This window comes from Acanthaster planci, linkage group LG10, assembly GCF_054643075.1.
Source record: "Acanthaster planci isolate LZ-2023a linkage group LG10, COTS_SCS, whole genome shotgun sequence".
NCBI lineage: Eukaryota > Metazoa > Echinodermata > Asteroidea > Valvatida > Acanthasteridae > Acanthaster > Acanthaster planci.
In genome coordinates, this window is record NC_141786.1 from 12919172 (window position 1) to 12980119 (window position 60948).

At 43.1% G+C, this 60948-nt stretch overlaps 4 protein-coding genes across 4 annotated transcripts; 2 read left to right on the top strand and 2 right to left on the bottom strand.

The window, feature by feature from the left end:
• The first annotated feature begins 7394 nt into the window (after nucleotides 1-7394).
• On the top strand, nucleotides 7395-11079 carry LOC147797824 (uncharacterized). The gene is made up of 2 exons (XM_087142501.1): nucleotides 7395-9225; nucleotides 9443-11079. Exons 1-2 carry the CDS (start codon nucleotides 7395-7397, stop codon nucleotides 11077-11079), a joined length of 3468 nt encoding a protein of 1155 aa, XP_086998627.1.
• Nucleotides 11080-35338: 24259 nt separating this feature from the next.
• LOC147797825 (uncharacterized) lies at nucleotides 35339-37779 on the top strand. Its single transcript, XM_087142915.1, has 2 exons — nucleotides 35339-36541; nucleotides 36777-37779. Exons 1-2 carry the CDS (start codon nucleotides 36088-36090, stop codon nucleotides 37247-37249), a joined length of 927 nt encoding a protein of 308 aa, XP_086999041.1. The 5' UTR covers nucleotides 35339-36087; the 3' UTR covers nucleotides 37250-37779.
• Nucleotides 37780-38479: 700 nt separating this feature from the next.
• Nucleotides 38480-39811, bottom strand: LOC147797826 (uncharacterized protein F54H12.2-like). Its single transcript, XM_087142502.1, has one exon. The coding sequence runs from the start codon at nucleotides 39809-39811 to the stop codon at nucleotides 38480-38482; it is 1332 nt and encodes a 443-aa protein (XP_086998628.1).
• Nucleotides 39812-43959: 4148 nt separating this feature from the next.
• Nucleotides 43960-50279, bottom strand: LOC147797827 (uncharacterized). Its single transcript, XM_087142826.1, has 3 exons — nucleotides 50044-50279; nucleotides 49796-49882; nucleotides 43960-49460 (listed from the first exon to the last, which is right to left on the bottom strand). The coding sequence occupies exons 1-3, from the start codon at nucleotides 50125-50127 to the stop codon at nucleotides 44526-44528; spliced, it is 5106 nt and encodes a 1701-aa protein (XP_086998952.1). The 5' UTR covers nucleotides 50128-50279; the 3' UTR covers nucleotides 43960-44525.
• Between the last annotated feature and the right edge of the window lie 10669 nt (nucleotides 50280-60948).

Sequence of the window (60948 nt, forward strand, 5' to 3'; positions counted from 1 at the left end):
GCCGCCGAGAGCCTTTCGTCAGCTTCCCAAGAGGACGAACAAGAGGCCGCCTCGCTACCATTTGTACCGCCTCCAGCGAAGAAGACACGCACCGCCACCGTCCGGGAGTACACTTGCACGCAGGTGTATCTAGACGGCAAGCTCATCAAGACAAATGAACACAACTCGGTCTACCAGAAGCAAATAGAAGTAGACGCGGAGGGAAAGCCGACCAGGAAGTAAAAAACTAGAGACGAGGACCGACACTGTTATATAAAAGAGTTTTAAGCTTTGTTTAAAGATGACATAAGTTATTTTATGAGTGTTTTAATCCTTAAGTTGGTACGGACGAGTAAGTGAAATCTATACTTTAATCATGTGTAATCATGCAGTACTTGAAATTTTCTATTTTTGTATAAATTGAAACCTGTGTAAAATTAACCGTATATTGTGACCCTTGGAGAACATCTACTTATATAATTTTATCTGCCAGAAGTCTTGTCTCTTTATTTTGTATAAAATCATACCAGAAACAGTGTTCAGTTTGTATGCCATTTCCAAGTTGTGAGCAAATTTTCCTGTAAATATTAAATTAGGTGCCTTGAAATTTTGGTGAAGTCTTGTGCATATTAAATTAGGTAAATTTTGGTGTTCTTGTGCCCCTTGCATTGCATAGGAAGATTTTGCGCATATTTAATGAGGCAAAATTAGGTGTTCTTTTTCCCCTTAGAAGGTGTATAAGATATTGTAAATATGTAATGAGTTATACTTTGTATAAGACCCAGTGAATCTTCTATGAGTTTTAGAAGAGTTATAAGTTGAAGACACACTTTCCTTATTTAATTATTATGGCTTGTGGTGTATGGGGGCATACCCCGCCATGCTCGGGCCTTCGTGACGGAAAGTGTATAGGACTAGAGCTAGTCTAATTTTATTAATGAGTTGCAGTGCACGTACCTGATTGGCTAGTGACTTGGTAACGTGCGCTGGCTAGGCATAGCGTAGCGCGCTGTGTGCACATGGTCGTGCTACCGCAGCAAGCGCTGCGATCGCATTATAGGTGGTTGCGTGTTGTACTTCGCAGAGTGAAGTTGGTGAGTTGGCACGAAGCTAAGGCATTGTCAGCGCCGTGCGAAGCGTGCGTGGTGCTGATGCGTTGCAAGTACGTCATTGTTTAGACTGTACGTGGCTGACTAGTGGGTGTAGCTGACGCGTTGCAAGTACAAAGCTGTGAGAGCTGTACGTTGCTGACGCTGGCTTGCATGCACGTTAGGTGAAGCTCGTACGAAGTTGTACAAGTTGTACGTTGCTGACGCGGTGTGCATTGTTGATACAGTGCGTGTAGTAGTTTACACAGCGGTGTGCATTGTTTACACAGAGGTGCGTTGCTTGTGCAGTGGTGCATTGCTGGCGCAGTGTGACTGTTGATGCGCTGTGTGTGGTTGATGCACAGGGAATGGCTGATGCGTATGGTGCATAATTGATGCATTGGCGTATTGCTGCTGAGGCCCTACGCTAAATTAGTGCTCAATCCAATAAAGTAAATACACCTGCAACCAAACCAATCTCCCAATCACTTCACTGTACATTTCATTTGTTGATTTTTGTTGATTATTGTTGAATAAATTGAACGTCCTGTACCGACAGTTCTGTCAAGGATTACTTTCTTTACAGGTTGATTGTGTAATTTACCAGAGACTAATTAACACTCGGTCACAATCGGCGGTATATTTCCTCCAAAACGGTCCCACACCCTTTGCCTTGAGGTCGCTCTGTGTGGTCTCTCGTCTGGGGAAAGCTTTAGGTCGGGAAGATCGACTCTGCCACTAATAGTGCTTGGTTTGATCCCATCAACACAGGATAGGTCCAGGAATGCCCGCTACAATACTTTTATTTCACTGTTAGTTTTTGTTCATTTGTCACACATGCAAGTTTCAATTTTTAATTTCTGTTTAGTTTTTTTTTTAGATTTTCACTCCATGTACGCGAATTTTATTTAAATTTTATCGTTACAAAAAAGTATCACACACGGAAGAATAACAACAAATAGTTCGATTTTCATCAGAAAGTCATTGAAAAAAATCTTTCTGCCAAACTCTTGCGTACTGTGTCCACCCCTGCCCGCATGTGTCTGAAAAATCTGTTTTGTGCCCCCCTAGGTTTGTTTGTTTTTTGGGGGGGTGGAATGCAGGTTTACAGGGCATACAGGACACCCAACTATAAATTTAAATTCCTTTAGAAGGGAAATTAGGCTCAATTTGTTTTTAATGAGGATTATAATGAGGCCGTTAACGATGTACAGACTTGGAGCTTCGTGATTAAAATAGCCTGTGCATCTCACGGCCTTTTACGGATGACTGGACAGAACTACCACCTTTGGACACTCGAAACTGTACTACTGACTCGGAAGATGTGGTTACTACACTCAGCACAATTGAAGCCCTTGGAGTTTTCCAGAATAAGAAGTATGTCAAGGAGGTGATTTTGGACTGAAGCACCAGCATTCACAACCCCATCAAACAAACTGCTTTGGCAATTTGGAAACGACCCAAATCAAATGCAATCACCAGTACTAAGCATCAGCTAGCAAGTCTCAGAACTGATTGCATTTTCCTCAGTCAACTATACATTGCAAGTCAGTACCGTCAGAAAGATTTAGAAGAGTTCTTCGTCCATGAAAATCATCTATGGCCACCCTTTCTCTCGGTATTTGGGAAGTTCCGCCTGCCCACAAAGAAATCCGATCTGACAGAAATTCTGACCACGGATCAGCCAGAGCCTCCTTCACACTATGATGTCAAGGTTTTTTAAGTTGCTGGTATCGTGCACATTACCTGCTAATTAAGCCAGTACATTCAGTACGGTTGCAACGTGGAATTTGGCATGGGGAAGCATATCAAATACTTCAGCATAAGTGCAGTCTGCAACAAGCTCAAGGAACCAAGATGCAAGGCTCTACCGTCATTCCATGCATTCACTGGGTGTGATACTACTTCCCAGTTTTTCCAGAGAGGAAAGAAGTCTGCATGTGAGGCATGGAACTCGTTCCTTGCCGTCACCGAAGCCTGCAACTCAATGTCGCAACATCCGTTTGAAGTTCTGATGATTACCAGTCCTGATTTTCAGCTTCTTGAAAGGTTCACATGCGTGTTGTATGACAAAATAAGTCCGTTTCAGACAGTAAACGAACTCAGGCAGGAACTCTTCTCCAAGGCAAATCGCACCATTGAACAGATCCCTTCAACACAGGTGGATTTGCTTTTAATAGTCCAATCATTAAACATCATGTGATGATTTAATATTACCCTTCTCTTTGATAAACAATTCATTACTTCCCTCGCTCTCGTTTAAATGTAGGCAGCACTTCTGCAGCATTCCAACCAGGCTATGTATCAGACGAGCATCTGGAATCTGAACAGCTTGCCCAACCACCTGAAGGATATGGCTGGACAAAGGTTGTATCTTCATAGAAGCCGGTGTGGTCACTTCCTGAGGCAGCCAGTGTCTGCAGAGAGCTGTTCAAAAGCCAAACACAGCTGCAATGTTGAAGAAGATCATGCGATTGCCTCAAAGCTTGACTTTCTGCTAAAATCCCGATTAATCATTAGTGTAAACATTTCCATTTGGGGGCCGTCGCAGAGCCAGACACCCTTTTCAAGTTAGTTGGCCTATGTAAGAAGAGTCTTCATGCGTGCCATCTTTCAAACCAACATACATCATGTTTTAGTGGCCATTTGTGGTTTTTGACCTGTAAATAATCATCACATAATGTTTATAAGGCAAGTATATGTTATCTTAGTACCTGATGTGTAAAGACAACCCGCCAAATACAGACTTTAGACAGTGTTTTGCTTTTAAGATATAAAAATGTGCTGAAAGATATGCTCTTATATGGCGTGTGGCAGCCAAATTTTTAAATATGCAAATTGAGTTCCCTTCTTTTTTATAGGTGTCACCCCTTCCAGGATTTCTGTCTAGAGCCTAAAGAATGTACCTGCCAAATCTGGTGCTTTGGACCAGTCGGTCACGATTCCAACCATAAGTTACCTGACTATAGTATATATGCATGTATGACACTGCCAAATTTCATTGAAATACATCATCTAATGGCCGAGATCTGGGAGGGGGACCGATTCCGCTCCCCCAGCTGTGACCAGGCTAAAACAAACCCGGCTCTTTGAAGGTTAGACATGATCCTCACGACTTTCACCTCACTATCCCACGCTTAAGACACAAATGCGTCCCTGCATTTAGATGACAAAATCTGTGAACAAAACTCATTAATTTGTGCTTAGAACCTGTACTTATGAATAATGTAATATTTGGTGGCCTCAACATCAAGAAAAGGGTTTGGGTACGATACAACACAAACATGCAAGAGAATGTCCTAGATCATGTATAGTATACGTCATTACAGTTTGTCCTTAAAACAAAAAAAAGTAAACCTGATGTCTTAAACAACTTGTAACATCAGTTTTCCTAAAGAACACTTTTTCTGCAACAATATATGATTCCATACTCAACAGGTAAAACAGCTTTCGTTTGCGACAAAGCTCAAAACATTTTGCTTCAATCCTCAACAAGTAAAATTCATTGTATTTGAATTAACATTTGCCATTAACATCATACACAAAAGGGCGCAGCTAATTACAGTTCACAGGATTAGGCTATTTGAAACTTACCTTATGATCACTGCCATAATATGATTGTACACTAAGGAGGGAAAGCTGACTTTACCCAATCCACCCTATATTGAAAAAAAACAGTACTCACACGACTCAAAACTACAAAGAATGCAGAACATATTTCATTCACTTCAAACTAAATCAGCTTTACTAAATGTTTGTAATGTGCCAAGTATCGCATCATCAAAAGCACGGCTTTCTGTTTGTCAACTTAAAAAAAAATCAAGGGATTCGTGGGGAAAATAATCGGACCTCATTTCTCTCTACCGGCTGCCTAGCTGTCCTCTAAAAGTACGAATAGTCTGTGCCACTTTTATCATTACACGCGTAATGAAGATCCGTATGCAACTATCAAAATAACAAAGGATGACGACTAATTTTTTGCAAAGACTTGATTAACCACAGCTAAGAGTGCAGCTTATGACCTAGATTCGCATAAAGCTTGTCATTACAATGACGCACGCCCGGGCAATCCATAAACAAGCAGATTGTATGTTGCAATCCAAAAGGTATTTCAGTACAGTTGGCCTGGAAAAAAACAGTATTTCATACAGTACACTTCACATTACTTTACAAAAAAAGCTGCGTTCGCAGGCAGCAAGTACTCATTGTATCTAGTGCAATACACGCGACGGTCAGGGAAGTGGGCAGCCTCGACAACTTGACGGTATATAATTACGTTGCCCAGTTGGTGAAGTTGATCTTCAGTGGGTCTCATCAGCCATCGATGGTAGGCTCCTTTCTCAGGCTTGACCCTTCGGCACCAGCGGAGCTCTGCGGCGGCTCATTCCTGATGTAGCAGAATGCGGGAACTGGAGGTTTGGGACAACATTCCTCGGTCCGGTCACTGGCCGGTGTCTCGCTGGTCTCGGTGGAGCTGGTCTTGAGCTTGCAGCTCGTTTGCTTCACACTCGTCTGGAAACAGCATCTTGTCAGCCATGGATGGTGGGAAGCGATCATCCTTAAACCCAATGGTGTGGTCTCACGGGAAGGGACAGAATGTCTCACTAGTAATCGATGAAATGGGCGACAATCTAGGAAGTAAAATGGTGATCATCTCTTCTACGATGCGCCTAACGACTGACTTCTTTGCCCTCTTCTCTTGCTCTGTTTAGTAGTGTCGGACTGGTGTAGACTTAGGTGCTGTCTTGCTAACCAACTTGACATTTGACTTGGATGAGCGTTGTCAGCCTTGCATTTTTCTTACTCCCGTCGGACGATCTTCGACTTTAACTTCACTTGCCGTAACACTGGTTGAGGACTATGCCTGGTCTTCCCTCGCACATTGACCGCCTGCTGTCCCAGGGATCTAGTCGATGCTCCCTCAGCATATGCTGCTGAAAGTACGTATACTCCCTAAATTTTGAACTCGATACGTCTGTTGCTGTAGCATCAGTGCAGCAAAAACTTCGTCTAAATTTAAATTAAAATTACATTTGTGTTTCTTTTAGTTATTCCTATAATCCCGCAAGATTTGGAAATTTTCTGTATAATCTCTTTTTGGCACAATTTAATAGTTTTATTTCGCATCACATGTCGCCAAACCATTACATCATGTTTTTGTAGGCTGTGCCTAATTAACATATTATGGGAAGCTTTTTCCCAGGGCATGTGAACAGCTGTGCATTCATCACACTTTAGATACGAGGATGCATGGAAAACAACGTTTTTCTCAGACACGAGTCAGCAGTGTCTGACAATGGCATACATTTGCTAGTAAATTCCAGAGTTTGATTATTATGTGATTCCCAATTATTCCCACGATTTTTAAGATTCTTAGAGAGCCCTTTATGGTAAGCTTTGTTACATTTTTGACCATAAAAAGTACATGTCAAATTCGCAAACTTCATAAGATTGTTAGCTAAACAAAATGTGCTCAACGTTATATAGTATACACTCCCACATGCTCGTGCACATGTATTTTCCTATAATTTAAACCCCTTTTTTCATGACTATGCTAGGATTACAAAGTAATAAGTCTGTTTTATTTATTTCTTATTGCAGATTGTTATCTAACGTCTGTAGTTTTAGCTAACGCCTAACGTCTGTAGCTGTAGCTAACGTCTAGTGCCCAATTTCGCCTAGTTTTCATCTTGCACTTTTATAGTTGTGTAACACCCAGTCATGCCAGCATGGTCAGTGCACAATGAGGCCTATCATCATGGTACATGTGTAACTAGTGAAGTTGCTACTGATATGCATGTGACGGAGTCGTCAGGAAGTATATAGGCCCTCCTATTGTCAGCACGAGAGTACACTTGACAGTTTCTCCACACTCACGTTCAAGTTTGTGAACAGGCGTTTGAATAATAATCAGTGGGACTAAATGCTGAAGAGTCTGAAGCATTTACCATAATTTGTCAAGAGTAAGCCGAAACTCCTCTTGGAGTCATCACGTGGTTCCTTGAGGCAGTCACAATAACAATCATATAGTGAATAACATCAGATCGAAAGTAAGAATAATAGCAATCAAAGAGAAAAATTAACATCAGGAACAATCTGAGGCTGGAAATCATCACCATCAAAATAAGCAAAGAAATTTCCTGTATGCAGTAAATCACCTACCGAGTTGGCCAGTCAGCACGAATCTCCGTCATGTCTGAGGCAGCACATTCATCACGTGGTTCAGCACACTCCAAAGCGAAAAGTGAGAAATCAAAAGGCAGACTTTCTCACAAGTCTGCTGATTCCGGATGTGGTTCCAAATCTCTTGTGTCATCGACGTCATCCATGCAACGTCAAAGGCTGGAACTTGCTAGGATTGAAGCAGCCTTGCAAGTTCAACAACGCTTTGCGGACAAAGAAAAGGAGTTAAGATTACAGGAGCTGGAGTTGGCTAAGAGAGCTGAAGCAATGAAGATTGAACGAGACAGTAAACTACAGCAGTTAAAGGAGCTTGCTGAAGCCAGGGCTGTGATGGAGGTGTTTTCATCCGTGGATGTCGACAAGAGCTCCATGGACTTGTCTGAAATTCCTGAAGACAAGCAGGGACTCGTGGATAAATTCCTTGAGCCTCAGCAAAGCCCAACATCTGTGCAGAGTGACAACAAATCTGTGATGTCACTGAGCAACATTGAGAAAACCACAGTGATGTCATCGGAGAACGCGATGAATAAATCTTCTGATCCTAGCGTTGGGAGCCGATGTGAAAGTGACTGCTTGCAGGTATCATCCGTGCTTGAAAGATGCATGGCCCAGTTGGCGGAAACCAGTAGGCAGCAGTGTGAGGCCAACAAACGTCTTGTCGCTGCCAGTCAGCTACCTAAAGTATCAGTCCCACAATTCAGCGGTGACCCACTTTTGTATCCTCTTTGGCAGAACTCCCTCACCGCACTCGTTGACAGCCAGCCCATGAATGCAGATACGAAGCTGAACTACCTGTATCAATGCGTCATCGGAAAACCAAGGCAGTTGGTGGAACATTACCTGCTGATAGGTACGGAGGAAGCTTACACCAAAGCGAAGAGTCTGTTGTCGGGGAGGTACGGCAACACTAGTGTCGTACGTACGGCATTCACAAGAAAGCTTCAACATTGGCCAAAGTTGGCTCCCAAAGATTCCTCCGGGCTGAGAGATTTTACTGATTTCCTTGGGAAAATTGAGGCCATTCGAGCAACGGTGTCAAGTCTAGGAGTACTAGACTACCCAAGTGAAAATGTCCACCTAGTTGAGAAGCTGCCATACTTCCTCGAGAGTAAATGGAGAGACAGGATCGATTCCTGGAGAGGGAAACATGGTCATGACACCTTCCCCCCTTTCACTGAATTTGTGAAATTCATAAAGAACGCAGCAGACAAGGCCAACATTCCCGAATTACAGAGTGTTGCAAGAAGTCAAAACAAACAGCACTCAAGAACATCAGATGCTAATGTGAAGAGTGGCAGAGGGAAGAAGGCCAGTGCATTTGCAACCACAACACACCAACATGAGAAGTCAAGATCCTCAACGCAGAGTGGCGGGAGCTTTAACAGGGCTCAATCATCAAGTGATGATCGTTGCTACTACTGCAAGAAGCGTCACTCCATAGATGAGTGCAACTTGTTTGCACGCAAACCCTTCAAAGAAAGGAGAGAGTTCTTCTTTCAGAGACGACTTTGCATGGGATGTGCAAGTGCAGTTGATCACCAAGTGAAGGACTGTGCCAATAAGCAAGTTTGCCGGATTTGTGCAGGTGCACATCTCACCTGTCTTCATCGAAGTCGAGACAAAACAGGTGCTGCAAATACAGCCAGTCAACCACAGTCAAGTGTAGCCGGTCAAGTGACAAGCCAACTATCTAGTCCGGCTACCCCATTCACACCATCGACTCTTAAGCCAGACGAGGGAACATCCCGCTGTACACAAGTGTGTGCTCAGCCAGACCAGGGTGGAGACAGCGACCACTCAATGATCATTCCTGTCTTGGTGCGCTCTGAAGATGACCCTTCGGCAGAGTTTCTGGAGTACGCCATTCTTGACGAGCAGTCAAACACAAGCTTTGTGTCGAGGGATCTCTGTGAGAGAATGAATGTCAAGGGGGCCAGAGACTCAGTTGCTCTTAAGCACCATGCAGGAGCAGAATGTGTGCATTGCCAGTGAGCGCATATCCGGACTTGAAGTGCTTGACATAGACAGGGAGCACAAAGTAAAACTCCCAGTCTGTTTCACGTGTACCAGCGTACCCGCCAAGAAATCTCAGATCCCGAAGGCAGATGTCATCAGACAGTGGCCTCATCTTGCTACACTTGCAGGAAAGCTCATGCCATATGATCCCTCCCTCCACATCTCTCTTCTAATAGGGAGTAATTGCCCTAGCATAATTCGTCCAAGAGAGATCCTTGCTGGAGGAGATGATGAACCGTATGCCCAGAAATCACTCCTAGGATGGGGAGTCATCGGCAATGTTTGTAGAGACAGGAACAACAGAGGTCAAGAGCCTACCACATGCAACAAAGTAGTTGCCAGTGTGCACATTGCTCAACCTCATTTTACCTTTGGTACAAGAGTTAAAGAGGTCCTGAGCCCAGAGAAAATACTGAAAGTTCTGGAGTTGGATTTTGCCGAGACGAAAGGTGGGCAACCCTACTCAGTTGAAGATGAACGCTTCCTGAGCATCCTAGAGGAAGGAATAAAGAAAAGACCTGACGATCACTACGAGATGCCCCTTCCGCTGAAATCAGAGGCTGCAGTTTTGCCAGACAATCGTGAGCTTGCAGAGAAACGGAGCAAACAACTCTCAGCAAGGTTCAAGAAAAACCCCAAGTTCCATGAAGACTACAAAAACTTCATGAAAGAAGTCACTTCAGTCTGCGCCGAAAAAGTGCCGGCAGATCAGTTGAACAAACGGGATGGGAAACTAAATTACATCCCCCACACTGGAGTGTACCATCCGAAGAAACCGGATAAAATTCGTGTAGTATTTGACTGTTCAGCCAAGTACAGTGGGGTTTCCTTGAATGACTACCTTCTTCAGGGCCCAGATATGATGAACGGCTTGCTGGGCATTCTGTGTAGATTCAGAAAGGAAGAAGTAGCCTTCTCTCTGAATGTGAGAAGTATGTATCACCAGTTCTTCGTTGGCGAAAAGTATCGCAACCTACTAAGATTCCTCTGGTGGGAGGATGGCGATCGAAGGGGGCCGTTAGTTGACTACAGAATGAAGGTTCACCCCTTTGGTGCTGTGAGTTCGCCAGGTTGTGCGAACTTCGGCTTGAGAAGAGCTGCAGATGATGGCGAGAAAGAATTTGGTGCCGATGCTGCTGAATTCGTTAGGAACGACTTCTATGTTGATGATGGGTTACGGTCAGTACCCACAGTTGAAGAAGCATCGGATCTCATCAAAGCAAGTCAAGTGCTACGCGCCAAAGCCGGGTTGAAGCTCCATAAACTTGCTTCCAACAAGAAAGAGCTCCTGGAAGCGTTTCCGGCAGAGGAAAGAGCAGGAGGCACCCGAGCAATTGACCAAACAGTAGACAGAATGCCAATGGAACGGGCATTGGGTGTCAGTTGGTGTGTAGAAAGCGACACATTCCAATTTCGCATCGAGTTGAAAGACAGGCCTCTGACTAGACGTGGGATCTTGTCAACTGTAAGTTCCGTTTACGATCCCAATGGCTTTGCTGCCCCAGTTATCCTACACGGAAAGAAGATCTTGCAGAAAATGTGCAAAGACAAGTTGCAGTGGGATAGTCCAGTACCAGATCAGCTGCAGCCTGAATGGGAAAGATGGCGTCAAGAAATCCTGAACCTGGACAAAAAAGAAATCCCGAGGTGCTTCAAGCCGAGCAACTTCGGAGCTGTGAAGGTCACGGAGCTTCACCATTTCTCAGACGCTAGCCAGGATGGGTATGGCCAGAGCTCATATTTGCGGCTCATCAACGAGGATAACAGAGCACATATCTCCTTCGTCATAGGAAAGGCAAAAGTGTACCCCTGAAGCCTGTGACCATTCCCCGACTGGAGCTTGCTGCGGCAGCTGTGTCAGCATCAATGAGTGAATTTCTTCGCGGAGAACTGGCCTATGAAAACATCTGGGAGTTCTATTGGACTGACAGTAAAATCGTGCTGGGCTACATTCGTAATGAAGCCAGACGTTTTCACGTATATTAGAAACCTCACAGATCCAGAGAAGTGGCTGTATGTGGATACAACAGAGAACCCCGCCGACGAGGCATCACGTGGGCTGACGGTGAAGCAGCTGACAGAAAAGTCCCAGTGGCTACATGGTCCAGAGTTCCTGAAGGTGGACGGACCATTCCAGCCCTCACCAGTTGTACAAGTGGTGCTAAATGAGTCTGATCCAAATGTGAGAAAAGCTTCAGCCCTAGCAACCAACGCCGAATGTGACAAAAAAAAGCCAAAACCACTTTGAGACAAGTCGACTTGAGGGTCTCTCATCATGGAACCGAGCTCGAAGAGCAGTAGCTCTCTGCTTAAGATTTAAGCAGAGGTTGAGAAATAAAGTAATCCAGAAAGGCAGTCGGGAGGCCAATACTCAACCACCCACCCCAAAGCAGCCCATGACTGTAGCAGAAATGCATGATGCAGAGATGGAGATAATCAGAAGTGTTCAGCATGAGCATTTTGGTGCTGAGTTTCAGGCACTACAGAAACTTGAAGTTGCTGGTGAAGTAGAAGATAGACATGCTGTAAGAGTAAGAAACGTAAGTGTGAGAAACACAAGCTGTTTGTACCGGCTAGACCCGTTTCTCGACGAGCACGGTCTCATCCGTGTTGGTGGCCGAATCACCAAAGCAGATCTTTCTTCTGATGTCAGACATCCTGTCATCCTGCCACATCGAAGTCATGTTACCAGTTTGCTGATTCAACATGTGCATCAGAAATTAAACCATATGGGACGAGGTATGACTCATAATGAACTGCGTCAAAATGGATACTGGGTCATCGGCGGTTCTTCAGCAGTCTCTCAGCACATTTCCAAGTGTGTTGTGTGCAGAAGGAATAGAGGCGCCTTTCAGAAGCAGAAAATGGCAGATTTTCCTGCAGACCGAGTCGAGCCGTCCCCACCATTTACATATTCAGCAGTCGATTACTTCGGGCCATTCCTTATCAAGAAGGAGAGAAGTGAGTTGAAGAGGTACGGTGTCATTTTTACCTGTATGGCCTCAAGAAGTATCCACATCGAGACAGCAAACTCGTTGACCACCAACTCGTTCATTAATGCCCTCCGGAGATTCCTGAGTAGGCGTGGTCCAGTGAGGCAGATTCGCTCAGACCAGGGGTCAAACTTGCTGGGCGCTCGGAATGAGCTGAGGGAGGCCCTGGCTGAAATGAACCAGGATGAGGTGCAGAAATACCTTCTGTTCAATGACTGTGATTGGATCTCCTTCAAACTCAACCCTCCTCATGCCAGTCATATGGGGCGGTGCCTGGGAAAGGCAAATAAGAACCGTGCAAAGCGCACTAGTCCCGCTGCTGAAGCAAGCAGGAACCCAGCTAGATGACGAGGCATTGAGAACTTTGATGACAAAAGTGGAGTCCATCGTAAACTCAAAACCACTCACCTGCAGTAATATGTCTTCTGCTAACGCTCCAGAACCCTTAACTCCCAATCACCTGCTCACTATGAAGACGAGAGTCGTCCTTCCACCTCCTGGAAATTTTCAACGTGAAGACCTCTATTCCTGGAAATGGTGGACGAGAGTTCAGTATCTTGCGAATCAATTCTGGCAGCGGTGGAGAAAAGAAGTCCTCCTTGAGCTCCAAGGTCGTGAAAAGTGGCAAGTACCTAAGAAAAACCTCTCCGTGGGAGATGTAATACTCATCCGGGATGAGTCAAGCCCTCGTTGTCAATGGCCTCTAGCTAGAGTGAAAGAAGTCTTCCCTAGTGATGATGGAATGGTCAGGAAAGTAAAGCTCTTAATGGGAGACCGGAACCTAGACGTTAACGGGAAACGTAAACATCCCCCCTCAGTTCTCTGCAGACCAGTTCAGCAGTTGGTTCTTCTGTTCCCTACCGTGAGCACCCTGACACAGAGGGAGCGAGCCAAAAGGGAGCGAGCCATTCTCAGGAGACCTAAGGATTCCCCAACGAGAAGCCTAGTCTTAACAAGGAGACATCTGTTTGACTGTTAATCAAGCTTTATTTTTGGACACCAATGAATCAATGCAGAATCAGCCAATTTTTGAACCTTTTAACTGCATCATTCGCAGTTAGGGGAGCCATGTTGCTGTAGCATCAGTGCAGCAAAAACTTCGTCTAAATTTAAATTAAAATTACATTTGTGTTTCTTTTAGTTATTCCTATAATCCCGCAAGATTTGGAAATTTTCTGTATAATCTCTTTTTGGCACAATTTAATAGTTTTATTTCGCATCACATGTCGCCAAACCATTACATCATGTTTTTGTAGGCTGTGCCTAATTAACATATTATGGGAAGCTTCTTCCCAGGGCATGTGAACAGCTGTGCATTCATCACACTTTAGATACGAGGATGCATGGAAAACAACGCTTTTCTCAGACACGAGTCAGCAGTGTCTGACAATGGCATACATTTGCTAGTAAAAAGTTTCGTTAATCAAGTCATAATTCCAGAGTTTGATTATTATGTGATTCCCAATTATTCCCACGATTTTTAAGATTCTTAGAGAGCCCTTTATGGTAAGCTTTGTTATATTTTTGACCATAAAAAGTACATGTCAAATTTGCAAACTTCATAAGATTGTTAGCTAAACAAAATGTGCTCAACGTTATATAGTATACACTCCCACATGCTCGTGCACATGTATTTTCCTATAATTTAAACCCCTTTTTTCATGACTATGCTAGGATTACAAAGTAATAAGTCTGTTTTATTTATTTCTTATTGCAGATTGTTATCTAACGTCTGTAGTTTTAGCTAACGCCTAACGTCTGTAGCTGTAGCTAACGTCTAGTGCCCAATTTCGCTTAGTTTTCATCTTGCACTGTTATAGTTGTGTAACACCCAGTCATGCCAGCATGGTCAGTGCACAATGAGGCCTATCATCATGATACATGTGTAACTAGTGAAGTTGCTACTGATATGCATGTGACGGAGTCGTCAGGAAGTATATAGGCCCTCCTATTGTCAGTACGAGTGCACACTTGACAGTTTCTCCACATTCACATAAGTTTGTGAACAGGCGTTTGAATAATAATCAGTGGGACTAAATGCTGAAGAGTCTGAAGCATTTACTATAATTTGTCAAGAGTAAGCCGAAACTCCTCTTGGAGTCATCACGTGGTTCCTTGAGGCAGTCACAACGTCACTTTTTTTAGTCTTGCCGTCACGACGTAGGGTCTTTCCCATGGCAAGAGGAATTTTGGACAGTAACCCCCTTTTCGCTTAGGACTTTTCAACCAAATCGGATCTACCTGCTTATCTGCAATTGCATTTCGCTCTGTTTGTCACTTGCAATCTCCATATGATCACATGAGATACTGGTGAAACCGTTCCAGACCTTCTCGGAGGCGGGCCACGTACTCTGCCTGTATTTCCTGTATGCCTTGCTTTGGCCTATCGAAGAGCAAATCTGTTGGTAGAATTGCTTCCCTTCCCATCAACATCTCACTCGGCGCGTAACCAGTTTTGTCATGAATGGCAGTCCTGTAAGTTATTACAAAAGGCAAACAACAGTTGTCCCGGCCCAGCCTTTGTGGTTGTCACTAACGAAACATGGCTAGCATATTCTCATTTGTCCTATTCGCCCGTTCGATCATGTCATCTGATTGCAAATGCAGGGCTATTCTAGTCTTGTCAAAGCCGATTAGATCGCAAATTTCTCTGAACACGTTCGGTTCAAAGTTCCTCCCATGATTTATATGGAGTTTGCATTTACACTTCGTATCGACACACGAATTGTTCAACAAACACTCTTGCAACTCTGATTGGTTCTTGCTTACGCAAAACGTCACGGCCGTTCCACGCTCATTCACACTATGCAAAACATTGCGGCCCTTCCCACGAACATATCACAAAAAGCCGTAAAAAATGAGATTTTTTTCTTATTCCAGTAATTTTTGCTTCAACCTTTGATGAATTATGTGGATTTTCATAATATTTAGGGGAAATGATTCTCAAAATATTTTTTTCCTGAAAATAAAATCTTTAAAAAACGGGTTTTTAGGCCCCTGGGCGATGAACGAAAATCCCCGGCGCGTGTGGGTGAAAGGGGGTGAAAGAGGAGGTGCTCCAGAATCGGCTATTCCCTACTACTGCTTCATTTAAAGAGGCAAAATATTTGAAGAATTCGAATTTATATAAAAAGTAATGTGCATTTTTCTTTTAAAGCACGTTTTCCTAATTCCTCTTGTTACCCTTAAGAAATATTATTAAAAAATAGGTCTAAAAGTTACAGAAGTGAACACTTACAGTATAGCAATATATAGAAATTGGTCAGGTACAGTAGGCTGCACTTGTATGTGTGGGCCTTTGCTCTAAAACTTCTCTTCAAGTTAACTTTTTAAATTTATACCAGCTCAGGATTTCCATACACCAAGACAAAAGTCACATTTAGTTTGTGCACATATATTGTAAATGTTTTAAGTAATAACCTCAAGCTTGATGTGCTTCTTTTAATGCATGCATAGCTACATGTATGCATGTACTCACGATTAGCTAATTGGTTTCACCTGGATCTTGATCAGTAATCCCTTGTTGGTTCAGTGACACGTAGAGAACCTGCTAAAGGGGTGACGTGAACCAGCAACGACTCGTGTAAAAAAGACAGGTCTTAAAAATTTCACTTGTAATTTCTGGCTTCTATCATTGGCTAGTCTATTTTGTTCCATCCATATAAGTTATAAACCTCACACACGTGTAGGGACTTTCACTTGTTTGGACTTATTGTGTTGTTTTAATAAAGTAGTTTAGCAAACCGCGTAATGTCCATGACGTACATTTTTTCAATGTCCTTGACGCTCATTTGCACAACTTGATATAATTTCAATTTTATTTTATTAAAATAATTGGCCAATCCAAGCTTGAAGTAGCATGGCATATAAAGTCTCCTGAAAACATGTTTTATCATCTTAAGTTAGGAAAACTTTATGGATAAAAATGTCATGAAAAATACTACTGGCCTAGAGTAAAAACTGCACATTTAAAGTCATTGCTATGATGATGGGAAAAAACATTAAAGTAACACTTGTTTTTTTTGAGAAGCCAAACTCCATGTGAAATTGTTAAAGACTTAGAAGCGACTTGATATCTATTATACTCTCAAGGTTGGTCAATAAATTTTGTTTGAAACTGGCTTATTTTTTTTAAATCTTTGGTTTTCAGAGCATCAGCAAACAACAAAAACGAAGGAAAGCGAGTAATCTAGACAGGATTTCAATAGTTCAAACGTTATTCTTTCAACGTATATCAAAGTTATTGTCAGAGTAAGGCCACATTTTCCTTGTTTTAAGACCATTGTACTCCATAGTATAAATAAATGTATATTCTTTCCCTTTCAGGTTGTCCATCCTTTTGTTCTTATCCATGGATTTATTTACAACAGGCTAAATCTTGCAAGCCGTGGTTGACTGATCATGATAACAATGCAGTTTCCTTCCACACAATGCCTGGGAGAGCATCTTTTCCACACACCAACACAGACAAATGTGTATTTACCTGCAACAGGGGACCCCCTTTTCCTTTTGTTTGTACCTTAGAAGACCACCATATGTTTTGTACATAGTTGTCAATCGGGGACCCTCTGTCAATCGGAGAGCTTATTGTCCTCTATTGTTCAGGGTCCCCAATTGAATGTAAAAACAAAGTCACAACTTTGCTTTCTCTGCACACCTAGGATAGTCTTTTTATATTCATGAGTGTATGTTTAAATGTGAATGGAAAAGATGTCAAGTATGATTGAGGGGGTGGAAATGAGATGCGAAGAGTGTTAAAGGGAAATGGGAGAGTTTTTCCACCCGTGTAGATGTGTTCTCACTTGGCTCTGCTGCAGCGATATGATTTTTCGTCTTAGGGCAATTCAGGCTCTACGATTCTAGTAACAAGCAGTCTGGCTTGTAGTTGGCAGCAGCTTGCTAAAAAGTAGAATTTCTTAAGTGGCTACCGAGCAATTTTCTCCTTAATGTTTGTTTTCAACCTGGCTTGTGCGAGACGAGTCAACAATGTTGATCATTTTATCCAAAGAAAGTGTAACATTCAGTAACGGACCTATTGGTATATTTCCCTTTTGAGGATGGAGTTTGGACTGTGAACCGTTAGAGGTATGGTTTGTTTGCTGATTTATTGTAGTACGTGAACCATAGAACGTATAGTGACACGGAAAGACAAGTAATGTTTTATGACCTTTGGAGAATAGATTTGAAGTGTTGCATCCATCCCATTAAAGATTTTAATGTATGACTGCGGTAAAAGCAGATATTTTGACACAGAGTTATTGTAATAATGTGCTGGAAATTGCAGACGGCCTGCTCCGTTGTTGAGATGACACGAGAGTCATATGGATTGAGGGCAAAGAAAGCTGAGAGCCGTCTAGTGACCATCAGCCACATACGTACTTCCAGCTTACGAGAGCCAGCTTACTCAACCCATGGTAATTTTGGTGTCACATGACTCCATATAGAGTGGGTGCTTTCTCCATAATCTCTTTGGAATCGGCAGTGGAGTCATTTTGCTCCGTCTCAGAGTCGTTTAGGTGGGCTTGATATAGTTTCTTATCTTTCAACTTGCCCGCATTTTATTGTATGGCAACTGACTTGCCTAGCCTAGCTGCAGTGTATTAAAAAAAGTAAGATTGCCACCCGCGCGTGTCCAGGTTATATACGTCGTGTACGTAGCTATGTGTCGTTGCCACTGTCGCTACTAACTGGGCAGCCATCTTGCAGTAATAGCCGAGACGTGGTTGTGTGGTTGGGTCAGGCAGCCGAAATGTAAGTGAGAAGGAATTCAAATATCTGATTATATAGGTATTTAAGCATCATGTGTATTCAAATACACAAATGTTGCCGTGGTACATATTCCTCACGTCAATTCAAGTGCATTTTCAAGCACTATTCCCTTGTTCATGCGACAGAGAGGAACTTTCGATTTAGTTGTGGAGTGGGAAACTGCCCATATATGTACAAAATGTTCGATCTTTTCAGTGTCACCTTTGAATGAGGCACAATGATTTTTATGTGCAACACATTCTGCATGATACTAAAAACGATGCACGATTTGACCAAACAAGACCTATAATAATAACTTATTTATTTTTAAAGTTCAAATTTCATATAGGTATGTTCAAATCTGCTGCACAATAAAGGCATTAAGCGTGGGACAATAAATACATTTAAACATGGTTGAGTCGATGGCATACAAGGGCGCGTCGGGTAGCCGCCAAACGACCAACATTCACCAAATCAGTAAAGGGGAGATAGTGAGAAGCAGCAGGTTTTACAAACCCGACAGGAAGTCACTGTAAAAGTACAAATTGTCAGCGGTGTATTTCATTTTGGCTAACCTGCATCCAAAACATAGGTCTCAGTTTTACAAGATTAACTTAGTTGCACTAGCTCAGCACCAAAAACGTTGTTGCAGTGCATGGGATGAATGCATTACTTAGGCCTGTGGTTGATGACATCAAAATTCTTGAAACCAATGGCATCCTGGTTGAACACCGTGGTCAACAACACCACGTCTTCGGTACTGAATGTTTTGTAGCTGCAGATAATTTGGAGGCACATGGAATTTGGGGGTTCCTCGAAAGTTTTTCAAATGCGCACAAGATTTGTAGATTCTGTCAAACCAGACGGAAGGCATTTGAGGGTATTGATACTGATAAAAGTTTCCCGCAGCGCACAGGAAAAAATGATACCTTGGTTTCTGTGTATGGAATTAAGGGAAACACGTGTCTGAAGGAGTTGCAGTTTTACCATGTGATTGACGGGTTGCCATCAGACATGACATTTTTGAAGGTTTGGCACCAAAAAATACTAATAAGGTTCTGTCATCATTGGTTGAAAACGGTATGTTCACGTTCCAACAACTAAATGATGATATTCAAAGTTTTCTGCTGACCCGGTTGACAGAGGCAACAAGCCTTGACCTATCATCCAAACACAAGGGCAGGCCCAACCCAGGCTAAAGTGCACACAATCTCAAATGTGTTTCTACGGCTTTTGCCATTCTTAGTTGGATACAGTATTCCTGAAGGAAATTCTCACTGGGGTTTATTTCTTTCCCTTTTGGATGTGATTGAATGGGTTTGTGATCCTGCAATCACTCAGGGAGGCATAAGCTATTTTAGGGACATCGTTGAAGATTGTCCTGATTAAGGGAAAAAATTGTGTTTTCCGTTTCACGAGCGACCCTATTTTGGACGGCCCGACCCCAATTATTTGGGGGGGAAAATTCTTGGAGAGTGTGTCCTGTCATTTGAAATTTAAAAAAGGATAGCTTCTTGTGTATGTCTGTTTATAAAAGCACGAGTGTTTCACTAACAAGATTTATTTATGCACGTGGAGAACTTTAAATCCCCAAACCGTGCCAGCGTGCTTTGCCAACGCCGTGCCCGCACCCCATGTACATGTACAGTGTACATGTATAATACACTATATGTACACGTACGAACTTGCCCGAAACTCAGTCCTTTGTTGGATCGAATCATGGTCCAACACGCAGACGTTGCTCACCTTGGTCGCAGCCGATTGATCAAATACAGACTTCCATGACCATCGAACTTGAACCGGACTGTCACTTCTATTTTTCCGTTGGTGCAAAAATGTGATTTTAATGTAAAAATACTTCTTGACACACGAAGTAAAATTTTTATCGTCACTCAAACTAAATGCGAGGTACCGGTTGGCGCCAACTGCTGTGCAACGCGATGGGGCTGCTGCTGCCGTTCAGCTATAAAGCTGCGGCCTGAAATTCCACACAGAGATTCAGCGCCTACGCAATAGCTACAAAATCCTTAATCACGCAAAATAAGTTTGAGCAGAATCCGAAATTCCTCGCTAGCCCTTGCTAGCCCTTGCGGGAACCAGTCAAGGCTCTGCTTACCGTAAGCGATGCATTGGCGCAAAGGATAGAAGAAAATTATGTGATTATAGCGACGGTGTATAGCGACACCGTCGCTATAATCACAGAATTTTCTGCTATCCTTTGCGACACCGTCGCTATAATCACAGAATTTTCTGCTATCCTTTGCGCCAATACATCGCTTACGGTAAGCAGAGCCTTGACTGGTTCCCGTCCCAATAGCTGTCACAAACGGGGTCCAACGCATATAGATTGATCACTTTTGATATCCACGCACTGACAACAAAGCCACAAAAAAGAAACTTTTAGAACTACTAGTAATCTATACAACAAAAAAGTAAAAATTAATTTATTATTATTTAGAATCTTTACAAAATCCTTGACAGAGCTTGTGAGTGTGGTTGTTAAGAATTTACGCCAAGCTAAAAATATATTAATCACATCATTACGAACTCATTATATTACTATCCCTCACATGACTACTCATATATGCCCTCCAGCGTGTCGTCGTTCTACCAGCTGAACGCTCTGGGGATAAGGTACTGTGGTCGCAAGTCCCCCTTTCTAGGTCCTCCGTTCCCGCGACGCTATGGTTCTCTTTGGGGTAACGGGGCAGCCTCTCCCTCAAAGAGGAAGATTATACGACTGAAACTCTACTAATAGTCAGGTTGCTTAATGTCACATTTTGAGATACCGTTACAGGGCGGATAAAAACACCAAATTTGGAGAGATGATCCCTCAGGACCTACTCATTGATATTATGGTAGAAACCCTCCTGATTTTTTTTATTTTAATGGTATAAATGCTAAATTACATAATTTCTGATATTCATAATAAAAAACACTTTATATACATGAGGGAACATAATAGCAGAAAGAGGATCAGATCTCTTTTAGATTGATTGATTTGTGATGGAACTTAGAGCATAAACCCAATTTTGAAAACTCATGATCAAAATTAAAGCATTTGAAACATAGGGGTGGTTGAATTAATTACCAATTTTAATTAGAAAATAGTTTCTTGAAGAAACAGTTTTTCGTACATCCACATCATGCTCTGTGCATTCATTTTACATTGAAATTCCTTAGCAGTGCAGTAAGAGTGTCTTTGGAAACATTTGACTCCCATCATAAGCCCAGGATGCCCCAAATTCCATTAAAACAATGCTAATGAATAATTAATCAGTTAAACCACAAGCCACTTCCTGTGGCATGATATAGCTCATGTTGAGTTCCACATGGCTCATCCAAGGACAGGCATAAGACACATCTTAACAACCACTGGTAAAGGTGTGTGTAGATGATAGGCTATACATACATTTGCAGCTGCTGTTTTCTGCTAAGCCTTCAACATGTCTCAGCAATAGAAAATTTCCCTTTTTAGATTATCGGCAAGTTTGATAATTTAACACAAATTCTTAAGATATATTTCACCACAATTCATTTTTTACTAAACGAGGACTGAAATATAGGTTTGGTGCCTAATCACAGCTGTGCTACTTGGATATAAAACAATTTGTCCACTCAAAGCTGTTAAGCCATAATCTTTACTTGTGGCTTTTGGTAATCTAGGTTGCATGGGTTTTTTTCTTCAAACACTTGTACTTTACAAGAAACTGTATAGGCTCCCCTAATGTTTTTTCCAGAGGATTATAAGAAATGAAAAAAAATGACTCTAATCCAGCTGCAGTGAAATGATAAGATGGAATTCAAACGGTTGTAAAATTATTGGATTAAGTTCCAATACTCCAGACTATGCTTGTATCTTTTCAGAATGTTATTCATCATGATGTGTACTTGGGATCGCTGTGTAATTTGCCAACAAGACACCGCTGAACCCCTGAAGTGTCCTTTGAAGAGTTCAAGGACAAGTGGTGACAAAGCAGATGCCTACAAATCATTCCTATCCAATGTTGAACAGTTCCGAGCCATCGGTGCTGTTCCAGTTGAACTCTGTTTTGGGAATGAAGAAACTGCTGAAAGTTTTGTTACACATTCAGCTTCATGGCACAAATCTTGCCATTTGAAATTAAATATTTATAAATTGGTGAAGGCAAAGAAAAAGAGAAATCACACCCCAAATGATGAACAGAAAAGGCCTAGGAAGCGCAGAGCATTAGATGTTCAGAAATGCTTCTTCTGTGAGAAAGGTGGAGAGGAGGATGTTCTCCGTGAAGTGTCAACATTCGATGCTGATAAAAACAATATTCGGACATGATTACAGAGCTCAATGACACCTTGCTTATGGCCAGGTTAGTTGGAGGAGATCTCATTGCAATGGAAGCAAAATACCACTTGACATGCCTCGTCAAGCTCAGAAACCGCTATCGCAGTCACACTCGCGAAGCAGGTCAGACGTCAGAAAACATAGATGAGAGGATGAACAAGTCTCGTGCATTTGTTGAACCGACCACTTACATTGAAAAATCGGTGGATTCTGGGACCCTGCTTTTCAGACTGAACGGATTCACAATCTCTACATCACAATCTCTACACAAATCGTCTGAAGAAACTGGGCATACAAAAACAAGTCAATAAAACAAGACGGAAGAGTCTTTTGCTGGAACACTGTCCAGAGGCACAAGAACAGTATGATGGAAGAAATACCATCCTCGTTTTCAAAGAGGGTATGAGAAACAAGTTAAAGGAAGCATTAAAGAATCGTGATTTCTCAGAAGAGGCTATTATCCTTGCCAAGGCTGCCACTATAGTCAGGAAAGACATATTTAGCCACCAAGGCTTCAGATTCTTTGGTCACTTCCCAGAACGTTGCCAAGAAAACTCCTTGCCTTCAAGCCTCAAATCTCTTGTCTCCATGATTTTGAATGGCCCAAACCTGAAAGACCAGGACAAGCAGGACTCACAAGCTTGCCTAACCATCGGCCAGAGCATCGTTTTCAATTCCAAGAAACGGTCAACACTTCACACTGTGAGTGCCAGACATAGCATGGAGCGTGAGCCACCTCTTCCCATCCACATTGGCGTAAATGTCCATGCACTAACCAGGAGCAAGAAACTCATCTAGCAGTTATACCATATGGGTTTGAGTATTTTATATGACAGAATTATGGAGATTAAAGACTGGATTGCCACTGCTTCCTGTGAACGGTTTGGAGACGATGGAGTGGTGTCCCCAGCTAGCCTCAAGAGACGAATTTTCACAGTTGGTGCACTTGACAACATAGACCACAACCCTAGCTCAACAACTTCCCTGACCTCGTTTCATGGGACTGGAATCAGCCTTTTCCAGTTTCCAACCTCGGCCGAACCTGGGGAGAGCATACCGCCAATTATGCTACCACCTTCTGGGAATGAAAAGCACACTCTTCCTGACTGATATGCCCATGTGCCTGCTGTGGCTCTAAAAACAACTGCTGTAGAGCTGCCACAGTGTGACGTTTTCCCAGTTAGAAGTTGCATAGATAAGGCCAGAGCAGAACACAATTGGCTAGAGCATGCACTGCCACTTCTACAGACGGAACTCACAAATGGTGATGCTATTGCGTGGGCTTCATATCATGCCTCTCAACAACCTCCAGTAGAAGATCCTCCAGCAAATAGTGCACTCCTCCCTGTGTTCCTCCCTGTCGGCCACTCCTGCTATGATCAAGCACGGTATGGATGTTGTGAAACAGGCTGTTAAGTTTCTGAATCCTGGACAAATCCCAGTCACTACATTTGACCAACCTTTGTTTTCCCTAGCTAAGCTTGTACAATGGAAATGGCCAGACACTCACGATGAGAAAGTACACGTGGTTATGCTCGGCGGTCTACACACGTAAATGGCACTCTGGAATACACTTGGGGATTAAGATGGAAAGCTTGCGGTAAGCAGCCTTCAATATCTCTTTTTGAGTCTGTGTGGTTCTGATAAGAACCGGAGAGGCTCAACGTTTCGGACAGTGTGCTCTGTCCGTCGTCAGGAGACTGAAGAGATGCCGACAGGGAGTGGGGCTTATATGCTGGTTGGAGGTACTGGAGTGTGACGGATCCTGCTGTGTGGTCAGGTGGAACGGTGGATCCTCCTGGGTACTGATGCATGTCAGTTGGTCATGGGCTGTGGTGGGGGAAGTTTGCCTGGGTATAGGAGACCCTGGGCGGGGGGGAGTCTTAGGGTATAGAGGACCCATCAGACCGGGAGAGGACCGATGGGAGGTGACGAGGGGGTGCCAGATATCGCTGATGGAGAAGCCGATGTCTTGAGGTACGTCGGGGTGCTTGGAGATTTCCAAAGCTTCTCTAATGCGTCTTGGGTACCACTGTTCAATGTTGGCGATGAGGTGGGCTTCTTCCCAGTTGATGGTGTGGTCTTCAGCGTGGGAATGTTTGATGATGGCTGACTTCTCATATTCCCCCATATTCTCATAAGACCACACCATCAACTGGGCCAGAGATGGCACGGCTTCCTAAGCAGTTTGAAAGTGAATACCTTGAAAACGATGACCCTGAGATCCTGAGAAACACCAATCACCATGAACAGGGTCTCTCAGGGCAGAAAACCTTCCAGGGACAGGCTTCCAGCCTCTCCAATACTACCAGACGAATGGGTAATCCTTTTTTAGATGACTTCCCAGATCTTGTTACGCTCGACAGTCGAAACTGTGCAGATGAATCGGTGGTTACAGCTCTGTACAACCTGGAGGATACAGGCAGGAAACAGTTCAGGGATTTTGTCAAGAATGTACTTGATGCACGCAGCCACTCTATTCACGACCCAATCAAGAGGAATTCCCTAGCACTATTCAGGCAACCTAAGCGCAGGGTGACATCAAAGCAAGGGAAGAAGATCAAAGTTCTTCAGAACAATGTGGCACTTTTTGGCCAGCTGTACATATCTATGCAGAATAGAGATAGCGACTTGGATGAGTTCTTTGCACATGAAGTACAGTCCTTTCCCCCTTCGCTTTCAGACTTCTGCAAACTTTGCTTACCCAACACAAAGTCCGACCTGCTCAAATGTCTTGAGCAGCCTGGCCAATCGGAGCCACCCTCAACCTATGACTAAAATCCTTGATGGTGCCGTCATCGTACACTGCCTCCCGGTTGCCTGCGTCAGTACCTTCCACGAGTATGCAGACAGGGTTTTCACCCCTCACATAAAAAACAGCTCCAAGAGGCAAAGAGGTTGGATATTGTTTGGGACACATACATCCCAGACAGTTTGAAGGAGTCAACCAGGGGAAAGAGAGGCAAGGGTGTACGCAGAAAGGTGTCAGGTGAGACCAAGTTGCCTGGCAAGTGGATGGACTTTTTTCGTGACCCCGTTAACAAGAAGGAGCTGTTTGCCTTTTTGACTTCCAAGGCTGAAGATTTCAATTGGCCACCAACTAAGGCTATATGTATCACATCAGGGCAAGCTGTGGTGACTGTTGGTACCAGCATCTCCATGCAAAACTGCAATCATGAGGAGGCAGACATCAGAGTAGTGGTTCATGTGCTTCATGCTCTTCAACAAAGAGGAAAGACAATTCATGTGCGCACCGTTGACACATATGTCGTAATCATTCTCGTCGGCAAATTCCACAATCTGATTTCTATTCAACCTTCGGCTAACATCTGGGTTGCTTTTAGAATGGGCAAAAACTACAGGTTTTACCACATCAACACCATTTGTGCAAGCCTTGGAGACCAACAGTCACAAGCATTACCTGTTTTCCACGCATTTTCGGGTTGCAACACAACCTCTGCCTTCAGTGGGAAGGGCAAGAAGTCCGTTTGGCAAGCTTGGCAGGCTTACAAAGAAATCACAAATACATTTGTGTATCTTGCCCGTAATCCCTTTTCAAATCCTGAGTCTCAATGATTTCCATTTCTCAAAGCTGGAGAGACTGACTGTTGTCCTCTATGACAAAACTAGTCATTTGACTTAGGTTAATGAGGCAAGAAAGGAACTCTTCTGCCATAAGAACTGCACTATGGAAAAATTGCCACTGACCAAAGATGCTCTTCTGTAGCATGTCCGACGAGCAGTTTACCAAGCAGGAATCTGGACAAGCAGCACTCAAAATCAGCTATCGGTTCCTTTGCCGCAGGACTTTGCTTGGACCAAGGTATCAGGGTCATGGGTACCAGTATGGATGACAATTCCAGAGATTTCCAAGGCGTGTAGAGAGCTAATCAAATGCTCTTGCAAAGGAGACTGCTCAAAGTGCAAATGCACCAAAGCTAATCTTGTTTGCTCCCCACTCTGCAAGTGCAAATGTTCTGCATAATACAGTAGGTGCCTTTAAACTAATTTGGACCACAATATTTCTGCACTCCACACAAAAAGTCCACTGATGTTTAAGCAACCCAACCCCTTCTAACCTTTAAACAACTTTTGGCTGGAATGCTAATCTGGAGCTGAATATCATATTTCAGTTTGCAGACAGAAAAAAACTTTACTGTTTTTTACGGGGGCCCCGCCCCCCTCGCGCCCACAGGTCAGGCACTCTATATTATGCAAAAAAATATGCATTACTACTACCATAGTGTCCAAATTAAGGTTTTGGTGAGCTAAATTACAAATTTAGGAAAAACACCTGTCGTTGTATTACCCATCTTGAAATATGATCTCTTTTGTGTTTTTTTTAAAAATGCTGGAGGGCTCCTACTCTAATATTAATATATTAAATAGTCCTCAGGGAAGTCGCATGCCAAATTTGATGCTTTTATCCGCCATGTAACGGTCATTTCACTAAGCCACCTGACTATACAACATATAAAATATTGCTGGATTTACAATAAAGCTCCAAAAATATGCAGAAATACAACAAAACAATCAATGAGTTTTCTGCACAACACCGTGTCGTGTTGAATCTACAAAGGTTGGTCTATGCATGGGTACATAATAGTTACTTTGAATAATGCAAGCCGCGTTGCCGTTGTACAAACATTAATTCAGGCAGTATGCACGGGATTTCCACACGAACATGGACTGTATTTTATAAGAGATAATCTTGACATTTGACTTTATCTTTTAATACAATAATTGAAGCAAAATGACTGAAAATTATACAAAATAGCTTTCTACAACAAGATACTCAACAAACGCCACAAACTATCTGTTTCTCAAATTCTCATAAAGCTATCGCTCAATCCCCGAATTCAAAATGTGCTATCGCCTCTCCAATGCTTCACTGCTGTTTTAACCCCACAGAGATCATGCTTATTAATCTAAATGTCATGCAAATTCCACACGTTTTCAAATTTTTCCCGCGTCAACCGTATTTGGTCATATTAGTTACAAAATTTACATGCTCCCCGTGTTACTCTACGTAGGAAGGTGGGTTCTGAAATATGCTGAATATTCGTTATACACGAACCAAGGTTTTACGCACTCTTGTGACAATAACCAATACCCTCGCTCGACTGACAGGCATACACGTCACGAGACAACGGAGGGAACGGGAACCAGTTTAAGCAGAGCCGTGAGAATAAACAAAACTGAGTTCGTTGACGGCTGGAAACAAGCTTAACTGCACGATGTAAAAGTCAGGCTCGACGAACGAGGACAAGATTTTGCGTGGTGTTCTTATTCTTCCGTGATTTGACGGGGTTTGCATAAAAATCAGGTAGTCCCCGTGTTTGTTAAGAACCGCAGAACGATGATGTTGATATAAATGTTAGAGCCAACTTGGACATGGGCAAGCCCGCATTCGTGAAAAAAAGGCAGGACATGCCATGACATTGATCTTTTTCACATTGGAAAACACCTTATCATGTTAATCACGTCACACCGGGCCTTTTTAAAAGAGGTAATGTGTATGTTGCCCCCCTCCTTGGTACTTTTCATGTGATAGTAATTTTCTTTCGATGTACCTCCATGATTCAACATGGAAGATATTGTTTTTCCACATCTGGCAGGACGCTTAGCTAGGCCAAAACTTTTCTTGTTACGTCGTGATTTATTTCTAGGATGTCATGGGAAATTTACATATGTAAATGCACACGTAGTAGTAGGCCTATGTATTTTATGGTGCATACGCACGTGTCAGGCCTACTTCTGCATCCTGGGTGTTATAGTGCAGGCAGACCTTGAATGGGATGCCCACATCCAGAATATAATATTTCGTGCCAACAAAAGACTGTATATGTTAAAAACACTGAAGGGTTTTTGCCTACCTGTAAATGATTTGGTCTCCATTTATCTTGGCTATATTAGGCCATTGTTAGAATATGCCACTCCAGTATGGAATTTTAGCCTCACGTTGAAACATGTTACAGCTCTGGAAAATTTCCAGAAGAGGGTCTGCAAAATTATTCTTGGCAATGAATACAATGGTTATGATGATGCACATGTTTCTTGTGGCATGCCCACTCTCAGTCAAAGGCGAAACCAATTGTGTATTAAGTTTGGTCAGTCTCTGCTCACCTCAAAGCATTTTAGTACTTGGATTCCTCTGACTCATCATCAGTCACATGATCGTCAGTTAAGAAATTCTACAACTATAACAGTGCCTTTCTGTCGTACAAGGAGGTATCAGAACAGCCCTCTTGTAGGATTGATAAAGCTGCTTAACAGTGTCTGACTAAACCTATTAGCTCCATGTTGAGTTTATTTGCCCTGCCAATAATAGAATCAGACCTTATCGTTTACTTGCTCTGGTTCATTTTTTAATGCTTTTAATACAAATGATAATGTGGTTTCTGCGTCGTAATTGTCCTCCCTATCTAATGTTCCCCTTTGTAATATTGTGTGTTTTGATCCCCCTCCTCTTCCTTTTGATTGCTCTTCCTCCTGACCCCCTACCCCTTACCCCCTCCCCCTTTTTGACCCTCCTTAGCCCTATATGTTTTGTTTCCTCTTCCCTTTCTGTATTTTCGCCCTTTTGTCCAAGTACATTGTTAATGTTTGTAAACAAATTTTGATCTCCGTTGATTCAATTTTTGTCATTTTAATTTTAACCCTTTTAGAATGTATTATTGATCATAATGTCCCTGTTTACTTCAAGGCTTTGTAGAAATTTAAGGCTTTCAGCTTTTTAATACCCTTTTCTTTTGTAATTGTACATATTATTGTATATTTATTTGTTTTAATGTACACGTAAATTGTATTCACAATTCTGCCCCTGGTGGCGAGGAATACAGTTAAAATAAATAAACCATTCATAATAATAATAATAATAATTCATAATCAATGAACTGGTGGAGCTTGCGGTGTTGGTAACTCCCCACTTTCGATCTCTCAGGCCACTTAGCCTTGGAGAAGGTTGCAGCTCTTCTATTTGGTACCCTTTGTACCTCTAAAAAAACCTGCCTTTGATAGCTTTTAATTTGAGGAGTTTCTAACAAGCTATTTTCACTTTTGTGTTCCTCTACAGACTTGACCAATCTCCTGACCGTCCCACTGCTGTTGAATAAAAAAGATGTCGCGAGTATTGTTAAGACAGTGCAAGACTGCAGTTGTGTGTCCCCATATATCCTTACAAAAATCCACTGGGGGAGAAGCTTAAGACTTTCATTTGCGAACCCGTCAACTTGATGGAGGCAGCAAGGTTGCTTTTAGCAAGTTTTTATGTCTTTAATATTGCATTCCCGAAAGCCAGCAGGGCCACTTTAAGGCTTTACCAGAAGGTATTTACTAAACTTGCAAGATGACGCCAAACGACTTCCAAGGGTAATAAACCTCCTATCTAAACTAGTCTAAGGCATTTAAACTGCTGAATACTTTTGGTCCACTGACATGTAAGCAAGAGGGGGAGGCTTTTGTTACAGAGTATTTGACTAGCTTGTGGTTTGACGGACTGAAGGACTTGAAATGGACCTGTGTTGGAACAGTGTAAAGATATCTGCCCTGCACGAACCTCGCCAAGGAACTTGGAACACTGGTATTTGTATCAATTAAGATTCTAACTGTTGGTGGAACTTAAATTGCATAAGATTATTCTGGTAATTTTATTTTTCCTTGTTAGTGCCTTGTTTGTCCGTCTAGCTACTTTCCTACATGATTCCAGGGAATGGTGTGACCTAGGTGAAGAGGATACTGTAGACCTCTGTATACCTACCTTCTTAAAAAGAACCGGCTAAGGTGCACCACACATTTTTGCAAGTCGTTTGCATGAATACATAGTATTTATCAATCCAGAAATGATTTTGTCAGTTACCTAATTAAGTAAGCTAAGATGTGGCACTGCATTAAAACATGCAATAGACATGTTTTGGGCCAAAAAACTCTCTGGTTTCTGGTCGTCTTGCACGTAATTTTAGAAAAAGTGCCCAGAAGTGTGCCTAATTTGTTTGCTTGGATGGAATCGTGATGCTGCGTAATTTCAATGTGTTTTAGATGTGGTTATAATGATTAATACCTAGCTAAATAGTGGTTATAATGATTAATACCTCGCGAAGCCACAAACCATGGTGACATGGTTGACCAAAATAAAAAGGTGAGTAAAAAAACCGCGTCCCCGCATCACTTTTGGATCCAACTAGTGACCAGAAACGGGGACTTTATTTTCTTTCTGGCCTTATATACGTTTTCTGAAGTAAGCTTTTTAATATGGTTATTTGTGATTCTATCTTGGGCTCTCCTTAAGCATAAAATTTGGGAAGAACAAATTCATTCTTCATGTGTCAAGAACTTTGACTAAACTCATTTGCAAGAACTAAGGTGCTAATCCTTCAAGTAGTATTTTTCCGGGGAGGGGGACACTGTTAAACTGCCACGATGCAAGGTAACTAAATACAGGTGCATGCATTAATATGAAGAGAGGATTTGAATGAATGTACTTTGCTTTCTGGAAATGTTAAAAGTAAGTAAACTTGAGAAATCGATGGGCAGTTTCAGTTGAAAGGTTGCACAATGAAAAACTAGTTATCGGTGCTACATTTTACAAGAAGAGTTAAGAGGAATCTGCTGCTTTTTGTCACATAAAGACCTTATTGTTGCGGCAAGCTCCGCAACACATTGTAGTTTTACGTATCGCGGTTATCAAATTATAAGCCCACTGGGTACAAATTGGCGGGATGTGGAATCTCATTCACATTTTCTAAAAAGTGCTATGAATGAGAAATAAAAATAAATGCAACTGGAATCACCCAGACTCGCAAGGACACTAAAATTTGTCCCAAAATCTGTACACCAAATTTCATGAAGATTGGCCGACTCGTTTTATTGTTATGACATTTTGAGTAAGACATTTGTTGTTAAACGTTTTTGCAAAATGTCCTGTCCTGAATATGGTATTTTCTTCCAGAACTAAAAGAAAGGCACACCAAATTATTGCCTGTCAAAATGATGCTAAACAATCCAGCACTCAAATACAAAAAGTTTGGAATTGAAAAATCACAAGTAAATTAGATACAGCAGCAGTTGCATATACCTTGCAAATGTTTGTTAAAAATGTCCTCTCCTGAACATGACCCCCCCTTTTTAACAGGAAGTAGGAGATAAAACTTTTTGGACGTAAACATGAACCTAGCGCGGTACACTTAGTTGATTTTACAGCCTACAAAGAGATTCAGACTTCAACCTTGCTTACCGTCATGACATCGACATTAAACTCCGTCTTTTATTCCTGAACATACAGTTTAACACGGTACGTGGCAAAGCCATTATTGCTTAATTTGATGAAGTGTACACTTCTCTTGTCTGTAGAGTTTACATTTGAAAATAAAAACCAGCCAAATGGCAAAAAGTGTTAGTGTTTTGGTCTGGCAGGTCATTTACCCACTCATGTTTACACACAGTGTGAGTAAAATGTGCATATATATTTTTTGTAAAATTCACCCGTGAATCGAATATTTGTTGTAAATTGGCCAATTTACAGGTTCATACCATCCCTTCTACAAATTGATGCAGGAGTTTGATTCAATCCAATAAAAATGCTGTTTTAGTCTAGTTTCTGTTCAGGAAAGGACACTTCTTTTAACGGGTTTAACAGCTGTTATGCACAAACTAATAACAGTCCTGTATGTGTGCGCAGGCACTTTTACACTACATGTAATTAGCTTTACCTATTAAAAATATCAGAAATCAGAAAAGCTTGGGAACTTCATGAATTTTGCATAGAAACTTTAAAGGAAGTAAGTCAAAGCATCTACCCATCTGTCCGTGAAAAGTATTCAAATTCAGTTGGGGTCTTCTTCGTTGAAGAAGAAAGTGTCCCTAGAAACCGTGTCAACAGAGAAACCACAACTGTTCCAGGAACCATGCGTATTCATTGCGTAGCATCAACTGGAGTGCCCGAGCAAATCAAATTACTCCTATCCCGCCACTGTGACAACTGCTAGAAATACCAAGGAGTCTGCAAAAACACAGAATACACTGGACCTTGGAAGATCGTGAACCTGAAACCCAAAATATTAAAGAAAGCAGTCCCGGATGAATTAAATGAAGATTCATCAGATGTCAACAATGATGTCCAAGTTTCAGAAGACGATGCCAGGTTTGCAGAAGATGATGCCGAGTTTGCAAATGATGATGCCCAGTTCGCAGATGTTGATGACCTAGATGCAGAAGGTGATGCTCTAAACAATCAAGTAGAGAGTGGCGAGTACAGAAGATAAATAAAATAAAAACGAAATATTAAGAACAAAATAGGTCTTATGTAATGAGCAAATTCTAAATGTTTAAGCCGAAAAGAAATGTTATTGTGAAATCCCAAGACTTGTCCTGATCACTAAAAGTTTGTAATATTTTGCGTGTTCAAAGGTTCACCATTAGTTAACAAGACTTTGGTTTCCTAGTCATTTGACTCCCATTCCAGGTTCTTCCTGGTTTGAAACGACTCTGCTTTCCTAATCATATGACGCCCTTGTTAGATTCATTTACGTATATCTTGACTACGTTTTCCGAGTCATTTGAATCTTGCCGAGTAAATCCAAAATCAGATTGACTCCATTGACAAAGTAGCATAGACTCCTTTATGAGTGTCACAATTTTTAATTAGAGTGAATTTGTTGACTCCTACAGAGCAGATGTGACCCCGTTTGGATACGTGTCAATTAAAGTTAAGTGTCAATTCGTTATTTTCGACATGGTTGCTGGACTCCATCAGTAACTTTGTCTCGGTTTTCGATATGTTATTTAAAGCATTATTTTTAATTTAAGACAATTGATCTGAGAAGCTGAAATTGAACCTGTGAACAATATTTCTTCACAATTGTCATTGAGCACTGTTACAGAAAGACACTAGTTCTGACAGTTATTTGCATGAGGTTCATTTAAAATTTTGGGATGCAGGCTACCTTTTTCATGGAACTGCCCAGATGGGGATGCAGATGAAGAATGGAAAAGGAAAGATGAAGAGGAGAGTGGAGAGGAGGGTGAACTTGAGTTGGAGGAAGGACAAACTAAAGAAGATGCAGAAAAGGCTGACTTTTTCCATTCAATTAAGTGCAAGGCGCTTCCAAATGCAAAGTACTTCAAAAATCTGAGACCGTGTCAGTTTACTCCAGTATAAGTATACTTTGCACAGAGTATGCGGGTATATATATGTAATTGAACTGTCACGCCTAATGCAGAAAAACGGAAAGGCCTAAAGTACAAACCCTCCTCAAAGTCTGACGGATATTGGTAGAATAGGCCATTAGGTTTGGGCATCACAAACGTCTTTGGGACATCTTGAATCGTTAAATACCTTTGGTTTTGAAGATGTAGCACCGTCAATTGCAAATGACAGTAAACCAAAAGACTCTATATTTTAACAATGCAGTTGGAATCCAGTCTAAATAGGAAACCAAATATAATTATAAAAGCATTAAAGTGGGACCTTGTTTATGCCTTTTTAAACACCTGGACATGATCTCTCAGAGAGTTCAGCTTTTAAATCCTTCTGTTCAATCGAAATGCCACCCCGCCAGCATTTCTCTTTTGAAATGATTACCTTTCTGATAAAACCATCTCAGATACAAGATTGAGTGACTAAGGATTACTTACTGTTCAAATGAAAATTGAAATTTCTTGACAAGTCCACAGAGTCAACAAAAGCTGAATTTTATCCTACAAAAAATGCTTCAAAATATATCCCTATTGTTGCATTCTAATTGTAAACTGGACCTCTTTCAGGGCGGTGCTAATGTATATCTTCTACAGACACCGAGTAGCACGTAAATGTTGCTTGTGTAGCAAGGTAGTTCTTCACCTAGCTCATCATTTGCGTCAACCCTACAAAATCAGGGATGGTCACAAGAGGTTTCTCCTACTTGCGCACAGTCACAATTTGTAATTATACCTGGACGTCGGCCTAATTTTGACCCTTACAAGGCTTTAAACAGTACATTAACACCTTTACATGCACTAAACAGTGATAGAGGAAATCTTTGTGAACTCTGGTAGCAACCATATCATGTAAAAATAAATAAATGGCGCATACCTGAAGAGGCGTGGAGAGTCCCGTTTCCACACGAAGCAGGCAGGCGATGTTCTGCCCGCTGCCGCGTGGTGGCGCCGTGACTACTCCGCGGTGGGTCACGCAAGGGATGTCGCCATACCGCCCCTACATTTACATGAACATCAATCAAGCACCCAGCACGCTTGCTACAGGTGTAAAGACAAACATTCCCGGGCACCAAAAACGCCTGAATACAGGTGCCATCACTAAACAACATGGACGCCAATATTAAAACCCCCCAACAGTATTTGGAATTTAAGGCAAGTCATTGCTTCTTAGCTGTAGCTGTACAGTGCTAGTGCAAAGAGAGAAAAAACACACTAAACAAACGCTATGGTACTTGTCTGATTTTTTGCTGGCACTTCTGGGCATATTTGGATGATATATAACTCTAGGAAACAACTATTATTTTCTGTATATGGTAATTTTACCTGTTTGGATATTCTTTCCGTTAAGAATCCCCTTTTGTGGCCCCTTCGGACAAACAAACCCCTCCCCAAAAAAACAAAACATCCCCCAAATTTGAAAGGTTTTCTAGTTCTTGCATGGAGACACATGCCTATAACATTGGAAATTGGTGGTGTGAACCTCAAAGGTAATTGTTATTTGTGTGTATAGTGCACTCAAAAAGATGTTTGGACTGCAGGATGATGCAGATGTCAAGTTTGTGGATAAAACTGATTGTACTGATGTAGATGAGGACGTTAGTGAGGACGTTCTTTTGGCAGAGCCAGCTTTGCGACTAATTGTGCTGACGAGGGCGAGAAGTGGAGAAAGTACCACAAAACAATGTGATGAATCTGAGTAGTATATTGTGAGCAAAATCATACCGTGTTGAGGTGGTACCGTATTGAGGTGTGAGGTGGGATGAGGTGGTACCGTATTGAGGTGGAGGTGGTGCGAGGTGGTGTGAGGTGGAGGTGGTACCGTATTGAGGTGGAGGTGGGATGAGGTGGTACCGTATTGAGGTGGAGGTGGTGCGAGGTGGTGTGAGGTGGGAGTGAATTATCATATACCTGATGTGAAACAAAAGAATTGATAAATTATACGTATAATATACGTATAAATTATGCGAATGGCGTCAAGCCGGGACGAAGTCGCGGGTTGAGTGGAGTTCCCGGAGGGACTCCACGCCGAACCACGGACTGGTGAGGAGGGCTCACCCCACGGTAGTGTTCAACTGGCGTTAGCCAGTTGGGGAACGAGTGACGAAGTCACGAAGTGGACGCGTAAATTTTCAAATCGATAAAATAAATGAATAAAATAAAATTCAAAGCAAAATACCTGTTTCGATTTTCTGTTCAAACTTCTGTCCGAATGGCTTGACTGGACGACCGTATACGGATCCATCGCTGATGCACGATCCTGAGACATGTGCCGACAAGAGTAGTGGAGACAATGGAGTGGGATTAGTGACGTCATGACAGGCTTGAACAAGATGGATCGGGGATGAATGGCGCCGCAGACAAGTCAAAACAAGTATATTTGTCTTTCACTGATTGGTTGGCTGCTGAGTAGCAACGACTTGTTGTGGTAACAAAGAGACCGACTGTATAAAAGTCGGAGCATTTTAATTTCGCGTCACTCTCTGCTAAACCAGAATACGACACGAGCTCCGCTTTACAGCGTCATTTTATCGCCAGTCAGTCTCGCTAACGTAAACTGCAAAACGCGATGGCATCGGAATCTGGAAGTGGTTTTCCTCCACCCTCTCCAACGGTCAATTCGGATGCAGGGCCGTTCGACTCTGTGAAGAAGTTGACTCATGACCAAGTAAAAAGGGGATGGCGGGAGGCTTTCAGTACAACCGAGCAGAAGCCGTATTATTACAACATTTTCACCCGTGAAAGCGTGTGGTCCATTCCTACCGGCTACCCAAAGCAGGAAGAAGAGAGTCAAGTACACTATCGGCCGGAGCCTGACGTGCTAACGGCTGCTATGGCAGAATTGAGCGGTCATCCACCCTTGAAACTCGCCCAGCCTCCCTTCGTGAAGGGAAAGTCTGCAGCGAAGAGAAAACTGTCGCCAGATGGCAATGAAGAAGGCACCGCCAGCAAGAGGAGGTGTTTCGCCCCAGACCCTAACCAGGGGGAAAATGACAGCAACGCCGTCAGGTTCCACATTGGAGGTGAGCGTTATGCTTTTGTCAAGCGTTTCAAGGACCGTGTTTACGTTAACATCAGAGAATACTACTACAACGAAAACAAGACTAAGCTGTTGGCCGGAAAAAGGGGGTTGAATTCGTCGGCCGAAGAATGGAAGAATCTGCACGCCCAGGGCGCAGATGTCACCGAGGCTGTGGCAAAGCTCACCCAGCAACTTTAACTCAAACCTTAATGTTTTCTATTCTTCGCTGTTTGCAGATGTTTTGGTCGATGATGTCCCAACACAGAGAGCACTGGCGACAAGACTGACCAAGCGAATTCTGACCAAAGTCATCACGGACGAGATCTTCCGTCTGGTCTACCGGGCGCAAGAACAGTTAGGCTGCGAGGGATGCGAGGAGGATTGGACGAGCCAATGGGACCATGAGTGTCTATTCTTTGGCGTTAACCCCGAGTGTCGTCTGCAAGACTTTGTGCCCGACTACCTCGAGGAGGCGATGCGGTCGCTGGACACCAACCGGGTGCTTTCGATATTTCAAGCCGTCACCTCTTCACTGGGTGCTGATTCATTTATCGCTGATGGAGCGGACTTGAACAACGAACTGAACGCTATGATAGAAAACACTCTGAACGATTGGAGAGCCGTTCCAGAAGATGTTAGCATTTCATTCTACTCACCCTTTTTTGACAAAACATCTGATCTCATACAGTGCATAGTGGACAGCATTTAGATTACAACCGAGAAATGCGTGTTAGTCTTAATTTTGTAGCATAATATTTCATTTATTTTTTTATTGTTTGTATTTTAATTTGGATTTCGTTAATATATGTTTGTTTTTCTGGTTAATTGTTTTTTTTTTTAATGTAACGACTACATTAATAACTGAATAACGACTTTTTTGGGGGTTTTGTTTGTTTGTTGTTGTTGTTTTGTAACGTGATGTGAATTAAATACATGGGAGTGCATAATGTTGTCATCAATAAATTGAGTATTATACTTTGGCAGAAAAAAAAATTGACTGTTTTCTGCGTCATGACTCTGGGCAGTGGTTTTAGGGGAAGGGAAATTAGACACATTAATAAAAGACGACACGGGGTGCCTTAAACCAACCGGGACTCACCAGAACATCCCTTATGTGGTCAACGGGCGATATACATTTTTTGTTTATTTTATTTCTAACAAACCAGCGTACAAGATGATACCATAGAAAGGGCGTCTAAAATTATAAAAACAAAAAAAAACAGAGTAAATATTAATTAAGGTACAGTCAAAAATGAAATAAAACAGAAAAAAAATTGGTATACTAACTGAATTGAAATAACAAACTTAAACATTAAACGGACAACTCTAATTATTTTAACTAAATTGAAATAACACAAAGTGCATTTATCAGAAAATTGTGTTCAGAAGAGCTAAATACACTAGCCTGACAAAGCTCTGGCTATTTGGCCCGCTAAAAACTGTTTGTCAAATACCGATGTCTCTAATTGGGGAAAGTGTCTTCTGATGAAATCATTGACGAGAACATCGTTATCTCTTTTGTCTGAAGAAAACAAATTTACAATCTTGGTCATTGTTAATCCCCGGCAACGCTGCAGTAGAAAGAAAATGCAGTACTGTCCACATACGGCCGACCAGGGACCTTGCAGAGGACGACGGTTGTGGTAAGTCCGCCGGGTATTCTTCTTGAGAAACGTCTTGATCTCCGGTAACTTCACTGGCTGTCCGTAGGAGTCGAAGTACTCGCCCTCGCCATCTCGTGTGATGTAAATAGCCACCCAGTGTTCACCCGGTAGTGTGGATGGGTCCGTGTTTACAACAAAGGCACTCGGACGAGGGGCGTAACGTTTAGGAAGTTGATCGCAGGCGTAGACTCCTCGGAAGTCACGTTTGGTGAAGCGATCCTTTTTCAAAATGCTGTCGATATGATGCGTGTCCATGATCGATAGTGATAGTCGATTTAGCCGCTGTAATCGAAGATGATGTTGCGAGCCTGGTCAACTTCAATGATGTTATTGAATTCGGCATAGATGATCAGGTTGATCGTTTCCTCCAGTGGTCGGGCAAAGTGAACGTCCAGTCTCAGGTTGCCACGCTTCACCAGATTGAAGTGACCGCCAGCGGACAAGTCCGGACTCAGATCAAACGCAAACAGCGCGTACCCCGCGGCGTAGTCATCACGAGTAATGATGTTGCCGTCGTCCTGGTACATTTTATCTGTCCCAGAGAACAGGGTCTGGTAGGCTCTGATGTAGTTTTTGACCGGTCCGTCAAATTTAGGTTGGAGTGGGGAATAGGGTATTTGTTCCCCATCGACGTGCACCGTTAAAAAGTTGATATCCATGTGTTGGAAATTGAAGGGATTTTTTCCGTATCGACCATTGAACGCCTCGTTGGTCACGCATCCCACCACTATACGGTTCGGTAGTTGTCCGAGAAACACGTGATCTTGGGTGAGTGTCAAGTTGCCGCGGGGCACGGACACCATCTTGCAAATATTCCGCTTGATGGGGTATTTGGCTGTGCCTTTCTCCAGGGCTTTCATGTGACCGAGCATGACGGCGGAACTCACTTTGACTTTTCGGATAAACAGGGAGGCGTCTAGGATGACCTTTTTGTAATTAGGGTTGGGTCCAGAGGCCATGAGGCAGAACGCGTTGCTGCTGCGAATGAGCTTCAGTTTCACGTCCACGCCGTTCAGCATGTGTCTGTCCTGAAAGAAAATATCGCTGTGAATGGGGCCGATCAGGTCCACCACTTTGCTGTTTTTGGTGTACTCATGTCTCCTTTTCAGGCCCTGATTGACGGCATCATCGTCCCCTGCGGGGTCGGCATTGTCCATCTTGCCGGCGGTGTCCTTGTAAAACAATGCAGAAGTAAGTTGGGATATCATGGCATCAGTACCGTAGGTGAGGATGGTCTCCAGCAAGGCGCGGTAGGGGTAAGTAGGTGTGGAGGGTGAGATGAGGCGTTCGTTCAAACTGACGTCAATCTGGCTGAATAGGGACTGTAAGAATAAATTGACGGGGCCCACGTGATCATTCTCTGTTAAATTGGAACCGTCCGCCTTGGTTATTTTGGCTTTGACGTAAAGCTGACTTTGGTTGAGATCCATGTACTCATCTCCTGATCCCGGCACGAAAAACTCGATGGGTCCTCCATCGGAGATGGTAGAAATGGGGTGGAATTCTTCCCACTGTCCCTTGACGATACTGGTCTGAGTGGGTGGTACAGAAAACAAGTCCAGTTCGGATTTGGTGCACTCGCACGAATTATCGTGTAGGAGCGACATGATGAGAATCGGGGAAGCTAAAAGGTGTGCAGAGCTTAGTCGAAGATGTCGTGAGATCTTCTCGCTCTCTTGCGGGACGAGGTACTGGCGTGTCTGCCGATTGCTTTCCTTTTTATACCGCGCCGCGGGGCTCCCGTAATTCTAGTCTCCACACTGCGAAGGGCCGTGTTTGCCAGGTTGCGCCCGGCGTGGCGGAGTCGGTTTTTAGCTGACGTCTTAATATTTTTGCCTTCTAGCGCATCTTGCGCGATGCCTACACCCGTACGGATCGCTTCCCGACCCAGTGTTTTAGCTCCCTGTTTGAGCAGGGGCATGGCAGAGCGGAACAGTCCACCCAGAATTCCTCCAAGTCCATAGCCTCTCTGATTTCTCGGTCCAGTGAACACAGGGTGACCGCGCCCCACTTGGCTGATGTAATAATCTTCGTAATGCTTGCTACTGCTGGGTAGATAACTGCTCCTCATGGTGTTCAGTTGAAGTAAGACGAGCACTTCCTTCTAAAGTGAAGTTTCACGATGACTCTCCCGCTCACAAATGGAATGGGCTGTCCTGTACTATCCCTTATATCTATTTCAATCATGTGAACCAACTTGTGTTTCAGGGGCATGTAGTGGGGACTGTCGTAGATTTTGGTCACAGTTTCACCGTACTGACCGTCCACATTTACAATGCGCAGTAAGGGCGCCCGGGTGTCTCCCACGGAGTGGTACTCGACAATATTAGTGTAAATAAAAAGTGAGTAGAATGGCTGCATATCCACCACTCTGGTGCTCTTCGCGGTCCCGACTACGACCGCACCGTCATCAAAGCCGAGCAGGTTTGCCAGAGGACCCAGTAGTTTAATTGCCACTCTGTTGTTTGTCTTGATGATGACTTTTTGAATAAACTTATTGTACTTGAATCGGACGAGCCCGCCGTGCTCGATGGGAGGTTCGAAATTCCTCAACAATTCTTCAGATGTCGGGTAATATCCCTCTGGTATGTGGTGAAAGTGAAATCTGGAGTCTTCCGATCCGGCCGAACAAGCCAAAAGATTCCCTTCAATCACGTTCAACCAGCGATGCGGATAGGTCACTTCGGCCAAGGCCACTTCCCAGTCTCCTTCGAAAGAAAGGGGTGTAGGTAAATTCACGTAAAAATGGCTAAGCGTGTTGTTGGGATGTGTTACTAGGGAGCGTGACGTAGAATGAGTCCGCCATGGTGAAGGTTGGCTTGGTACTGTGAGAACCACCACTGACATCTGCAAGTTTTTATAACCTGCGCAGACTCGTCACCCAGCTGTTAAATTTGTCGGGGTAGCCGACCCACTTGACAAAATACTCTGTTTTCCCCCCTTTTTTCCGCTTGCGTAACACTTTCTCCACCTGATACAGATCGTCCGATTTCACGACCCGTTGGAGCTCCTGTTCGTAGAAGGTCCCTTCCAATTCTTCCCCATCATAATCCTTCAAATTGTACACGGGTGGGCGCCGTGGGATTTGCGCGCTGATCGTAAACAGTTCGGTGGTCCAGCTTGGGAGATATCCTTTTCTGAACGGTCTGGTCGCCATACTGATGCGCACCGTGTCTCCCACAGCAAATTTGAAAATGGTTGATTGTACTGAAGGATGGTTGTACAAATTTGTCCATACAGTTTCGGCGTTTTGAATATTTACCGAAGCCGGAGCGGCCTTGATACTTCTGTGATACGCGTTATTGTACGCAGACATCAATCTTGGTAAAACCTTGATGTACGCCCGACTGTTGGTGGCCGTGAAATACTTGTACATTTTTGTCTTGAGCGTCCTGTTGAATCGCTCCACCACACTGGCTTTTGTTTCGTTCTGCGTGGTGAAAAATTTGATGTTTTTTTTCTTGAGAAAGGACTGAAATTGTCGGTTGAGAAACTCAGTTCCTTTGTCGGTCTGCAGCATTTGGGGTTTCCGCCCACTTTTTAAGATTGTCTTGAAACCCACAATTAGGGCACTGCCGGTCTTAGTTTTGAGCGGGACGACCCAGGCATATTTTGACAAGATGTCGATACACGTCAGGAGATAGTTGTAATTTGCATTAAATCGACTGAGCGACCTCATATCTACCAGATCTGCCTGCCATTGGTGGTCGATACCACCCACCACAACCCTGTTCCGCTGAAAGTGTCTACGAATGGGTTTGTGTAGCGTATACGTGGGTTGTTCACTCAGCCAGGTTTTAATTTGTTTCCGGTCGATGTCCACGTTGTCTCTTCGAGCAGCACGGTAAACAGCCTCCACACCACCAAAACCGGCTGGATTTTGGGGATCGTAATACACTCGTTTCAGAAACGTCTCGTTCCGTGCCATCCTGGAAATCTGAGTTCTGGATTATGACTTTACTACGACAGCAGAGACACACGCAGCGCATTTTTTGAGCCAGTTGATGGAAACCGCAGCCCGGTTTCGGCCGACAGCACTCCATGGTGGGCCAGTGTTAAATGATGGTACTGGCGCTGATGATCAGATTAATAAGGAGTCCATTTAGGCTTTAAGCGCGCCGATGTTCTCGTACCGGCTGCTGTTTTTCCTCTCCTCTTTCTGGGTTTGAGAGTTGACTTGAGGTGTGGCGCTTCGGCAAACAAACGAGAAAGGTGGAAAGACTCCTCTTCTTCCGGTTCTTCTCTCAGGTGCACCTTGACCTTAGAAGAATCATCAAAACTACCTTTTCCCTCCAATTTTGGCGGCTCGTCTCCTGCCGGCGCCTTCGGCTCCAGCCTGGTGGGTTGATCATTGTCCTTCTTGGTCTCCAAAGTCATGGTCAGTGGTGCCATTCTTTGTTTGTTTAGGTTGATGTAGCGTTGCAGTGTCTGGTAATAAAGCTTAATTTTATCTTCGTCTGAAATATTTTGCCGCTCTAAGAGATCCCTCATCTTAGCATCCAAGCTATGCACCACGCGTGTCGTTGGCGTTTGTTCCAATCGTCTCGCTGACTGTAATTTTGCCAGCGTTTCTTGAGGCACGAGAATCATTTTCTTGGTGTGCTCCATGTTTATTTAAAAAGTAATCCGCCGAGGGCACTCAGTACTGGAGTGAGTAAAGCTCCGAGGAAACCTCCCTTTTGACGTAAAAGTTTCTTTTTCTTTAGAGCAGGAGTTTTTTTGTTGCTTAGCGCACGCAAGTGACGTTTGTATTTCAGTAATTTCTTCTTTTCCGATGGTTTCAGAGGTACGTTACCATTAAGGACGTTGAGGGCGCACTCACATAAACAGGCTATCAGTTCTTTGTTGGCTCCTTGGATCACTCCCTGTCTCTGCTTGTCGCTCCCCCTGGCCAGCACGTGGAGGTAGGGAGCGTTGTGCTGCAGTCGCCTCGTCATCTTCAAATGATTGATGTCCGTTGCAAACCCTATCATTTATACCTTGGCGACGTAAACAACCGGGTATTCGCCGGGAAAAATGTTGGTTCTGAGTCTCAGGTTTTCTGGAGTGTCGGGTTTTAAATCGACGAAAAGATAACCATAGGGTGCGGCAGTTGCATCTCGATAAGCCTCCATCATGTATTTGGGTTTACTCGGGTACATCTGTCTCGCTAAATGTGTAATCTGCGATGCATCTCTTGGATTCTTAAAAAGGACCATGTAATGAGCGTTTAAACTTATAGTTCGCATTTCTTTTCCCTTGTAAAATAAATTTTGTAAAATGAGAATAACCGACAGGTTTCTGTGATGGCTTCCCTTGGTAAAAAGCTCGGTGACCTTTGCGTTGTTGCCGCTTTCTGACATGAGATCATCGATTACAACCAAGTTTCTTTGACTTCGGTCGAGGGAATGAAGTAGATCATCGGGAAAGCCCTCCACAAATCGAATTTGAGGCACCAGACTAGCCAGATGGTCATAAGCATCTTGATATTCCCCGTAACACCAGATAATATTGTCAAGAGCCGGTTCGATGAGTGTATTTCCATCAGCAAGTATGAGTCGTTTCACAAACTGGGTTTTCCCGCTCCCCGTAGGACCAGCGATGACGGAAGTAAAGGGATGTTTAAGTCTCGCGTCCATCTGAGCAAATGAACCCTTTTAAAGTAATGCGGTAGATTTTAAAGATATCCAATCTTCATTTCCCCCCCCCCTTTTTTTATTTTTTATTATTTTTTATTTTTTTTTTTATTACCGCCCCTGTCCCAATGTTGCTCCTATTTTTTTTATACATCATTTTATTTTTATTTTTTTTTATTTATTTTGATTTAACCTTATTCTATTTTATAATTATTGTTATTTTTGTTATTTCCTAAAGTTTCAAACTACTTAAAGAAAGAAATTTTCTTTTCTTCTTGTTTCGATCATATTTTATTCTTGAAAAAGACTGTCTTTCTTTACGCTGAGGAAAATCAAATCAAATTAAGACTTAAACAGAAACAAGGAGAACTTAGATATTACAAATTAAAATTCAAACAGAAACAACAAGAATTACAAAAAGGCAAAATTCAACACAAATAAGCACCTTTGGAAATTTGTTTTGAAACGACAAGAATTTAGAAAATTACAAATTTAACGCAAATAAGCACCTTTGGAAATTTGTCTTGAATCGACAAGAATTTAAAAATGATGGCAAACATCCAACTTTGGAAACTGTAAATCGAGGGAAACATCCACCTGATATTATAGCGTTCAAGGTTATTTCAACGATTGTATACTTGCGGAGTTTCCATTGCACTTGCGTATTTTTACAGTTTTGCGTGTGTTTTCATTTGTTTTGTTGGTTTCATTTTGGTTGTGGCCCTTTTAGAGTTCCAATGTCCAAGAGGTCCAAGTATGTTGTTGTTACTCCATCCGGTGCCACCTTCCTCTTGGGATAGAGGTAAGTGAACGCAGTCTTCACCTGCTGGTAGGTGTGCATGCCGTCCTCCCGCATCCGGAAGCCGCGGTTGACCCCTTCCCCGGCTTGCTGTGTCTGAAGCGTATCCAAGTATCGCCGCTTGCTGATGTTGTTGGTCCTTTTGTTGATCCCCTTGCAGCTTGCCTTATCTTGGTCACCGAAGCAGTAATACGTTTTGCTGCAAAGGGCGACGATGCCGTCCCCCTCCCATTCGACTTTGAAGAGGCCAGGTGTGCGCTTGTCGAAGGCACGATGGGTAGGGGTGTTGTTGCGGGGAAACCAGGATGACTTCTCACGCTGAAACTGGTCCCGCAGATGTGGCTTGATGATGTCCTCCAATCTCTGCGCCGAAATGGCCATGTACGCAGAATCAGTGTCCATTTCGCAGAGCTGAAAATCTGCGGGATCAATGAACTTCAGGAGAAAGTCAAAGTAAAATTGGAGCATACGCACTTTGGCATATTGGTAGACGAAGAAACCAATTTGCAACGGGAGACCCAGGCGGATGGCTTTTTTGTTGAGCTCCACCTCATATAGTTTCTCGTCCAGTGTATGGAGGGCACGGAAATTGGGCAGGTTGATGAGACGAGATGCTGCTTCATCGCTGTGTGCAACTTGAACTTGCAGGTGTTTCTCCTGGTTGGTCACCGTCTTGCCATAGGCGGAATTCCCCAGGAGCTTCATGGTGTCTGCGATGATTCCTTTAGACGGGTCGACGTCACCGTCCCTCCTGGCGTTGCTGACCGCTTCCCCGAAGGGTTGAAAACACGCTGCCTGCCCATACTGAATGAACTGGTAGATATGTGTAACGTGAAGACCATGTTGTATGTACCACCGTAACAGCGGAGAGGCTAGTAGAATACGGCGACCAAACATACTACCGATGAGGCTGCGGCGAGGTGACTTCATCAGACCTTCCCTCTCTGCATACTCCCGCATATGGTCCCCAATGTCCTCGCGGCTAATCTCGACGTTCTTGAAGATGGGCGGCATTTCTGCAAACGTCTCGCGAAGTTGGGCGGGTACCTCGATATCGCACTCCACCAGGCCGAAGAGCTCTTCGTTGACGACTGCATCCAGGATGCCACGCTGGTTGAGTGTCTTATGCTGGTGAAGCAGTCTTCTGGAACGGACAAAGTCAGCGGCGTTGGCATCTTCCTGTTGCAAGCGAGTCCATTCACATTCCCACATCTCGACCAGACTATGACCCTGGGCCCGGATGTAGGTGGATATCTCCTCAGTCTGTCGCCTCAGTTCAGCACGCGGCAGGTTCTTCACAGGGTTGAATTCTTGGGGATTCAGATGACAGCGATGCCCGTGCCAGAAACAGCCATGGAACTGGTAAACGGTATTGTTCTCTTTACAGAAGCCGTCTACTGGAATTGCCCTCGACCCCACTCGCTTTTCACCGCGGTTGAGTTGATGGCGAATGAAGAGACCATCAGTGTGTGCCACCCACTCCAACCATTCTGATGCCTTGGCTCCCCACTTGTGGCTCGGCACTGGCTTGAAGTTGTCTTCTTCTCGTCGCCTGATAAAAGTCCCGACCGGCATTGGTTGCATCAAGGACCACAGATACAAGGCGTTTGCATCAAACCCGACGATATTGGCACACTGCTGCGGTCCTCCTCGAATCTGTGTCTTCCCCCTCTCATGGTAGCGGTGGAACACTATGGACGGGCCCCCGACAATGTTCTTTTTCAGCAGGTAATACAAGTCCTTGTTGGGCTCGTCGACGAGGGAAAAGGATATGTTATCTGCGAGTGTCAAAAACAGATACTGCAAAGAGAGGCCGGGTACAGATATGGCTGTCTCGAACATGTCCATACGCCGTTCTTTGTAAAAGTTGAACATCTTCTGGATGGCGTCCAGAAACGGGAGCACGTCAAGGTTGTTGTACCATACTAGCAAGTCTCGCAGTGTGGTCATTCCTTCGTCCCGCCAAACTTGCTGACAGTAACGGTAGTCCTCCTCGGTGATGTTTGTCTCCTTCAGTGTGCTGAAAAACGCTTCGTGGGGTGGCAGTGCAGTTTCGTGAAGCTTGTTCAGGTTTGTCATGTACTCATACGGAAAGAAACCCTTATCGTGTGCACAGTCATATGCTTTTAGAAACTTTTCGTAGGAGTACCCGGGTGCCAGATAATTAGAGATGTCAAGGAACTTCAACTTCTTGGTTTTCAGGGCCATGTAACTCCCACCTCGTTTGATGACCATCTCCACAGGGTCGCCGGCCTCCTTCAGTCTTTGGTAGAGGTGTTTTTTTATGACATTCAAGTCGTATTTACTTGAATTGAAGCCGATCACGGGAAGTTCACCAAGATGGTGCTCCAGTTCCTCCCGCAATTTCTCCGCAGCTACTTTCTTGGTTGGTGCGGTGTCATCTCGTGCCCGCGGTTGTTTACCCTCTTGGTTCTGTTGGAGCTCGACCAGTTCTTGGATACGGCTGAAAACATCCTCGAACTTCTCGGTCAAATTGATGAATGCCGCCTCGCTTATTTCGTGGAGATAGTTCACCATACGCCCCACCAGACTTGCGGGGTCACCATCACTCACAAAACATCTCGCGGATTCAAAGTTCGGGACATTGCTGGCGACACTGACACTAAGCAATTCGTGGCGATTGCACCATGTAAGTTTTTCCTGGCCGCCATTTTGATCCACGTTGTCGAAGTAGCATTCGTAGTCGTAGGTCGCCCTGTAGGGGTAATATTTTAAGTTCTCTTCGACGTCGATGCCTGCTTCCTCCAGCTTATCAAAAATTGTATCCGGTAGGTTGTACACACCGCCGGGGAATGTGTGTTTTACATTAACGTTACATGTGGGTACATGACGTTGAAGGTTGGATGATCTGTTGAAAATCATTCTGCATTTTTCACACTCGTACGTTTGACTGAATTTATTTAAGTCAAAAATGTACGAAAAATGTTCTTGGAACAGATGCAGGTGGAGGTTGGCGGCATATCGTCGATGAGAGCGGCGGATGAGGTGTACCCTGGTCTGTTGGCGGTCGTCACCATTGTCCACCTGCGTCAAGCTGTAGACCTGAATTGTGACTTCGAAGATTTGCTCGGCTTCACTTAGGTCTTCCATTGTAACACCCCGGCTGATTTGTCTCCCCGTAGATCGCTGGAAAGTTTCGGCAAGATCCTGGGTTGTCCTCTCCAACCCCCTCAGAGGCGCCCCTCGGTTCAGCGCCAGACACCGGAAAAAGCAAAGATTATCGTTGTATCTTTGCCAATTGTTTGGATTGTGTGTAAGATTATGGAGACCTCTATTGTTCTTGACAAAGTCAGGTAGGCTTTGCGGTGGAGCTCCAATGTAGAACTGCGGCATTTTGTTCACATAGACGGCAAGATTGGTCAGCACCACGACCGTCCATTTTGTGTCTGGGCGTTGCTGCCGGGCATATTCCACAACATCCAATGCTTCCAGAGCCTCGATCAAACTGTCCATATCTCCCTGGCTGCCGATGGTAAATGGAATAGAAAACAGTTTCGCATTGTTATGAGACGGGTGGAAATACCGCAGCTCACCAGTTTCGTTGTGCCGCAAGATGAATCCACATGAAAGGTTGACCTTCACTCGGCATGTCAGTTTCTTAAATATTCCATTCATGATCTGCATGAATGAAGCCTCAGGGCGATCCATTCGTATATTATAAATGTCCTGAATCACCCGACCGATTCGATGATGGGTCCGGATAGCGGCCCAATTGTTTCTGTACACACGGCCGACTTCGTCGTCGTCTACTTCCATTTCTGCGGGGAACTCCTCGGGGTCATCTCGAAGGGGGTCGGGGGCATGACGCACAAACAGGCGAATATTGGTGAGGGCAACCAGCGACCAGTCTTTAAAATGTCCACGAACAAAGTCGGCAATGACTTCATCCTCAAACTGTTCCAGGAAGTGACTGTCAAAAGACACCGGTGTTGGAAAAAATCTGACTGAGTCTGCATCGAAGAAACGGAGCTCCCCCGTCTCATCATGGCGCACAATAGCTCCAAACGAGACGTTGATCAACTGCTCGTGGTCTGTCAGATTACTGAGTATTTTCTGGGCAGTGTTTCTGTGGTTTTTAGATGACTGCACGACACGAATGTTGTAAATATCCTCTACTGGATGACCCGTAACCTGGAAGGCACGAATACTCTCCCAGTTGTCCCGAATAATGTCAGTTAGGCCCAAGTCATCCTCGTCACCCTCTGGGTAAACCAAAGGATCTTCCTCAAATCGATCATCGATGGGTTGTGGGGAGGGCGGAGTCGGTCTCTGGCCGGTGTGTACTCTGGCGTAGTGGCGATGCATCGATTCAATGAGAGGAAAAGCTTTACCGCAACCGGGGCATTTGCGAGGATTGTCACTGGTGGGGGCTGGGGCTGGGGCTGTGGCGGGCGGAGGAGCTGTCATACTCTGCTGATTGCTATTGGCGATGGGATGAGCAGGGGCGAGCGTGGCTGGGTCGGGCCAATGGCAGCATCCAGGCTGGTCGTCCGGCTGATGATGAGCACCATCTGTAGGCTGGACTGGGGGTTCTGGTCTTGAAGTACCGCTGCGATTGTGCGGTGCAGTAGTAGCTGATGATGTTGGCCTTGCAGGATCGGTGCGCTGCTGGTGTTGAGAACACCTATGGCGTTTCATGTTGTCGGTGCGCCGGAATGATGCACCGCACTCTGGGCAGGATACAGATTTGACTGTGGTGTGGGTGGTCTTGTGTCGTCGCAGGGCATCTCTGCGAGTGAATGTTTTATTGCAGACTAAACATTCGTGCACACCTAGAACTCTCTTCATCTTCTTGCGCTTCGACGGAACTTCAAAAGGAGTCTATAAAACAAACAGTACAAGATACAATGAAATATTAAAAGGATATTACGTGGTAGATGGAGCAGATGTGATTGCGACTAAGATCAAACGGGTTGTGAGGGACACATGCCAGTGCTTAACCGACAGTGTATGAGCGGCCGTAGGTTTTCATTCGTGTACCGACAAATAAACGATCAAAAAGACAACGACGGAGTGTCGGCATGTCCAGACTTGTCTTAAGCGCTTTATCGCTGGACAATAATAACAGGCATGACGTCATGAATAAGCGTGGACAAGTTATCGCATGTATATGCACGAATAAACAAGTTGGGGGTTTGGGGAAAATGTTTACATACCTCTTCGACTCCGTTGTCTAATTCAGGAGCTGCGCAAATCGGTCTCAGAGGAGGAAAATCATCAGGATTGTACACGAATTCACCATCCTGTTCGAACAGAACCAAACATTACATTTAGTTTACAATTACAATACAACACCCATGGGGGGGATATTTTATTTTATTTATTTATTATTATTATTTTTTTTTCTTTCAAAATATAGCAAGAAAGCTAATAAAGTTAAAATCGAAATTGTTTTTATGTCTACCTTTGCATACATCTCGTCGGCGATGCGCTGAATCTCCTCCAGCTGACTATTGGTGAAGTCGGGACTCTCCCACGGCTGAGACATAACTATAGTTATTAACGTTGGTAGAACAAGGCTGCAAAAAAGTTGACTCGGAAGGGATGACAGATGACTCTCGGAGATCGGATTTGAACTGGATCGTGCGTTACATCCATGTTATATCCTCACCAGAGGAGGACCATGTTTGGGGAAATACCTTGGCAACGACAATCAACAATCTTTTTAGACGCGGACTTTGGGGCCAAGATGCGCAAGAAGTGATGTTTGTTGTGAAAGTCTCTCTGGCAACCACGGATTTGCGAGGCGAACTCAGCTCCTTACTCTTCGTACTTCAACAAAACGCTGAGTGACTGACAGCCCGCCCATAGAAATTGAGACCTGCATCATCTTGTTGGATGCGGATTGGGGAAATACCTTGGCAACGACAATCAACAATCTTTTTAGACGCGGACTTTGGGGCCAAGATGCGCAAGAAGTGATGTTTGTTGTGAAAGTCTCTCTGGCAACCACGGATTTGCGAGGCGAACTCAGCTCCTTACTCTTCGTACTTCAACAAAACGCTGAGTGACTGACAGCTGGCCCATAGAAATTGAGACCTGCATCATCTTGTTGGATGCGGATGTTGCTTAAAAGATGTTTACTGTAGGTGATATTTGTTGTGCAAGTCCCTCTGGCAACCATGTATCCTGCGTGGAGTCCCTCCGGGAACTCCACTCAACCCGCGACTTCGTCCCGGCTTGACGCCATTCGCATAATTTATATGGATCCGTATACGGTCGTCCAGTCAAGCCATTCGGACAGAAGTTTGAACAGAAAATCGAAACAGGTATTTTGCTTTGAATTTTATTTTATTTATTTATTTTATCGATTTGAAAATTTACGCGTCCACTTCGTGACTTCGTCACTCGTTCCCCAACTGGCTAACGCCAGTTGAACACTACCGTGGGGTGAGCCCTCCTCACCACTCCGTGGTTCGGCGTGGAGTCCCTCCGGGAACTCCACTGAACCCGCGACTTCGTCCCGGCTTGACGCCATTCGCATAATTTGTACGTATATTATACGTATAATTTATCAATTCTTTTGTTTCACATCAGGTATATGATAATTCACTCCCACCTCACACCACCTCAATACGGTACCACCTCCACCTCAATACGGTACCACCTCATCCCACCTCCACCTCAATACGGTACCACCTCAATACGGTACCACCTCATCCCACCTCCACCTCAATACGGTACCACCTCAACACGGTATGATTTTGCTCACAATATACTACTAATCTGCATATGTGGACGTTTCTCTATAGATCAAATCAGAGCTCAATATGCAAAAAATTAAAAAACAAGTTTGTGTCCGGTAGTGGCTTTTTGTGCATTAATTTTTCGACAATCAGAAAACAGCTACCAAAATAAATAATTACAACTAAACTCTGGTGACTGCGTTTTAGATCCAGGTTTAACATTATCACATTTATGTGTATGTTTTTTTCATTTTATTTGAGATGGAAAAAACTATACATTTTGAAAAGAGTATTGTGTGTCTAAGACAGACACACTGTTAAACCCCCATTCAGATAAGCAAGGGAAAAAATGTATTTCAATTAATTAAAATACAGGGATTTTTAACCAAAAAAATAACCCGTTTCACATTTAACTTTAAGCTATCAGACACAATTTTAAGGCCCGATCAGTACTCCATCTCTATTGTCTATGAAAGGTATTATGAACAACATACCATCTGTACAGTATTTTGGTGTGTGAATTTAAGACTGTCACTTTCAGCTAGATAACACTCTTAAAGGACTGCAACCATTTGTGAGCATGTGGATAGGTATGAGTATACAAAATAAAATTCCGTCCATATGGGTATGTGTACATGTACTTTTACATTAATACAAAGAAATAATTCGGGTATGAGTGCTATATAATCATGGGCACTTTTATCACTTTTGATCAGAGGCAACAAAAATAGGAATATAATTTTAGACAAAAAGATGGATGAGCCTAATGCATATAATGAGAAGTGATTTATTTTTAAACATTTCAGGACAGTAATTGATCTGTAGTTACCCAGGTATCATTCAAGGTGTAGAAAAAATTAAATTATCCCATGGTTACATATTTAGGCCAATATATGAGAAACTACATATTTTATGAACAAGTCATGACAATTGGTAAGTATTGAACTTGCACACACAGGTCCCACTACTCCAGCGAGTCACCTAGTGACAGCACGCTGCTCCTCAGTCCCAATAAGGATGACTTATAAGATATTCATTAATTGTTTCTCATAGGGTTAAGACCATCTGCATTGAAAATGAGTGAAGGGGAAATAGTGAAAGTGGGACCAGAAACAGGAACAGGAATATATAGGTAGCCCTGTCCCACAACAAAGGGACAGGTCCATAGCAAGTGAAGAAGTGATTCAGTACAGCTGCAATTGAGTCATGGACATTTGCCACGGCCGATGCCCCACGAGGACAGTCGCTGAGCTGTTTTGACAGCCTTCCATGGAATTCGCCAATTTAAATCTTGGAGGAAGAGGTCGAGGTGGTTATTTACTAAAACGGAAAACTGCGGAACAGAAAAGAAAACATCTGAGCGAGGCAGAATAGCTGGAATTTGATTAACAAGAAGGTTATACACACATGCGTACCGTAACGCTGTTCCAGTTGATTGAACAGAGATTAGGCAAAGAACGAATTAGAGAACACAAGGTAGAATAGAGAGGTGGAACGGAAAAGGAAAGAGGACGGAGAATTGAAGAAAACGCAGGCAGAAGAATGTCACGGAGGGAGCACCAGAAAGCGGCGAAAAATCCTAAGGTGGGGTGTTAGCACGAAAAAAGAACACAGACCTTTGACGAAAATGGCGTCCGATTTCAACCTCACGCTGGTAATAACACCAAAGCCACCGCGTTCCGTAGGCTGGCAGAAAGTGGCTCGGCGAACCAGTTCTGTTTTACCTGTTCACAAAAATGGAAAAATGATCTTGTTAATCTTCCTTTCTATGGAGACCGGCAGAGGATAAACAGGAAAAACATAGAAAAGGTGAGAAAGGAAGACAGTATTCATAACTAAAACTTTCCCAAAAAGAGAGAGGGAGCGACGCTTCAAATCTCAACACAGAGGTGGAGTTTATTTAACCGGTCCTCCGGTGGACATGTCGCCCTTGCCTATCCAGAAACCGTTGATGTTGATTGGCTCCCGTGTCCACAATATGGGACAAAGGTCGCGCAATCTTTCATTGAAATCACCTTAAACAAAGCCTTTGGACTTATTGACACTACGTCTAGAACCACTAGCTCCTTTAAAATGACCGATAATATTAAAAAGTTTAATAACCGAAGTAGCATTACGTAAAATACAAGTAGTATCATCTGCATACTGCAAAATTTTACACTGGATGTTATTGCTACCGGGGATGATGATTCCTTGAATATCTTCATCACTACGAAATACCGCCGCGAAGAGTTCAATGAAAATAACATACAGATAAGGCGACAATGGACATCCCTGCCGGACACCTTTCTGTAGAGGAAAAGGATCAGAGAGAAGGCCATTGACCAGAACTTGACCAGAAATGTCTGTAAATAAAATACGGAGCCATTTGACATAATTAGGCCCAAATCCAAATTTTACAAAAAACTCTTAAAAGAAAATTCCAATCAACACGATTAATAGACTTCTGTTGATCGAGAGAGATAAAAAGTGAAGTTAAAGAAGGCTACCTTTAACACCACAAATTTGGAAAGGACTAATAATAGAAGGAGTAGTAGGGATTGGACAGTTCTGGACCACATGCCCCTTTTCACCGTTTTCAGCAAAAACCCGTGGGTAGTACATCGACTCAAAAAATCGGGGGAAATCCCCTAAAAATCTGGAATTCTAGATTTCCTCCGGTACGTCATCGACCCAAAAAACCCAGCTCTGAGGTGCCGGTGAATATATACATTCTGAGCCAAAACCCCCTTTCACCCACCACACTCACCTTTTGACCCCGGCGCCGCTCGCTTCACTCGCTGTAAACAACTCGTGACTAGCGCCGCTTGCTTTGCTCGCTTCACTGACCTTGAACTTTTGACCCCGGCTGTAAACAACTCGTGACGTGCGACGACCTGCACCAGCAATCACTCACAAACGAAAAGGAACTTCCCCTCGCTTTTCCGGTCTGAACTCGTGACCTCTACTTAAAGCGTAGCTCTGTTTAAAGCAAAATGTGCTATGTATATAACCGCCTTGAATAAATGACCTATATATAAAAGATGACTAATGCGGAGCTTTGTCACTTGCTGAATCTAAAGGAAGTACACATAGCGGGATCACAAAAACAAAGTCAACCGATACCCGCTTGTAACCACCAAATAGTTGAAATAGATGAAAGAAACGCTTGTAAACATTTTGGCCAAATGTTTGGGTTCGCTTCGCTCACTTCTTACACCCCAGCAGACATGGGAGATCGGTACTTTAATCATCACGTTTGGAGAAAACCGCCACCACCAAAATCAAGAAAAACCCTACAAAAATATAACATTTGTTTTAAAAACGGCGAAGAGGGTGAAATAGAATACAAGTTAAACCAAGTTCCAAACGGTAAGATCTCTCGAGGTAAACCTTTGAAGGCTTCAATCGCGGTATGTTATCAAGACGTCACTGGGGAAACCGAATCTAAAGTGAAACACCTTTTCCAAGTCTCAGATAAGCACTGGAAAAACGCCCTCGAAAAGTTTTTTAAAGCGGGTATATAATAAAATGGAGACTCACACGTTTTACTTGACCGAGAGCGAGCAGACGTTTAGATTGAAAAACGAGATCAACAACACCAAAGGCGACAAAGTCGTCCGAGAAAAGAATATTCAGTTTGAAGCTGGATATTTTAACGTAACAAACGCGACTGAAATTGAGTGGGATACAAACTTGGACGGTAATCCTCCAACCAACTCCCCCAGGAAACCCAGAAGAGAATTAACTAAAAGACTGTTTTTGACGGGGCTAACTGTACCTATATACGACAGACTTCACTCGCAAAGCTCATCTGAACCATTACCCGAGGGTCAAAGAGGAAGCATCGTGGTATCCCCCGGTTATTACGGCATAGACTGGTTTCACTTTTTGTTAAACTCGATCCCGGGCGTTTCTTTTAAGGTTCACTCGAAATCTAAAAGGGTGACTTTGGCCATTACGGACCCCAATCTCAAGTTGCGACTAAATAAAGAAGTTTCCAAGCTATTAAACTTACCCAAAATAAAACTTTTACCCAACGTCATTTACGAAGGCAATTACGATTTAAACCCCTTGAAACTCGCGTTTATTCATTGCGAACAATTAAATACATTTGACAACTTTTATAACGGGCAGTCTTTATACTTGCTAGACGTGATAGCTACCGAGCCTATCACCTGTAATCACTGTAAAACGCCTAAAAAGTTAATACACAGAAACATCAGTGAATTGACTTTTTCTGTTAAAAACGACAGAGGTGAGCTCTTGAATAATTTCTGCAAAATTTTAATCGAGTTAAACATTTTTTTAAAACGCGTATAAAATAAAATTGAGACTCATACATTTCACTTGACCAAAAACCCGCAGACGTTTCAGCTTAAAAACCCGATCAAAAACGAAAAAGGCACAAAATCGATTTGCGTTAAAAACATTCAGCTAGAAAAAAGGTTTTTTAACATTATGAGGGAGACAGAGATTGAGTGGGGGGTAAAAGAATTACCTAACGAACCCGGTGATGATGGATCAATCAATCAAGCCTTGGTGCAAAAATACAGTGATCTATATACAGATGAAAAATATGAAATTGAAAAACCAAGTTTACAATCAATAGATGTTTTTTTTTTGGATTTTATTTTGCGACCCTAAATTTTTTAAGAAACATACACAAATACACTTTAAATGTGGAATATAATGTTAGACGAATAAAAGTGTATAAAGCACACATGTTATCTATACTAAGTGTAATAAAAGACAAATTTACTGATTTTTCTTCTTTTTATTTTCGTGCAAATTATAAGCCTTTATATTTTAATCGATTATATTATAATGATAGTTTTCGACAAGAAATGGAAAAAAAGTTAAACCTTCTTGATAGCGGCTCTTATGAAGACGAGCTTTTTATAGCACAAATGCTAGATGACCTTTTTTACCCAAGAATGATTACTGAAATAGATGTAAATTTTATCATTTCTTTGTCTTTTCAAATGACACTAGCGGGCATTGTAAACGCCCTCAATCAAATTTTTGATAGATTAGACTATGGAAATCATCTAAAGGGTGGGTCACCACCGACAACTGAAGAGAATTAATTGTTCATTTGGGATACTATGTCTTCTACTGTACAATCTATTTTAAAAGGCCAAGCAAAACCCGTATTTAACCAACTTTACACAAAGTAAGCGTTTGAGTCAGTAAGTATCTCTGGATTGTCTGGTAGTATCACCTTAGAACCCAGTTACTACAGTATCGACTGGTTTGATTTTATTTTAAACGCTATTCCAGGTGTGAGTTTTAAAGTATACGAAAAGTCAAAATCGGTGACTTTAGTCATTTTTGACCCTTATTTAAAACTAAAACTAAACAAACACGTGGGTAAATTGCTCGGTTTGCCACCTGGTGATTTACAAAACTTTTTATATACCAAGGCAACTATGACATCGAACAAATTAAATACCTTTTTATCCACTGTGAACAGCTTGACCCAAATTTTAACTTTTATGACGGGAAATCTTCGAAGGTACTCACCACCTGGGACACAGATCTGTGTAACCTTGAAGTCAACTCAACTTGTAAAAGGCTGATAAACAGAAATATAGACGAACTAACCTTTTCTTTAAAAAACGACAATGGTATGTTGGTAAGCGGTAAAGGCGATGGCATTTTAATCGAACTTAACATCGTTTAAATTAGAAATGGTTATAGTAAAAGATGACGACCAACATTTACCCGGTTTTGACCTTAAATTTGGCTGAACAAGCAGAAATAAAGGTTTACAGACTCAGAAAGATCGAATAAATTAAATCTCAAATCCAAAGAGAACGCGACGCGAGGGAAAATAGTTACAAAACGATCAAACGACTCTTAACCGCGCTCGGATACGTGGAGTACGGCGTGGAAGCCCTGGGCGCGTCTTCGGCAGCCGTAGGCATTTCCGCCATTTTGGGTGTCGTTACTGGTCCCTTCGGACTTGTGATGGAAGGCATCGCTATCGGTGCGTTTGGCGCTTACGCGATTCTAAAGTACGCCTCCCGTAGACTCACCCACAAAACTAAAAACACGACCAAATTCGAATTTTGGCAGACGCTAAATTAAACACCATCGAGGAATACGTATCTCACGGAATTGAAGACGGTGACATATCTAAGGAAGAATTTGTCCTTATTTTATCCAAGCTGAAAAGTTCAACGAGATGAAAGAAAAGATCAGATCGCGTATGTCTACAAAAGCGAGCGAAGCGAGCAGCGAAGCGAGCACTAAAGAAGAATTCGAACGTCAAGTCAACGAAAGAGCAGAAGCGCTAGCCAACGAACGGGCGGCGGTTTTAAAAAAAGATCTTATGAAAAAACTTGGCGAATACGTTTTACAAAGTCGGTTAAGTTTGAAGAGAAACCAGAATCTCCACCCGCTTATCGAGAAGCGAGCGAAGCGAGCAACCCGACCATTGTCACTCAACCGACGGCCCCTCCTTTAAAAGTCTTTTAAAATAAATGGGAGCCAACTGTAGTAGTCTAACAATTTTAGTCAACGAAGACGATTCCTTTACAGCCGAGTTTTCAAATTTAACGCACGCGTATAAATTACCGAAAGTAACCACGGACGAAGCAGTAAATAGGTGGTCTACCGAGCCGATATCGTTTTACCAAAATCAATTTAATTTTGCGGTCTATTGCGCGACGACGGCCTGCGGTGTCAGTTTTGATCTGCTGTCCGACCCCAATCCGTACGTCTCGGCTTTATTTAACTTTCACGTGTATTACACCGTACGAAAAATATTTTACGACTGCGTGATGCCCATTCCGAGCGACGACGTATTTGACGCGTTACACAATAATTAATCATCGGTTTTACGTTATACAAAATTTCAACTTAAACGAGCAAAGCGAGTAACGAGCGAAGCGAGTATTACTGAAGCGAGCCGAATCTTGAATTAAGGCGTAAAAAAATTTCACCCCAAATTTGAGGTGAGATTTAATTTTTTGGCCTTTTTACCCTTTTTGCACGTACGTCAAAATCAAAACACCCAAGCCTACAAACAAGGTCCACACGTGCTCTGCCACCCATCCGACCGCTTTACTCGCCACGTTAAAAATCCAACTCAAAATGCTACCTATGACCCCGGGCAAAGCGCCTAAAGCTTTCAACCCGAGTTTCTTCAACACGTTTGCCAGGTTCCACAGTTGACGTTTGATCCAATCGGTAATTCCACCTTTGGAAGGAGGACCCGGCGTTGGTGTCGGTTCAGGCGTTACACTAGGAGTTCCAACAGCTCTGACGCTAGCTACGATACTACTTACGATGGTACTCACGGCTAAACTAAAAGCCGTTAAAATGCTTGCGATCGTGACGCCTTGTTCTCTAAATATCGTTCGAATCTTATCACCCAGGGTGTCATCCGAATGTAAAGCGTAATTAATTAAATCTTTAACTCGCGATATTTGGCTTTTGAGTTGACCGTTTAATATGTCTCTTTGAGCTTGTAGTCCTTCGAGTTGATCTTGCAAGTCACGTAAACGACCCGAATCTTCAGAAGTCTCGAGACTACTTATTTCTTCTTGAATTTCGGTAATTTTAGCTTCGTTTAATCGTATCTGTCCTCTAATCGTTCGCAATTGTTTGTCTAATCCTAAGAGCTTTCTATAGTTTAATCCTTCTGTTTGAACGTTTGTATCTTGGGTGAGCTCTTCTACGATGTCTTTGACTTGGTCTGATATTTGGGGTAGCTCTTCCATTGTAATGCTCTCGGGTTGAATGGATTTTAACTTTGATTCAGCTTTTTGCACTGATCTTCCATAATTGCCAAATCCCAATTTGAATCTTATAAAATCTTGTGCTGACATGGTGTCTTCACCCCTTCCGGTGTATCCAGCAGCTTTGGTGTTTTTGATGATTGTGTCAAGACCGACAACTGCACCTGGGTTTCTTTTGTCGGTTAATAGCACATCACCGTAATCGCCTTCACGTTTGTAAAATAAACCTTTGCCTTTGCGGTAATCAAACCTTTCTTAGTGAAGTACTGATGGTACATCTTTTCTCCCGGCGAGTTTAAAATATCGGTAAAAGTCTTCTACAATTGGATTAGTTATTAATGCCGCTCTCCCTCTTTCTAATGTTTCACCGACTGGTCTTGGTTTTATGGTCAATTTTGGTTCATTTGGTTTAATCGGTTCTATTCCTACTCTTAGTTCATGTAATGAAGTGTTTGTATCGCCCCATCCAGGTTCATTTGCACCTTCCATAAAGGACGTTTCTTGTCGATCATTCTCAACAAAATCTTGGTCGCGCTCCCTTTGCTCGCTTTCTTGATTTTCTATCAGAGGATATTCCTCCAGATCGAATTCTCCGTCTGCCATTTTACTTTAACTTTGAAATAAGAAAACTTAACTGCTACTCATAGGAAAACTCGCGGGCAGAATACCCTGCGCTACCAACCAACCCTGGGTAGCCGATGCACCGCTAGACAGCGCGGTCAATTTCAACGCGTCTTCGGTAGATAATTTATTTAGATCTGGCGGTTTAATTTTAAAAAGCCTACTCGACAGCATGGCGTAACCGAGCGATAGCCCCGAGACGACGGCACCGTGGTAAACCGTATTTGCGATTCCGTTGATTGATTTAGTGTTACTCATATTTAATAATAAAGAACTTTTAAATTCATTCCATATCCAAAATTGGTTCTTGGTTAGGAATACTCACTTGGTTCATTTTACTTGCTTCTCGTTTTGGTTGAATAATTTGTTGAGAAGGTTGAGCGCTCGACTTATTTTTCCAAATTAAATAGACCGCGAGCACACCAATTGCCAATTCACCAAATATCAAGTTTCTGTTCTCGATGGCCGTTTGGTAAATTTTGTTTTCTGAGCTGAAGTTTTGGTTGCTCTCTTCGCTCGCTAATTTCATCTTGGCGAGCTGTTGCTTCATCTTCCTGTTATGCTCGGCCAATTTTTTACCTTGTTCTACACGCTTTGGATTTTTAGCTTTAGTTACCGTCTGAATTTGGTTGTTCGCTGGTGTTGGGTTCGCTTCGTTCTTGCTCGTTTCCGTTGACATCTTTTATAATAAGAGAACTTTTGTTGAATTCTAGATGCTTTGTTGTAATCAACGCTGCTGTAAGTGGGGACAGGTAAACCCCGTATTTATAACAGATCTCTGTGAGTAGGTGCCCCATCGTTTGACTGATAATTGGGTCGTCGTTTAAGTCTTTAGTTAGCGCTCCTTCTGATTTTAAGTTGACGTTAAAGCCTAAAAATTCGACCGGAGTAGCTATACCGAGCAAGCGAGAGTAGAGGCTCAAAATAGCGTTACCTAGAGTTTTAACGATCTCTTTGCCAAACTTAAATTCATAGAGGTTAAAAAGCTTTTCTTGATCTTTGGGTGACATGGTTTCTTTGATCGAGTATTCTTTGCCGAAGTATTTTTTAGATTCGCCAGATGCAACAATTGAATACAGGCGGTCTTCTACGTTTGAGGTTGATTCTGTTTTTGATTGGCTTTTTGAATCGGCGAGAATACTTTTGATGTCGTCCATTTTATAATATACGTTTTAAATTTGTTGACCGTTTATTTAAAGCACAGGTACTCGTAGGTGTAGTAGGTCAAGTTGACTGCTATAACTAACTGGGCAACTAGCTGAACGTATTCTAGCA

What these genes read in the sequence shown, in the direction of transcription:
- LOC147797824 (XM_087142501.1), top strand. Translation starts at nt 7,395, where the DNA reads ATGCAACGTCAAAGGCTGGAACTTGCTAGGATTGAAGCAGCCTTGCAA. An exon ending in GCACCATGCAGGAGCAGAAT is followed by an intron (nt 9,226 to 9,442) that starts GTGTGCATTGCC and finishes CTCTTCTAATAG; the next exon opens with GGAGTAATTGCCCTAGCATA.
- LOC147797825 (XM_087142915.1), top strand. Translation starts at nt 36,088, where the DNA reads ATGGCATCGGAATCTGGAAGTGGTTTTCCTCCACCCTCTCCAACGGTC. An exon ending in CGTCAGGTTCCACATTGGAG is followed by an intron (nt 36,542 to 36,776) that starts GTGAGCGTTATG and finishes CGCTGTTTGCAG; the next exon opens with ATGTTTTGGTCGATGATGTC.
- LOC147797826 (XM_087142502.1), bottom strand. Translation starts at nt 39,811, where the DNA reads ATGTCGCTCCTACACGATAATTCGTGCGAGTGCACCAAATCCGAACTG.
- LOC147797827 (XM_087142826.1), bottom strand. Translation starts at nt 50,127, where the DNA reads ATGTCTCAGCCGTGGGAGAGTCCCGACTTCACCAATAGTCAGCTGGAG. An exon ending in CCGACGAGATGTATGCAAAG is followed by an intron (nt 49,883 to 50,043) that starts GTAGACATAAAA and finishes CTGTTCGAACAG; the next exon opens with GATGGTGAATTCGTGTACAA. An exon ending in TAGACAACGGAGTCGAAGAG is followed by an intron (nt 49,461 to 49,795) that starts GTATGTAAACAT and finishes TTTGTTTTATAG; the next exon opens with ACTCCTTTTGAAGTTCCGTC.